The sequence below is a fragment of the Solanum verrucosum genome, unplaced genomic scaffold (assembly GCF_900185275.1).
Source record: "Solanum verrucosum unplaced genomic scaffold, falcon-dt-bn FXZP01000007.1, whole genome shotgun sequence".
Classification (NCBI taxonomy): domain Eukaryota; kingdom Viridiplantae; phylum Streptophyta; class Magnoliopsida; order Solanales; family Solanaceae; genus Solanum; species Solanum verrucosum.
In genome coordinates this window covers 235780-307868 of record NW_026020177.1, presented here as the reverse complement: position 1 = coordinate 307868, position 72089 = coordinate 235780, and positions in this window count along the sequence as shown.

Genomic DNA, 72089 nt, shown 5'->3' with positions numbered 1-72089 from the left:
AAAAAGGGGAAGGGGGTGGTTATAGTTGTATGTTTGGAGTAAACATCTAGTTTGTAGCATATTGACTTGTTTTTTCTGCATGTATGACATTCTCCTCAAAGCCTCTACAAATCAACTATGTCCCATTACATAATCCATTTGAGGGGTCCAGTTTTTTCAGCAACATGATGGGCACATTTTCTTTCAAAACTAACCTAATGTGTACAATTAAAAGAATCATAAAATCTTATGTATATGTAATCGTGTAATTCTTTTCTTCTCTTTTGTGCTATGAAGTATCACAATAAGATAACTGTAAAATTTAGGACGGATTAGACAACATACCTATGCGGCGGAGTCCATTGGGCGTTAAGGTGTTGAGGTATAAATACAGGTCATATCTTTATTGAGGTTGATTCTATGTAGTGTTGCACGCTGGAGCCTAGTAAATATTTAGCCGCTTCAAATAGTATAAATCTGGCACATTGTTCTCCACCACACACTTGAAGTCGAAAGGAGCATCTGTTTAAAAGGGGAGTCATTTAAAAGTTAAATCTAATTTGTTTCTAGTTAGTACATGTAGAATTGAGTTTTTACGGAGTCTAACCTCAATTCATATTCTACATTCTCATTGTTGCAATTGTTACAAGATACAATATGTTCTATAACTTTCACTTTTTTGCTGTAGTTTTTGCAAGACAAATACCATGGCTCATCTTTATTCAGTATGTCTACAATTGTTTCTTTGAACTTGTACAAAAAATCCCTGCACATAGCCAATATACCATATTTGTAATTATATTTTGGATATTAAAATGGTTATTATTTTTAGAGAGTACAAGTATAGGATAGTATATACTTGTGAATCAACAAGCAATCCATCCATAATATATACTAACAGAACTTCTATGGTTTTTCTCATTTCCTTACTTGGTGTTACCATAAAATCTTTATTTTCGGCCTTTACCATTTCACGCCTATATTTTTTATGAGATTAGTTAACTGTATCACCCATTGTGAGTGAGATGTGCTCGGTGCAAAGGTTTTGGGAACTTCCATGTTTCAATATGTTCATTAAATAGTGTTGCTTGAATTTTTGTACATAGTATTGTGCAAAGGGGTAGGGGTATAAGTACAATGAACATGAACGATAAAATAATAAAGTACCTAAAAGTGTCAATGTTATTACCTGTTTGTTAAGTAATATTGTTGTTCTGAAAGTCCATTCATGCCTTTAACTCTTGTAAGGTATTATTGAATCTCTTCAAATCACTAAGACTCTCATCACTAAATTAACAGACTATTTTTGTATCTTGGTTATCAGTACATTCTATTTTCCTAGTTCAATTTCAGTCGACATGTGGGCTAGAGCTTTATGACTACCATTGGGAGATGAGAGCGATATTGTTAATTCTAGGCATACTTGTGAATTAGTACCATTGATGAGGGCGGTAAATGGTCGAAATCTGCATGATTAGGCAGGGATTTGATGCATAAAAGATGGTATCATTAAGATGTAAAGTGTGGCTAAAATAAGGTTACAAGTAACATACATATGTAAAGTATGTGTTTAAAATTGCCACGGGACTGTATGTGAGCAGGTGAACCAATAATAGGTAGTATAAGTAATGCTTCATGGGAAAAAAACAAAGTTTATTAGAGGTGTAAACTATGTGTTTACCATTGTGTATGAAAGCAGGTGAAGTAATAAATATATATTTCAATTAATGAACATATTTATCTCATAAAATTACCTATTACATAAATAATAAAAATGAAACTAATACAAACTTCAACTAGCGTTATTACAAGTCATATGAACTTTTCTTCGTCAAAAATAATGAAATATTAAGAATTATTAGTAAGTAAAACAAAAGGGCAATGTTTATAAGCAAACTTCTTGAGAGTCTAAATCACATAAGTAACATTGATAATTAAAGTCATTCTTTTGTTTTGGGCATTAAAAACAAATCCTCACATTTCTCTAAATTTTGGGAAAACATAATCAGACGCATATATCTACATCACAAGAGAAATTGTTAACAAAATCAAATGAATTTACACTACATCATGTTAACTTCATATATGGAACATTACATACTAATGTATATATTAAGAAGACAAACAATTATTATATCGTAAAAAATTATATTATTTTACTCAAGTACTCGAGGTTACGAAATAAACTCTTTAGGATAGAACGACTTACTTCATCAGAATAGTGGTACGTCATATTTTGCTAAACTTTGAAATTACTCAACGACAATAAATCACACAAAAAAATTTAAAACGCAACAAGAAGAAGAAGAAGAGTAGAAGATTAGAAAAATATGTGGCTGAAAAATGAGAGGACGACCCTTTATTTATAGTCAATAAAGGGTAGTATGAACAAATGTTTTTTTGTGTCTAATTTAAAAAATCATGACCTTTCCTAGAAGTCACAACACTCTCGAAAAGTGACAACTTTTGAGAAAGTCACAACTTATTGAAAAAGTCACAATTCTTTGGAAAAGTTACAACTCATGAAAAAAATCAGAACCCTTTAAAAAAAGTCAGAACTTATCGGAAAAGTCACAAGTTATCGAAAAAGTCACATCCTAAGTTAGGGATATTATAGTAATTTAACATTCAAGTTAGTTAAGGTAATATATATATATATATATATATATATATATATATGCAAATGCATATCACACCCAACCAAGTGCTAGCAATGGTGGCGTCTTCCGGTAGCGAACCGACATCATATTCACAAAGTTGTGGCAATCTGTGTCTCATACGTATAAATATAGGTAATATGCCACGTACCTTCAAATTATAGCTCGGAAGTTGAATGCATAGCATGTAATGTCATGGATTTATAATGCATTTGTGTTTCCTGAACAACCATGGCAGATAGAATATTAACATGTCAGGGTCAAAGTAGCAATTTAGAGATTAATAGCAGAGTGATTAGCTCGTCGGATCCTTTTAAATGTATGCTTCACTACATTTTCTTTTCCAAATTACGACTCAAAATTAATGATATAACATACATTTTTGCAGCAATTATTAACAAGTGGAGGCCTAGGCAATAGTAAACAACAACCAAATAGAGTATGCTTGTACAACAATAATATCTCGGAGTATCGCCACACCCCTCTTTTCAAACCTCAAAATAACCTCAACAAAATCTCAACCAAGAGTCTTCAAACCATTAAAGCTATAAAAATGTATGTAATAATGCCCTATAATTGTTCAATATAACCATAATGACTCGAAGTCACCGCTTTCGATTACCATCCTTTGACTACGTCCAATAGTTACATTTTCAATCATGTCTTTCTCTTCATAAGCAATAAGAGGTTAAACGGTCTGAAACTTAACTTAAACTTGATGGGTCTTATAGTATTTTAGCATGTCTTGTCAATAACAAACAGTCTCCTTAAAAATAAGATGTTGAACCAAGAAGAAACAATTTGAAAATTCCAATGTAATAATAAAACCAACGTTACACTAATGTATCTTACAATTAAATACCCATGTATACTTTTTCTTCTCTTCCAGACTCATATAAACAAGAATCACACACATACAAAGCATTTCCGAAAATTCGAGCAACAACAAGATAAAAAAATACTTCAAAACAACCCAACATCATGTAACTATCCAAATACTATTTTTTAGCCGTTTATTCGTATTCTTGCTTATATAGTGTAGCTATAACTTTGACTCACTCAATAAAATGAAGGGTGCGAATTATTACCTCCAAATACAACCTAAAAATGAGACTCCTTCACCAAGAAAAATCTTTCAAATTACAACCAACGAGGAGGAAAAAAGTAAAATAATCTCTATGAACGTTCCTAGGGTGAAAGCACATTGAAATCTTGTAGATCTTTACTTGGATGATAGGGTAACCTTCAGAGAAGATTTAGGACATTTTATTTCTTATTTTGGTTAACAACTATGAGATAAAAAGAATGAGAAATCAGATCTTATAAAGCTAAATCGACACAGGAGATAGGGGCCCACTTTCACGTGCCTGCTTGTGCAGTCTCACTAAAATTTGAATATCTCTCAATTCTGAAGTGGTATGGACAAATGGTTTAGTTCAATGTAAAGTAGAATCATAGGCCTTCGATTTAGTATATTGGATTTATTGTAAATCTTTATATATTGAGACAAAAGCTCCGAGACATTAAACCCAAACTTCAAAAAATTTATCAGAGAAACTTACTCTAACTTTTGCCGACTTTTTATTTCCCAACCTGTTTGACTTCAAAACTTAACTTACGATTATCAGGAAACTATATCACCTTATAAACATCCTTCTTAGCATATAAGACACTCTTTTCCTTAGCCAAAAGGTACTGGATAACTTGAACTTTCCGAACGGGCGGGGTCTTAAAAGAGACATTCTTTAACTCGAACTTGTTTAAGGGCATCCGATGTGTCCACAAATTGGACTCATTTAGGGATATATTTTAATAGGAATTGTGTCCTCAAATGCTTATGTTATCTCAATATATGATGAAAACCCTTAAGTTTCAGGTATGTGATGTTTTTAGGAAAGCATGGACACTACATCGCAAAAAGGAACGAGAAAGCTGAAAAGAACGAAGAAATGAAGGCTTGAGGATCGCTGGGTCCACTTGATGAGTCGCCGAAGGGTCTCACTTCGCCTTTTGTTCCAGTGTGCTGAGTCTTGAAGTAAAGGATCAATTGGGCCAAAAAAAGGAGAATTGGCGCATCGCTGAGAAGTTCTGCGAAGCCGTACTATGTCGCCTAATGACCCAGAGCACGATGATGCCGAAGGATGGTGCAAAATGGCGATGAACTACACCAAAGGGCGAATCGCCGTGTTGATTGGCGATTCTGACTAATGTCGCTGAATGGGCTGCTGCAACACAGATTTCTGAAAATTATAAATACTCGTTGAGAGTTATAGCTTAGTATCAAATTTTTAGTGTGAAAAAAATTATTCTAATTTTCATATAGAATAGTACTTTTTATTTTGCTTTGAGTTTGAGAGGCTTTTGGAAACTTGAAGAAGAAGAGGGTTTCATCTCCAAGGATTTGGACTTGGGTCTCTTGATATCTTCATTCTTCGCCTGTAACAAAACTTAAATCTTCATACCCATTTGAATGCAAGATCATTTAGGTCTAAATTTGTCTCCCTTGATGTGTGGCTAAAAACCCTCATTCTTGGGGTGTGATTTAGTGAATATGGGATAATATTGTTGTTGGGTCTTGCTTGTTGATAGATTAAATGTAGTTTAATGGTGATTTCACCTAGTAGTTGTGGTCGAATTTAATGGGTTTGTAGTTGCAAATACAAGTCCACCCATGTGTTTTCAGCTTGTTCGAGAGAGAGGTTAGAAACCAAGACTGTTAGACTAATGTCCTAATGAGAGGGTCGACATGAGGTTCAGCCCGAGAGGGTGATCCCTAGTCCCATATCCTAACACTCAGCTCGAGAAAGTGAGTGGGGTAAGGCGTAGGCTGGTCTTCATGTGGCAAATGGGTGTCCGAGAGGAACTTATTTGAAACGGGGTACATTGCTCGAGAGAGAATTTATTCCCACGTATAGCTTAGCTTAGTCACTATTACTCAATAAATTCTCTATCAAAAACATGTACCCAATAATTTAGATTAACCCGTATTCCGGAAACATCCCAAGTATCCCCCTTTCATTGTTAGATTTTCTTGTTGATTTCGCTAATTTTAGCTTACTTGTGACAAAACCCCCAAATCGATATTTGACACTTTTGTGTCCCCCTTTAATATACAATGTTTTTAATCGTTAATATCTTTAGCTACAACTTGAACTAAATTTTATTTTTCTATAAATTCTCAAAACCCAATCCCTTGGGATGATCCCAACCCTCGGTTGGGTTACTATATTGTCGACGATCGTAGACACTTGAAACGGAAGTAGTGTCGTTGGTCACTATAAGCATCAAAATGGCGCCGCTGCCGGGGAGTGGTGTTATCTGAATTTTTTTGGATTAGTAAAATTTTTGTTCTTCTTAGTTGTAGTCTACTTACCCAATTTTTAGTTTTGTTATGTTTGTTGTGTGAATATTTCAAAAAGCATGAGTGTTAATGGTAGCAACGGTAGCCAGGTAGGCCACCAAGATGACATCGGAAATCTCAACGATGTCCAAGAGCCTAACATCAATGGCCCCCATCTCATGGGAGGTGTTGGATCCATCCGTTTACCCCAGCCAAGGGAAATGTAGTGTTCCACATAACAAGCACCATGTTGCAACTGTTGCAACTAAAGGGACTTTTCAGTGGACTAGCTCACGAGGACCCTCACGAGCATTTTTAAGTCTTTGTAGATATGTGCGGACCATTCTTGTTCAAAAACATCTCTCAAAAGTCGGTCAGGTTGAGGCTATTCCCTTTCTCGTTGATGGGAGAGGCATGCAAGTGGCTAGCCGAGCTACCACGTGAATCCATTACTTTTTGGGAGGAATGGTAACCGTATTTCAAGTACGATTTTTCCCACCGTTGAAGAAGATGTCACTAAGAGATAGCATCCAGTGCTTTAAACGCCTAGAAGGAGAACCTGTACACGAAATTTTGCTGCGATTTAAAAAAATTGTGCTGAAATGCCCAACTCATGGTCTACCTGATAATGTCTTGCTACAGTACTTCTACCGAAGCCAGGATTCGGTGAATAAAGGTGTCGCTGATCTACTTTCACCTAGAGGCCTAATGCAGCAAGCGTATGCAGTAGCAACCAAACTTTTAGATGGCACGACAACCATCAATAGGGCATGGTACATCCGTGAAGACCAAGTCTCCCCTCTCACATTCAAACTATCCAAGGAACAGATGGATAAAGATAATGAGAGGGACCAAAACAAGGCCAAGATCATGACACAACTTGATAGTTTCACCAAAAATGTCATCGGGGCTAGTTGATGCTTATTGTGACCAACGACACTAACCTACGGTATGAGTGTTTACCATCGTCGATAGTATAGTAACCCCACTAAAGGTTGGGGTCGTGTCCCAAGGGAGTGGTTTTGAGAATTGATTAAAAATTAAAATTAAGCTCTAACTAGTCGTAGCTAAAGATATTAACGAGTAAAAACACAGTAAATTAAAGGGGGTGACACGAAAATGCCAAATATTGATTGGGGGTTTTGTCACAGGTAGTAAAAATAGAAAAAATTAACAAAAAAATCAAGTATGGGGAAAGGGTTATGTGGTGTGACCGCAATACAAGTTGAGATAAGTAGTTGGGTACATGTTTTTTAAAGGAAATTTGTAAGATAATAGTGACTAGGATAAGCTTTAAATGGAAATAAGTTCCCTCTCGGGTAACTTACCCCATTTCAAATGTGTTACTCTCAGACACCCATTTGCTGCATGAAGAACAACCTACGCCTTACCCCACTCACTCTCTCGAGCTGAGTGTTAGGATATGGGACTAGGGCTCACCCTCTCGGGCTGAACCTAATGTCAACCCACTTCTTAGGCCATTAGTCTAGTGGTCTTGGTTTCGCGACCTCCTTCTCAAGCAAGCCAAAAACACATGGGTGGCTTTGTATTTGCAACTACAAACCCTTTAGATTAAACCACAACCACTAGGTTAAATTGCCATTAAACTACATCTAACCTATCAACAAGAAAGACCCAACAACAATATCAACACATATTTGCTAAATCACACCCTAATAATGGGGGGTTTTTAGCCACACATCAAGAAATAACAAAATACACCTAAAATGATACTAAAATCAAATGGGTATAAGAAATTAAACCTTGATGTAAGCAAAGGAAGAAGAATCGAGAAGACCCACTTCCAACTTGGGGAAGATGAAATCCTTCTCTCTTCAAGTCTCCCACAAAACCCTCTCCAAACTTGAGAGAAAAAAATATCTAAAAAGTAATATTGTATTGTGAAAATAATAATAATTGTTCCGGACAGTTTTTAAAATTAATAATAATTGCAATATTTATAGACTTCAGAAAATAGCGCTGGCGGATCTTTCGGCGAAGTTAGTCGATATCGCTGAATGACTTAGGCGATTAGCCCTTCGTCTGTCTAATCCTCGTTTTGTGCTTGCCTTCCGCATCTTCACGTTCTGGACCATTGGGCGGTATAGTACTGCCTCGCGGAAGTATTCGGCTAAGCGTCGACTGCTCCTTTCATCTCCTTTTTGATCCTCTTCCTTCAGGGCTTCGCATACTGGAACAAAGGGCGGAGTCTGTCCTTTCGGTGAATCACCAAAGGTTCTTGGCGATGCTCATGCTTCAGCTTCTTCGTTATTTTCAGCCTTTTTGTTCCTTTTTGCGCCTCAGTGTCCATGCTTTCACTAAAATTGCAAATACCTGAAACTTAAGAGTTTTCATCAAATATTGAGAAAAAAAAGCATTTGAGGACATTATTCCTATCAAAATAAAGCCCTAAATGAGTCCAATTCGTGGACTCATCAACACCCCCAACTTACACTTTTGCTTGTCCTCAAGCAGACTTGAGTTCAGCCATTCAAAAAGGGTGTCTCAAACAGTTCTACACAAGATTCAATCATGAGTGCACACAACAAGACTCAATTTACTTATGCTAGGATCAATTGTGTACTCAAAGATTCAAGTTATGACACACCATTACCAAATATACTCATGCTCGCAATACTTGCTACTTGTGCTAGTTCAAGATCAACAAAAAGTATCTAAATTCTCTCACATGAAGAATAATTCCATATTCACACACAGAGGTTAATCAATTCAAGATCAGGAATCAGATGCAATGCTCACACTCAAAAAGAGAACATAATGCATGTTTTCACCCATAGGTTTGCCCTTATTTTCCAATCGACTTTCGATTCGGCTTAATCAAGATCAAAAAGGTCTTTCTAAGGCTTGTAATGGGGCTGAGTGCAAAGGTATGGTAATTTAGGCTCATTGACTTTTTCCTCGTGAGTTGTGTATTCTCAAGGCATTACCTTCTTTTCCTTTATCAATTCTTTTTCTAGTGCTTCTAAGTCACCTTTTTATTCACCTTCATGGGTTGCTTGGAAACCCGATTTCCTTTGTAATTTATTCCTTTTTTTCTAATCGAAGGGGTTCCATTTTCATGCAATACCATGGGTTAAGGGGGGCTTTTCTGCACTTTTTGACTTCTCCTTTTCCTTTTCACCACACCCCCAACTTAGGCTTTTGGCCTAAGTTGGATATTCGCTAAACCATAAATCAAGAGGATTATAGGTAGTGGGTCATGTAAGGTCTAGGGTTCATCAAGGTTCTTCCAAAGAAAGGTAAGGCTGAAAAGGTGTTCGAAAGAGTTTCACACGCTCATGGGTAGGCCACAAAAGAGGTATATGTCAAATTTATACATGCATGGATCAAAGCAAGCTAATTACACAATGCATTGAAACTTAAGTCAAACAAGACTACACACTTTCGCTAGTGTGCAACGGTCATTACAAGAGAATAAATTCTATAAATGGCTAATCACAAAGACATGCATAGAGTTCACATATTGTTTATGCTACTTCATTTGGCCTCGTTGTAGTCGTGCATTCATGTTCATTCAATTGAGAGCACTATTCAACTCATCGGTATTGATCGAAATCGAAACTCAATTTTTTGCAAAAGAACAACCACATTCAACTTACAAGGGGTGGCAAAAATGTGTGAAAAATTTTAAAAATTTCGAATGGGTCAAAATCATTTTGCAATTAAAAGTAAACGGAGCCACGATCTCAAACATCCACATAAAAGCAGTTAGTAACACAATTATAAACAGACAACCCAAATTTATTCAAAACACGAATCATAAACAACACACAAAAGTGTGAACCTCACCCCACCATAAATAAAAAACAATTTGTCCTCAAATGCAGGTAATACAAAATCCAAAATATTTGAAAGAATACTAAGAATAGAGAGGGAGGTAAAGAGGTTATCCTGGCTAATAGGTTGCTTCATCTGTCTAGGCATCAATACTCACAGTATTGTTTGCCTCTGCCTTGGCCTCTGCAGCAATATTAGCTGTAATAATCTCATCTATCTCCTGAGCTGCTCCGATGGCCCATATTGCATTAACAAAACTTCTAGCCCATGTAGGCACATTGGGGTCGATGGGTATTTGTCTCTTTGCTCTGGCTTCATTGGTATATTTTCTTTGTCTGGCTAGCTTCACTTTCTTTCCATCACTTTTAAACTCTCGTGCTTTTATGTACCTGGGTGGATCATTTCTCCCTACGACTTTTGGTCAAGCCATTTCTGCAAAGGATTCGAAGATAAGTTAGATAATAATTCAAACAGAGGTAAACGTGTGTTTCTAAAGGTGGAATCACTTAGCCAAGCTAGTTGGCGAAATGCTTATCCTGTCAGGCTAGTCGTTGAAAATGATGTACAATTTATACAATGGCGCAGACAAAGGGCGAACAAAGAATCTTTCGGCGAGTCGCTGAGTGCATTTTGTGAATTAAACTACTCGCTGAAAGTCATGGATCAATGAATACATAAAGTAGTTAGTTAAAGGAGAAATAGGGGAGTTAGGCGAACCACCGAGTTGTTCGGTGAAATTTGTCACCTCGCCGCTCAGCTCAACGTGTCTATTTTCGACCCATCCTTTCAAATTTCACCCCGCAACCCCAGTTAAGACGATGCAAGATTGTACACAACCAATTTAACGAATACCCAACACAATTCTAGCAATCCCATAGCAAAATGATTTAAATCCAAAGTACAGCCTAGTAGAATCTCACTGATTTCTTAAATATCACCAGTAAAAAATGTATAATGCAATGCAACTTTATCGACTCAGAGACTCAGCAGAGACTTTACTCTATCAATCATTATGCAGATGAGTATAAGTTTTGATAAAACAACTGAAGAGTTCGATTACTAACCTTTGGTGCATAATTAGATTGCACTGACGTGCTAGACATCAATGTGATCCAAATCCGCGCACATTTTGATACTAAAAATACTCTAAAAAGTGCAAGAGATATAACTACTAAAGTGCAAGTATGATTTTGTGAAAAGGGACCAAGTAAAAGAAAGTGAATGAAATGGAGCTTTTAAACCTGCAGCTTGTGACCGTTCAGTTTCTGCTCATTCGGCGAGGTTAGTTGCTCTCACTCCATCACTCAGCAAAACGCTGAATGTCTAATTCCTCGCCATATATATTAGAGTTTTCAGTTCATGTAAGCATTGCATCAGCGGTCATTATTGCTATTGCCAATTGGATTGGCGATACACCGACAAAGTTAATACTCCGTCGAGTTGTATAGACTCAACCTTTAAGTTGTATTGCGTCAAATAGTGGGAATGCTTGGGTACGCCGAACATGTCGGTGATTTGCCAAACTGAACTATTGCTCACCTCCATACATGTTTTCAAGCACTTTTATTACTTAATTTGTAGAAACAACACACTATTATTTTATCAAATTAACAAAAGGCGAGTAAATGGTTTTGGGTTACCTCCCAAGGAGCGCCTTAGTTAACGTCGCGACACAACACAAGTTAACCTTCAGACTTCAGTCTTAGGGTTAGCCATTATATCACTAAGCAAACCCCCTTGTTGTCTCGAATATAGATGAAATTAGATATGACTCATTTTGGTCTTTAACTATTTGATTTAAACTGAATTAGAGGTGACAGTCTGTATGAGGGTAGACATGTCTTCTTTCATACATTTTAGCATTTTGTCTGACCCTTCAACTTTGTTTAGAATACGCGAGAGCATATCCTCAAACCTACCACTTTCTGAATTCTTGGGCTTTTGACGCTCGTGGGTAGAAGCGTACCTATCCTTCTCCCTATCCTTCCAATTTGGATAACGGTCCCTCCATTCACGATCTCGATCCTTCCAGCCTTCATCTCTAACCCATCCTTGATTGCCTTGGGAAGTTTGAGCGGTAGCCTCCGCCGTGGTTAGCTAGAAAATAAACTTCCTCATCATACATGGTTTCAAACTTCATCTCCTCAAGATTTGCACCCCCAATTCCCACAGCATTGACACTACGGGCTCCAGCCCCCATGACATTCTTGGATAAAATGTCAAGCTGCATCATGATCTTGACCATGTTTTGGTCTCTCTCATTATCTTTATCAACCTGTTCCTTGGATATTTGAAAGGTGATAGGTGAGACCTGGTTTTCGCGGGTCTACCACGCCCTGTTGATGGTTGTCATGCTATCGAGAAGTTGAGCTGCTATTGCATATGGTTACTTCATCAATGCTCTATGCGAGAGTTGGTCAGCTACACCTTTGTTTATCGAGTCGAGACTCCGATAAAAGTATTGTAGAAACCATGGGTTGAGAATAGTAGCACCAATTTTTAAAACTGGAGCCACGTCTCATGAAGAGGCTCTCCATTCAAACGCTTGAAGCTTTGGATGCTATCTAGGATAGTCATCATCTTCGAGGAAGGGAAAAATCACACATTGAATGCAATGACCAACTCGTCCCACGAACTGATCAAGTTATTTGGTGACTTAGCTAGCCACCTGCACACCTCCCCCATCAATGAGAAAGGGAATAGCCTTAATCGAACCAACTCCTGCGAGATAATTTTTAGTGAGAATGGTCCACACACATCTACGATGTTTTGAAAATGCTCATGTGGGTTTTCATGTGCTAATCCACTGAAATGTCCCTTCAGTTGTAAGAGTTGTAACATGGTGCTCGTTATGTGGCACACCGTGTTTCCTTCTGCTGGAGGTAGATGGATGGCCCCAGCATTTCCCATGAGATGTGGATTATTGATGTTGGGTTCTTTAAGATCGTTCAGGTTGCCGATGTCATCATGATGGCCCACCGGGCTCCTGTTACTATCGTTAACACTCATACTTTATGAAATGTTCACAAAATCAATCAAAACAAAACTAAAAATTAAGTTAGTAAATTACACCTAAGAAGAGCCCAACAACGGTGCCATTTTAATTCTTATCTTGACCAACGACACTAACCTACGGTATGAGTGTCTATGATCGTCGATAGTATAGTAACCCAACTAAAAGTTTGAGTCGTGTCCCAAGGGAGTGGTTTTGAGAATTGATAGAACAATAAAATTAAGATCTAACTAGTCATAGCTAAAAATATTAACGAGTAAAAACATATAAAATTAAAGAGGGTGACACGAAAGTGTCAAATATCGATTGGGGGTTTTGTCACAAGTAGTCAAAATAACAAAAGTTAACAAGAAAATCAAATATGGGGAAATGTTCTTTGGGTGTGACCGCAATACATCTTAATATAAGTAGTTGGTACATGCTTTTGAAAGAAAATTTGTAAGATAATAGTTACTAGTCTAAGCTTTAAATGGATATAAGTTCCCTCTCGGGCAACTAACCCCGTTTCAAATGTGTTCCTCTCGGACACCCAGTTGCCGCATGAAGACCAGCCTACGCCTTACCCCACTTACTCTCTTGAGTTGAGTGTTAGGATATGGGAGTAGGGCTCACCCTCTCGGGCTGAACGTCACGTTGACTCACTCCTTAGTCCATCAGTCTAATGGTCTTGGTTTCGCGACGTCCCTCTCGGACAAGCCGAAAACAAATGGGTGGCTTTGTAATTGCAACTACAAACCCTTTAGATTAAACCACAACCACTAGGTGATATCACCGTTAAACTACATCTAGCCTACGAGCAAGCAATACCCAACAACAATATCAACACATATTTGCTAAATCACACCCCAAGAATGGGGGTTTTTAGCCACGCATCAAGAAATAACAAAATACACCTAAAATGATACTAAAATCAAATGGGTATAAGAAATTAAACCTTGATTTAAGCAAAGGAAGAATAATGGAGAACTCCCACTTCCCACATGGGGAAGATGAAATCCTTCCCTCTTCAAGTCTCCCACAAAACCCTCTCCAAACTTGAGAGAAAAAAATATCTAAAAAGCAATATTCTATTGTGAAAATAATAATAATGGTTCTAAATTTTTTTAAAAATTAATAATAAGTGCAATGTTTATAGACTTAAAAAAATAGCACTGACGGATCTTTCGGTGAAGTTAGTTGATATTGCCGAATGTCTTCGGGCGATTCTCCCTTCGTCTGTCTCATCGCCGTTTCATTTTTGCCTTCCGCATCTTCATGTTCCGGACTATTAGGCGGTATAGTACTACTTCGCCGAACTATTTGGCGAAGTGCCGACTACTCCTTTTATCACCTTTTTGATCCTCTTCGTTTAGGGCTTCGCATACTGGAACAAAGGGCGGAGTCTGTCCTTTCAGTGAATCGCTAACGGTTCTTGGCGATGCTCATGCTTCAACTTCTTCGTTCTTTTCAGCCTTTTTGTTCCTTTTGGTGCCTAAGTGTTCATGCTTCCACTAAAACTTCAAATACCTGAAACTTATCAGTTTTCATGAGATATTGAGACAAAATAAGCATTCAAGGACACTATTTCTGTAAAATAAAGCCCTAAATGAGTCCAATTCGTCGACTCATCACTAATTCCCGTGGTGTCAATGATGTGGGCGTCAGGAGTACAAATCCTGAGGTGGCAAATTTTGAAGCATTGTGTAATGAGGAGGTGAAATTTCTAGCCAACCAAGGTGGTGGTTATCGTTCAAACTACCCAAGGAACGGTGGTAACCAAGGCTGGGCTAGAGATGAAGGACGGAAGGATCGAGAATGGAAAGACCAAAAGCCTAATTGGAAAGACAGGGAGAAAAATAAATATGTGCCTCCCCACGAGTGCCAAAAGCCAAAGTACTTGGAGGGTGGTAGGTTTGAGGATATGCTCTCACCTATCCACAACAAAGTTGAAGGGTCTGACAAAATGCATAAAGGCATGAAAGAAGATGTTTCTACCCTTAGCCAGACCGTCACCTCCCTTTCTGTTTCAATCAAGCTGTTAGAGACCCAAATGGGTCATATCTCGTCTCACCCTAATCCGAGACAGCAAGGGATTTTTCCTAGTGATACTATGGCTAACCGCAATAGTGAGAGTTCAAGGAGGACTAGTGTCTTGCCACGATGATAACTAAGGTGTTGTTTGGGAGGCAACCCAAAACCCCTTTAATTGCTTTATTTTTATTATTATCAGTGCTTATTTCTTGGTAAAATAATGGTGTGTTGTTTGTACAGGTTAAAGTATAAGAAGTGTTTGAAAAGGTGAAAAATGGCAAGTAATAGATCCAGTCGGTAAGTCGCCAAGTGGTCGGCGAATTCGGCCTTGTCCGTCGTTTGACTCAAGACATCGTCGACATTAGAGTCTGTAAAACTAGGTGAGATTTCGAGACTATTGGCGAATCGCCGACCATGTCGACGGTCACGATGGAAACCACCGTTGGACCTTCACTATGATTGAACATCCTGTAAAACTCGGCGAGTCGAGTGCTCACTCAGCCAATCGCAAAGAGATTCGGTGATTGGAACTAATATCACCGAGTGGGCGAGAACTGGACAGTTTTTACAAGCCAAAGGTTTAAAAGTTTCAACTTCATTCACTTTCCCTCACTTTTAATATGCCCATACTCACACCTGCACTCTATTTTCAATATCCCTACACTTTTTAGAGTATTTTAGTTATTGATTTGTGTTCAAAAGTTGGATAAAATTGCTGCCTAGCGACTCAACTACATTTTAGTCAGCACGAAAGATTGGTTCCCAAACTTTGTGTTCTTTCTATTAATTTTGGACTTAATGCAATGATATTAACCTGTTGATTTGTGATGGGTTTCTCTGGTAAGATTAGAATATTTGTCTGCCTATTAGATCTGGAAGTTTTGCCGGTACTGAGTTAAGTGGTTAATTCCTGAAGGATGCATTTTTAAACTGACTTAAAATTTGTGGGTTGAGCATGATTGTCACTGGGTCTAAGCCTAATATGAGTTGTGCGCCTAAATTGTGTTTTCGGTGGCCGCATTGTTGAATTCGGTAAAGTGGGTCACAAGTAGGAACGTTGGGTCATTTGGTGAGTTGTGACGAGCTCGTCGAACGACTCAATGGTTCACCAAAGGGTCCTATCTCACCCTTATTATCATGATTTATTTGTTGTGGCTTCTGTAACTTTTGGTGAGAAGCATGAGGTTGCCAAAAGCACTCGGTGACTCACCGAAAGTCTTATTTTTTTCCCTTTGTGCAGACCCTTATATATTCTGTGCATTGTACTCGGCGAATCGCAGAATGGTTGTGCACTTCGCCGATTGGTTCAGCGAAGTAACTCTGCAACCAAACTACCATGCTTTTGTATGAATTTCTCAAAGCTTTGCAGAAGTAACTAGATCAAAAGTTACTGGAAGAACTGTGCCACCACGACATATAAGGGCACAAAACTCCAGAAGAGATGCTGGGACGACACATCGCCCTAAAGAAAGAAGCGAAAATATAAAGGCCAGTTCTAGTAGGAGGATTCCCACTAACCCTAATGTCCCTTTGTGGGTTCAAGGACTCATTAACGCGATACATGCCTTTGGAGCAGCTCATGATTTGGACAATATGGCCAAAGCTAATATCGATGCAGTAACTGAGGCAAACACAAAAAATGAAAACCATAGTCAGAATGACAACAGCCCGGGCACTGATGCCCATATACAGGCTAGTACACTAGCTACTGAGACCCCGATAGAGAGAGAGACTGCATAGACAGGACCTTTCTTTTCACACATTTTTGCCACCCGTTATATGCTCTTAAATGTGGATGTTCTTTTACAAAAAATTGAGTCTCAGTTCCTATCAATACCGATAACTTGAATAATGCTTACAATCGAACGAACATGAATGCGCGGCTAAGATGAGGACAGATGAAGTTACATAGACTATATGTGAACTCTTTGCATCTCGTTATGACTAGCCTTGTATCAAATTGATTCTCTTCTGATGAACATTGCAAACTACAGAAAGTGTGGAGTCTTGTTTAACTTATAGTGTCAATGCCTAGTGTTATGAGCTTACTTGTGAACTATGCATGATAGATCCTAGAATTTGCCCCGTTGGTCCGGTCAACTAGGTGATGCTATCTCTTGATATGATCTTAGGCAACTTTTACGAGTGTGAGCCAATTTGACATATATATCTTTTGTGACCTACCTTGTGAGTGTGTGATTCTCTCTTGAACACCCCTTGAGCCTTACCTTTCTTTGGAAGAAACTTGATGAAAACTAGAACTTTCTTAATCCACCACCCATAATCCTCATGAAGTTGTGGTTAGTTTGAATAACCAACACAGGCCAATAGCCTAAGTTGGGGATGTGGTGAAAAGAAAAGGGAAAAGCAAGAAGTGCAAGAAAGTCCCTCCTACCCATGGTTTTGAGGAAAATGGAACCCCTCCAAATAAAAAAAAAGAAGGAAAAAAAGCGAAAAAGAAAAGTTTTGGAATAAAGTTGAAAAATGAAAGGGGGTTTCCAAACAATCCATGGGGAGTGAATAATAGGATAACATATGAGCACTAATGAAAATGATGAAGGAAAAGGAAAGGAAGTGTTATGACCGCCACATGTCATGAGGATGAAAGTAAGTGAGCCTAAATGACCATACCTTCGCACTCAGCCCCATTACAAGCCTTTAAAAGACCTTTCTGATCTTTAGGGAGCTGAAACAAATGTTGATTGGAAAATACAGGTAAACCTATGGGTGAAAGGAAGCATTGTGTTCTTCCTTGTAAGAGTGAGCGTTGTATCTGATTCCAAAGCTTTAAAATGTGAAACCATTGTGTGAATATGGAATCATTCTTTGTGTGAGGGCACTTGAACACTATAATTGAGCTTGAACTTGCATTTGATGAATGTATTGTAAGTATGAGAATCTTTAATAATGGTGTGTCACAACTTGAATATTTGAGTACACAATTAATCCTTGCATAAGTAAATTGAGTCTTGCTGTGTGCATTCATGATTGAATCTTGTATACCACTGTTTGAGACACCCTTTTTGAACTGTTGAACTTGAGTTTTCTTGAGGACAAGCAAAAGTTTAACTTGGGGGTGTTGATGAGTCCACAAATTAGACTCATTTAGGGCTACATTTCCATAGGAATAGTGTGCTCAAATGCTTATTTTATCTCAATATCTGTTGAAAACCCTTAAGTTTCTGGTATGTGAATTTTTTAGGAAAGCATGGACACTACATCGCAAAAGGGAACGAAAAGGCTAAAAAGAACGAAGAAATGAAGGCCTAAGGATTGCCGACCCCACTTGGCGAGTCGCCGAAGGGTCTCACTTCGCCTTTTGTTCTAGTGTGCTGAGCCTTGAAAGAAAGGATCATGTCGGCGAAAAAAAGGGGCAGTCGGCGCATTGACGAGATTTTCTACGAAGCAGTACTATGTCACCCAATGACACAAAGCACGACGATGCTAAAGGATGGTGCAAAACGGCGATGAACTATACCAAAGGGTAAATAGCCGAGTTGATCGGTGATTCCGACTAATGTCGTCGAATGGTCCGCTGTAGCACAAATATTTAAAAACTATAATTACTCGTAGAGAGTTATAGCTTAGTATCAAATTTTTTGTGTGAAAAATAATTATTATAATTTTCATATAGAATAGTACTTTTTATTTTGCTTTGAGTTTGATAGGGTTTTGGAAACTTGAAGAAGAAGAGGATTTCATCTCTAAGGATTTGGACTTAGGTGTCTTGAGTTCTTCATTCTTGGCCTGTAACAAGACTTAAATCTTCATACCAATTTGAATGCAAGCTCATGTAGGTATAAATTTCTATCTCTTGATGTGTGGCTAAAAACAACAATTGTTGGGGTGTGATTTAGTGAATATGGGTTAATATTGTTGTTGGGTCTTGCTTGTGATAGATTAAATGTAGTTCAATGGTGATTTCACCTAGTAGTTGTGGTCGAATTTAATGGTTTTGTAGTTGCAAATACAAGTCCACCCATGTGTTTTCGGCTTGCGAGAGAGAGAGGTCGTGAAACCGAGACTGCTAGACTGATGGTCTAAGGAGTAGATCGACATGAGGTTCAGCCCGAGAGGGTAAGGCGTAGGCGGGACCTCATGCGGCAAGTGGCTGTCCGAGAGGAATCCATTTGAAACGGGGTAAGTTGCTTGAGAGAGAATTTATTCCCACGTATAACTTAGCCTAGTCACTATTACTCTTTAAATTCTCTATTGAAAGCATGTACCCAATAATTTAGATTAACCCATATTCCGGTCACATCCAAGAATCCCCCTCTCATTGTTAGATTTTCTTGTTGATTTCGCTAATTTAGGCTTACTTGTGACAAACCCCAAATCGATATTTGTCACTTTTGTGTCCCCATTTAATTTACAATGTTTTTAATCGTTAGTATCTTTAGCTACGACTAGTAAGAACTAAATTTTATTTTTCTATAAATTCTCAAAACCACTCCCTTGGGACGATCCCAACCCTCGGTTGGGTTACTATATTATCAATGATCGTAAATAGTTGAATCGAAAGTAGTATCGTTGGTCACGATAAGCATTAGCATCCTTGACCCATAACGTTAGTCTAATTTTTTTATTTTTTTCCTTCCCTTTGCAACCTTATTCTTCGGAAATGATACACCAAATCATATAAGCCTTATACAATCATGCAATGATACGCATATTATGCGAACGAAACACAGGGTCTCACACCTTGGTTCGTCCTTCGGAAAATGTACCTTGACGTTCTAACCCGAAATCTTTCATTCTAAGTACGGGAAGCCATATCTACGACTCTAACCCTCATTCCAAGCTCTCGTTTAGCCTACTAGTTTTCGAGGTGTTACAATATCCCCCCTTGGGAACATCCGTCTTTAAATGACGATTCTAAACATCTCTTAAAGGAAATGACTCTAGACTAGCATCCCATCATGCATGCAACAGATCTAAATACACACAAACAACGAGGAAAACTTCAACACAAGGAAATATGAAATACATCTAACAACACAAAATGCCTGAAATATTACATCTACACATATTCGAGGAGGAACTACCATCTCCAGGCTAAATCTTGCTCAACACATTCTCATGGAGCTCATATGCAATTTACTCTTAAAAAGCATTTACTCAAGGAAGAATCTCTCAACTCCAAACTAAGGCATGCTCATTTATTCATCTCATTAAGTTCTATAGAAAATTCTAATGACTACACTACTACATGAGTAAATCTATCATGGAAACTCATTTTCTTTCAAAACACAAGTTTTCATGAACATGCACCATATGAAGGTATCATGCAAACATCTAAAACACACATGACTCCAAAACATATTACAACTAAGAGGAACTTATCATTATAATGCTAAAGGAAGAATACTAGGAAAAGGATGAGGATATCGGGACTTCTCATTGGTCCCTGGCCTCCCAAGTAGAACCCTCACCTAAGACCCTTAGTAAAAGATCGCTCCTTAACACTTTCATGGAAGCAACTTCCTTGTTCATTTATTTCTTAACTTGTCGGCCTAAGATCCCAGCTGGTATTTCTAAATTAGAGAGATTTACATTAAATCCCAACTGTTCTTACGGAATTTATGAATGTCAGATCTCCAACACCCTTCCATATCCCAGAAACATGGAAACCCGATACCACTCATTAAGCAACTCTAGTTCACAAGCATCCTTACCAACTCTACTCAAGATCTCATATGATCCTACAAAACAGGGACTAAACTTCAAAAACTCACTACACCTCTCAAGGTGAGAATTTCAAGTCAACCTAAATCATGAACACTCAACGACCTTACTATCTAAGCACATCATCTCCCCCATTGGGAGTAAGCCGATACAGACTCTTCTATGCATCATTTCTTTCAACTCTAAGGCCGGGGTAAGTCAACACTAAGCTTTCACATCCATCACACAAGATGATTCTAAACAATGTTTGATAACACTTCTACCTTATTTTTTTAGAGGAGTCTATTCACTCAACACATCTAGGCATTACTCAAATACCCTATTCGTCAATTCTATTAACATACCCAAAAACTCATCATGAATATGTCAGGTTCTACCACCAAATACCATAATCCTAATGCAACTCATTCAAATCAAAGACAACATTAAAATCTATCATACCAAGTCTATCAAGTTAGAAAAGACAAGCAAACCAGAATCTAAATAAGCATAAAACACATACCAGGAGCAACATTCGGAGGACACTCTTGTCCACCTCTAGTTTTGAGAGCATAGTACCTATTCTTCTTTGGACCACTCCCATCTAAACTAATACGACCGTATGATAGGTAGGGTTGAGACCTATGATGACTATCCCCTTCATTCCTAACAACTTTAGGGGAATGCTTTATCTTATTGCCTTACTTACCACAACTGGAAAAAAAACATTGGAACCCGCTAGACATTTACCCATATGTCTCCTATCACACGTAGCACAAGCAGGCTATAATGACTCACTACTTATTTCTTGAGGTCTAGAGTTAGGCACCCTCTCTTGGTTGAATTTAGGAGTATTTGAGGAACCTTGCCCGGAGAACTCTTCAAGAGGAGAATTGTCATCATCAATCATAAACAACTTTTTCTCTCTCAATCTTTCTTCAAGTTACTCTCCCTCAATTTGTTGAGTATAAACCATAAGACGAGAAATATTCATATCAATATTAAACATGGCTGCATGACATTCTTTTATTAGTAAATTGGACACTCCCGACACAAACTTACTCATCCTCGACCTAGGATCGGACACTAGAATTGGAGCATATTCAGACAATTGGGTGAACCTCAATGCATATTACTTAACACTAATACTACCTCACCCAAGGTTAATGAACTCAAGCACTAAAGATTCTCTCACCTCTAAAGCGAAGAACCTATCTAGAAAAGTACTCTTCAACTTCTCCCACTCTATGGGACCCACTCCTAATGACCTAGACTTTTTCCATTGATCATACCATATTGTGTAACATCCATCAATCGGTAAGCGACTAATTCCGCCTTCTCTACAACAGTCACTCCCACAAAGTCCAACACCCTAGATACCTCTTCTATAAACTCTTGAGGATCTTCCTCCTCTTTGACCCATAAAATTCCGGAGTTTCTATCACGACCTGAGTCAATATTTGAAAACCAAACCTAAACTTCTAATTTATTACTTTCTCTTCCAAAAGGTCAATTGGAGCATGAGGAGGAACTTCTTGATCCACTATGTCTTCCTCATTTCTTATAATGTTAGCTCTTGAAGTAGTCATATCCTAAAACCATTCGGGCATTGATTTAATCTTTCAAACACACCTCATCAAATTCTAGATGTTAAATGATTGTAAATCCATATAAAACCCAACTAAATAAGTTGGGGTCGAATCCCACGGGGAGCGGTACGTGTTTTAAATTGAATTAGAGAGTATGAATGAGGTCTAATCACCCATAGAAATATAAATTATCGATTTAAAACTCAGTCAAGTTAAGGGGTGACATGGATGTCAAATGTGGGGTTTTAGTTTACGTTATCAACTACAAGCAGTCACAAACTATAAGAATTAACAATAGTGAGACCGATTCTTGGGATGTGATCGATTATAGGAAAATATAGGCATATGGGTAATTGCAAATATTAGTAAATATCTAGATATTAGTGAGTAGGCTGGACTATAAGGGAGATAATTTTCTCTCGAACAATTACCCCGAATCACGTGATTTCTCTCAAAAATCAACAAGCATGCAATTAAGAGCAGCCCACACCTTAATCCATTCACTCTTTCTAGCTAAATGTGTGAGATTGGGTTTAGGATTTACTCTCTCGAGCTAAACCTAGATCAATCTAATACCCACAAACCATCAATGAAAAACCTTAGTTCTAAATCCTCTCTCTCAAGCAAGCCAAGAACACAAACATAAAACTGCATTTGCAACTACAATTCTTAATTTAAACAACAATTAATGATTAAACTCACTTTTCAATAGCATTTAAACTATCAATTAGCAATACCCATAAGCTAAATCAGCTCATAATCACATGATCACACCCTAAGAATTGCGGTTTTAGCTAGACATTATAAAAAGGTAAATCCAGTTACCAAATTGATTATCCATCAACATGGTAAGGGTGACTTTTTCCTTACATTGCTCCAATTTGATGAATCTCAAAGTCCCACTTCCAATTTATCAGAAGCGAATTTCTTCAATCCTTCAAAGATAAAGAATACTCTAGAGAAAATAAAACTTTATAAAAATTATTTGTAATGTCAAAAAGATACTAAACTAAATGTTCAAAAACATGTTTATAGTCACCGAAAATAAGCTACGAAAGACCTTTTGCCGAAGTAAGTCGGGATCTCCGATTAACTCGGTGAGCCGCCCTTTAGTCTCTTCCATCGCCTTTTTGCCTTGACATTCAACATCCTCCAGGTCTGTAACTTTGGGCGATCTATCGTGGCTTCGCGTAACCACTCGTCGATTCACCGACTAGTTCTTTTCATCGCCGACTTAGTTCTTTACCTCAGGGATTGGCACACAGGAACTTTAGGCGGTCAGATGAGCCACTTTGGAACATGCCAAGTGGTCTTGGCGATCCTCAAGCTCGCCCATCTTCATTGCTTCACTCTGTTTTGTTCCTTTTTGCCTGTTAGTGTCCTTGCTTTGTTCCACAATCCATATTCCTGAAAATCAAGGATTTAACATCAATTATTAGCACAAAATAAGCATTTGAGGACACTAAATCTATATAAATAAAGCCCTATATGAGGCCAAATCTCTGACTCATCAACACCCCCAACATAAACTTTTGCTTTTCCTGAAGTAAAACTCAAGTTGAGTTGTTCAAAAAGGATGTCTCAAACAGTGCTACATAAGACTCAATCATGAATGCACTCAAAGATTCAAATTGTGACTCATTATTATGAAAGATGCTCAAGTTCACAATACTTGTTTCAAATGCAAGTTTAAGCTCAACAAAGGTACTCAAATGCCCTCACAATCAAGATGATTCCATATTAACACATAATTATTTGACAATTTATAGTTCCGGAATCACATATGACTCTCACACTCTCAAAGATGAACACATGCATGACTTCACCAATAGGTTTTCCTTTATTTTCCAATCAACATTCATTTCAGCTCACTCAAGATCACGATGGTCTTTCAAGGGTTATAACGGGGCTGAGTGTAAAGAGGTGGTCATTTAGGCTCAGTGGCTTCTACCCTCATGAAATGTTGTTTGAACATCATTTTATTCCCTTTCTTCAAAATTTTGTTCATGTTCACAATTCACCCCACTATTCACTTTCACATGGGCTACTGTATACCCACATTTCTTTTTGCAATTTTCATCACTTATTTCACAACTTTTTCATTCACTTTTTTTTCCATTCTTTTCTTCTCTCTTGTTTTGATATGGAGGGGTTCCATCTTTCTCAAAACCATTGCTCAAAGGGAGAATTTTTCACATTCTTGATTTACCTTCTTTTTTCACCACACCCCAACTTAGGCTTTTGGCTTAAGTTGACTATTCAATTAAACCACACTTCATGAGGATTATGAGTGAATGGATGAATAGGGATCACAATTGCTCAAGTTTCTTCCAAGAAAAGGATATGGTTCAAAGGGGGTTCAAGCAAGGTTCACACATCTCACAAGGTTGGCTACAAAAAGAGGTATATTGTCAAATTGTTTCACTCCTCAAAATCGTTGCCTAAGATCATTTCATGAGCTTGCATTACTTAGTCAATCAGACCAACGGGGCAAATTCTAGGTTTCATCACACAAGGTTCAAAGTAAGCTCATCACACAAGGCATTGGTACGAATATCAAACAAGACTGAATCGAGCTAGTGTGCATTGTTTATCACAAGAGACTCCAATCGATAATCGGCTATTGTTTATGCAACTTTAGGGGTGTCAAATGGGCGGGTTGGGCTGAAATTGAAGTGGTTAATATGGGCTGCATTAAAAAGCGGGTTGGGTTATAACCTGCCCAAATTTACTTTGGGCTCAAACGGGGCTAAAACCCGGGTTGGGTCATGACCCGCCCTATTTGACCCGCTTAATCTAAGCAAAATCTTAGAGTAATACAACACAATATTAAGTAGCAAGTAGAAATACAATGAGATATTAAAAAATAATACAACCCGACATTAAAAAGCAATACAAAACGATATTAAGTAGTAATAATAACACGATATAAGTAGCAATACAATAGAATATAAAGTAGAAACAATAACAAGATATTAAATAGAAAATGACATTTATTTGTATATGTGAGAGTAACAAAACTTCCAAATAAAATGTATCAAAATCTGCAATTGGATGATTAGTAGCTGTTCGCCATGGCAAGATTGCACACAGTGGTCTTAGAGCTCAAAACTTTAGTTTAGTGCCAATAGGAATATCCCAGTTCTACTTATTTAGAAAACAAAACGAAACATATTCTTTTCACCATGGCAAGTCTGGACACATTGAAGAACACAACTGAACAAACTAAATGGTATAACAAGAACAATCCTTTGATCCATCACGCTCTTTTTCAATGTATCAATATGTGCAATTCTTGGAAATATATCAACATGCTCCTTTTCAGCTGAACTAGTGATAGCAGAACAAATAACAACCAAAAATAGCTCATGAAAATACATACACTGAGAAAACTAAAACACATCCATACACCTTGACGTCAACTATATTAAATATGTCTAAGCATTGGTAAGTAAAGTTTTACAATCTTTTATACATTCTCATATGCCTAAGTTTAATTAAGTGACGTTTTACAATCTTGTATACATTCTCATATGTCTAAGCCTTGGTAAGTAAAATTTTATAATTCATTGGCACCAATATAATCATAAGTCAAAAGCAAGTGCCTAAAGTTGAGTCCAAATCATCTCCATTGCCTATTTATATAAACTACTCATACATTGTAGTTGGGCTACATTTTAGTCCAGGATTTGAATAAACAGGCTAAAAATTTACAAGTTAATCACCAGGAATATTTAACAGTTAGCTTAGCCATGTCCAGTGCAAACAAAATTTTCCCAACACACACACAAAATAAACCTTAAGATGGATCAAATTCCTCACCATCACTGCCAACTAATTGTAGCCCTTAATATACAACAAAAGAAATATTATGCTACATATAGAAAGTACTATGATCAGCAGTCCGCACCTCTGCTCTTAGTAAACGAAACCCAAGTTAATATCAAGAACACTACATAAAGTAAACTTGACGATTCTTGCAAACAATAGTGCCGTTATATAGCTATATAGGAAAGGCTCGTGACCACCTCCCTTCGGTTCAGAGTGTTAGTCTCTGACATAGTTGCTCTTTAATGCATTCCCTAGAAAATAAAGTAACTTTGTTGCAGGAGAATGATAAACGCAAATACTCATCTCTTTATGGTGGGTACAACAACAATAACGACAATGGCGACAATAATAATAATGATGGTAAAAACACCAACATTTAAGAGAACTGGTAGATGTGCACTTATTCAAAACTCAATTATTTATCTGGTTCTCAATTTGCAGCAATCAAAGAAAGACTATTACCAAATCAGGAGCGTCTGAATACTTTTAGAAGACTATTACGAAATCAGGGGTATCTGAATACGTTTGGTGGCCTAAAGCAACATACACAGGATATATACACAAAATAGCCACTTGTATACACTACATACATACACAAGCAGCCAGCCATGCAACACAAAAATGATAAATTTCTCATAGACATAGCTAGAGAAACAGTCACAAGAATGAATCAGTTAAGCATACCTGTAGGATGCACATATCACCAAACTAATTAAATATTTTAGTCGCAATTTTTTCCACGTTTATTGCAATGCCATATTCCTTTTCAAATTCAATAGAAGATACAAACATATATGTTAGAGAAATATTACGAAGATACAGAAAGTGTTTCATTAAACAATTGACAAGAATTTACCATGATGACCATAAATGCAATCTCGCGAGCACAACTTTGCTTCTCCATTCTCGGGTAATCACTACAACAAATTTGATTCTCAAGGACAAATAATTTCGTCAATGATAAATCATATTTCGTCACTAAAAATCTTGTGAGACGAAAAATAATTCGTCAATCAGTCGTCACTAAATGTTTGTCGCTAAAAGTATACAAATATGATTTAGTGCTTCATCGTTAAAAGTATTATTTAACTACAAAAAGGAAAAAACTTCCCCAAATGCTTAAACATTTGTGAAAAAATTATTTTTCGTAAAAAGTTTTTTTTTTGTACTTAATAGTATGCTTTGTGACTAAAGAGATTATTACTACCCACAAAATTATATCGTCCCTAATTATTTTACTTCAATCAGTGACGACATCAATTGTCTCTAAAGTTCTATGTATTTCGTAGTTCAACAAAATCTAATTTCGTCACTAATGACTATATTTTATATAAAAAAAATTTGTTCTTAAATGTATTAATTAGGGATAAATTTATTATTATACAAAAGGTTCTATTATCTCCCCATCTCAATTTGTTTAACCCCTCCCTAAGAGCAGCTCCCACATTATGCTTTCTTGGGGACTCGAACTCACAACCTTAAGGTTGAAAGCGAGGAGTGCTTACCATCCGATCAACTCTATCTTGTCTCTCATTTTTATTTTATTTTTAACTTCATTCAGTTCTTTCAAATTTAACTTCTGTAGAAATACTATATTATATGATTATTTGTATACATACATAAATGCATGAAATTTACCACCCACCATTCATTTCCTTATTGTATAACATTTCAAATTTGGTCTCTTCAGGGTTTACACCACCAACACTGACAACATTAACACTCCTAATACGAGCACCCATGATGTTTTTGGCCAAGATGTCCAGCTGGATCATTATCTTTGCCATGTTTTGGTCTATCTCTGGATCTTTTTTAATTTGTTCCTTCGTCAATTTGTAAGTAAGAGTAGAGACTTGATCTTCACGATTGTACCATTCCCAGTTAATCATGGTCATGCCATCAACGAGTTGGAATGCTATCACACAAGGCTGTTACATTAAACCTCCCGAAGAAAGTTGATCAGCTACTCCCGTGTTTACCGAATTGAGGATTCTGTAGAAGTATTGCAGCAGTACCTTATCGGGAAATCCATGAGTAGGGTATTGCATCACCATCTTCTTAAGTCTTAGCAAAGTCTTACAGATAGCCCCACCCTCCGAACGTTTGAAGCTTTGAATACTGTCCCTAAGTGTCATCATCTTTGAAAGAGGGATAAATCGCACTTGGAATGTCGTAAGAAGCTCATCCCATGAAGTGATAGAATCTCTTGGCAACTCAGCCAACCACTTACATGCTTCTCCCATTAAATAAATTGAGAACAACGTCACCCGGACCGATTCTTTAGATATTTTCTTAAAGGAGAATGGTCCACAAACATCAACAAAATTACTAATATGCTCATGGGGATCCTCATGAGCCAACCCACAAAACAACCCCTTTAGGTGTAGGAGCTGCAGTATAGTGCTTGTATTGTGGAACACTGTGTTCCCTTCCGCTGGAGGCAAACGAATGGCACCAACATCACCCATTTTGTTAGGGTCATTGACATTCGGGTTGTTGACATCATTGAGATTCCCATGTCATCTTGGTGGGACACTTGGCTACCATTGCTATCGGTTACGCTCATTTCCTCTGTTAAATAAGTAAGACAAAAAACAAAACTAAAAATAAGTAGATTCAACTATAACAAACAAGAACACAATTCAACTTCACTAAAAGAAATTCAAACAACACCACTCCCTGGCAGTGGCGCCATTTTGATTTAACATTTCAAGCATACTTCATCAAATTCTACGTGTTCAACGATCATAAATTAGTATAAAATCCAACTAAATGAGTTGGGGGTCGAATCCAACAGGGAGCGGTACATGTTTTAAATTCGGTTAGGAAGTATGAATGCGGTCTAATCAGTCATAAGAATATAAATTATCGATTAAAAACATAATCAAGTAACGGGGTGACACGAATGTTAAATGAGGGGTTTTGGATTTAGTTATCAACTACAAACTATCACAAACAATAAGAATTAACATTAATGAGACGGATTCTTGGTATGTGATTGATTATAGGAAGATATAGGCATATGGGTAATTGAGACTATTATTAAATAACTAGATATTAGTGAGTAGGCTGGACTATGAGGGAGGTTATTTTCTCTCGAACAATTACCCTAACTCAGGTGATTTCTCTCGAACATCAACTACCATGCAAATTAAAAGAGGCCCACACCTTAATCCATTCACTCTTTCTAGTTAAATGTCTCAGATTGGGTTTAGGATTTACTCTCTCGAGCTAAACCTAGATCAATCCAATACCTACAATCCATCAATCAAAAACCATAGTTCTAAAACTTTTCTCTCGAGCAAGAGAAGAACACAACATAAAACTGCATTTGCAACTACAATTCTTAATTTAAACCACAATTAACTATTAAACTCACTTTTAAATAGCATTTAAACTAACAATCAGCAATACCCACTAGCTAAATCAGGCCATAATCACATGATCACACCCTAAGAATTGGGGTTTTAGCTAGACATTATAAAAAGTTAAAAACAGTTGCCAAATTGATTATCCATCAACTGGGTAAGAGTGATTTCGTCCTTACAATGCTCTAATTTACTGATTCTCAAAGACCCACTTCCATTTCTTCAAAAACAAATTTCTTCATTCCTCAAGGCTAAAGAAAACTCCAGAGAAATTGTCTCCAGATGATAGAACTTTCTAAAAATTATCTTGAATGTCAATAAGATACTTAACTAAATGTTCAAAAACGTATTTATAGTCGCAAAAAATAAGCTACGAAAGCCCTTTTGTTAAATTAAGTCAGGCTCGGTGAGCCGCACTTTTGTCTCTTCCATCGCATTTTTGCCTTGGCATTCAACATCCTCATGTTTTGTAACTTTGGATGATCTATCTTTGATTCCTGGAACAACTCGGCGATTCACCGACTACTCCTTTTTGTCGCCGGTGACATGCCACACCTGGAACTTTAGGGGTCAGATGAGCCACTCGGCGACATGTCGAGTGCTCTTGGAGATTTTTTGGCTCGCCCATTTTAATTTCTTCAGCATGTTTTGTTCCGTTTTGCCTGCTAGTGTCCTTTCTTTGTTCCTTTATCCATGTTTCTTAAAATCAGGGGTTTAACATTAGTTATTGGCACAAAATAAGTATTTGAGGACACTAAATCTATATAAACAAAGCCCTAAATTAGTTTAAATCTCGGACTCATCAGGAACAGATAAGAGAAAGACCTAATAGAGTGAAACTCTACGGCACGAAATAACGAATGAAGAAGTGGAGTTTCCTAAACATCTAATAGCCTCCTATTAACTAATGTGGAACGATTCACATTTATGAACAAAACTCTACTAGACGTGGTTTGAGACATCCTACAACCATTCTAAACCTTGTGGTCTAATTACCAAGTTTGTAACGACCCAGGGGTACCCCTAGATGTCACAAGGCATATAGAAACCGAAATTCACATGTAAGACATTTAACATATAACAACATAAGATAATAGAAAAGTGAGGTAATTTTAAATCATTTTCCATACAATCGAAGTCTTTTATAAAAGAAAAGCGGAAGTGTATCACATTGTCTCATACCATCTAATACATCAAAGTCTTAGGGACACAACCCATAGAAAAGTCTAAACATAGAAGAAATACATAATAATTAAAGGGTGATCAAGTCCTTGATGCTCTGAGGACTCACCAAAACTTCTTCTTCTTGATCTACTATGAACCTAGCCACGAGGATGGAAGTCAATATCGCCGATCTGTACATTTGATAAAAATGTAGGAAAAGCATGTGTTAGTACAATAATGTACTAAATATGATGGCTAGCATAAATTATCAACATGAGCATATAAGAGGCATTAGTCAACATAAGACATATATCATAATCATAAGAGACAATAACATAAGTCATGACCATAAGATAAATCATTTTAAGACATAAGCTATAGCATAATAGACAATAATCATAACTTGTGAGCATAATAGATAACATCATTTTCATAGGCATAATTAATGCATTTAGAACAACATAATGTAAAAGGAACACTTCATAAGTCACCTCAAGGAAAGCTTGTGCAATACATGAATAAGACCCCATAACCCCACCCATGTTAAGTGAGTCACTTTAGGTCCTCATTCACCTTTATCATCTTTTGATGTCTTCCTTAGCTTACTTATGATAGACAATGGGACACCCACCCTTAGTCACACATGCATTGGAAAGATCTTTCAAGCTACAATCTAAACTAAGCATACATCGTAAGTATAAGTCATAAGCATATTAATTACATAGATCATCATAACATAAGAGGAATATACCATAGATACCCTCAAAGCATACTTGTGCAATGTATGAATAAGAGCCCATAATCATACCCATGCTAAGTAAAGCTTCTTAATTAACCATAGTTCATAATTCATATTCTTGTTGTGGGAATTAGCCTTAACCGACATAGACCATGTGAGCTTAACATGGAATTCGGTGTCTACCCCACATCGAAAAAGGGTTGTTATACATGCCTAAGGTAGAACCATACTCTTAGCTTAGGTGGATACAATAGCTAAGTAACCTACGGGGGCACGCAGTTTATGGGATAAAGATATTTCTACTAGAAACCCAGACTCAATTAAGGTAAAAGCTTATTTGGAAGTCAGACTCAACAAGCGTAAAATCTTCCATCTCATATTCAATATCTACTCGGTGTTAGGAATAATTTCCATTGAGTTCATATAAAGTCTTGACTTAAGTTCATATTTATCGAATAATGTCTTGACACTCAATCCAACATAACTAATACAATTGCTCATTAGATCATGCGTAAGAATAACCTTTGACCATCCATGTCTTCATATAGATTCAATAGTTGAGACTAGTCTTCAAACCTTAGAATCATTATATTGTTAGAAACCCTTTCACAACATATCGTATTCATGCATAAGTGTATATGTGAGAATAACCTTTCAACAACACATCAACGAGATCATGAGCATATTCACTTTATTCTCAAAGTGTTATTAAATCATGTACTAAATTTCATAAAATATGCATAATATCAGATCTTTCCCTTTCAAGGGTCAAATCTCATATCAAATCAACACATCTAGAATGACAACATTAGACATGGATATAATCATAATTCAAGTAGTTCAAACTACAAGCATAATCTCATACTTCACCTCCTTGAGGTTGAAAACTTACTTTCAATGATCACACTTAGGGTTCAAGCACTAGACATGGATATCATCCTAACTCATATGATTTCATCACTTTATGCATTCAAACATTCATGAGCTAGATTAGGTGGGTAAAGTCCTTCCACAACAATTCTATCTAATAATCTACCATCATCATATAAGCTTCATTATCAAAGCCTTAAGATTAATAATTATACATATTAGCTATTACCCTTAAGGCCCTAGAATTCATCATTTATACTAAAAGATTAAATCTTCAGCAATACTTCACATGGTCATAATATGTCAAATTCTGAAGACAATCTAGCCACATGCGTCATTGATAAGCAATTCTAATCATATCTTTTCATATAGGTTTCATCTCAACACTACTAATCATGATTCATCTCATAAGCCCTAATCTAATCCATCCATGTCCACAAGCTTTACATTTTAGGTAATTTATATCTAGGTGTTCTAATCTCAAGCAATTCATAATGTAATTCATCAATTTTAGAAGATCACTTCTAAGCCCTCAATTTGCCTTTCATGGCATAAAGCCAAACTATATAAATTTCACCCTAGAATCTTAGGTTAATCAAGAATACATGCATAATTATATTAAAACCATGTAATTACATCATAAAAAATCATAAATAACCATTATCCACTCAAATGGATCAACATACAACAATACTCACAATATATGAAGGAACGCTAACTAGAAAATTGGGAATTCATCTTCACAATTGGGGGAATCATGGGAGCTTCATGGATGGAAGAAATGCATGAATGAATAACACATCATACCTTGATTACAAATCCTATCAATCTTGAAACAATGGTTTCTTGACCTAGCTTTACGCTCTTCCTCTTCTTGTTCTTCTTCTACTTCTTCTTTCTAGAGAGAGGATTTTTGAGAGGGAATTGGATTTTCTTTTGGGGGTTTTGAAATAATGATTTAGGATGACTTAATTAAGGGTTTAAATTCTTTATATAGGTGGCCTAAACACTACTTCATAACTAATTAATTCCAGAATGTTCCTTCCAGCCAATACTTAACTGCCTAATTCAACATTCTGCCTCACCCACGAGACCGCGCCCATAGGCTATGGGTGGACCCATAGGGCATGATGGTCAATCTTGGGTGGTGTTCTGAGGCAGTGCCTTTAGGTCCCTAACCGACGAACCCATCCATGTGGCATGGAACCCTCCGAGGTGCGGGCCCCTTCGTGTGTGCACTAGCTTGGGTAGTTTGCTAGGGTCCTCCTCAAGGACCCTTGGTTGGTCCTTGGGGATTTGTACCTTGATGTTCTAACCCAAAACCCTTTATTCTAAGTACAAGAAGCCATATATATGACTCTAACCCTCACGTCAAATTCTAGTTCAGACTACTACATTTTGGGGTGTTACAGGTGTTTACATTACCTAAAGGAACTGATGGATTTGTTTATTATGGTGATGCCTGAAGAGTTGGGTTAGGATGTGTTCTTATGCAATTGTCTGTTCTTCAATGCAACTTCATATTCATCAGAAGAATCACCCTACCCATGACCTTGAACTAGCAGCGATTGTTTTTTCCTTAAAGAAGTGGCGGCGTAACATATATGGTGTTCATGTAGATTTTTTGACCAACGACAAGAGTTTGCAATATGTGTTCAATCAGAATGATTAGAATCTTCTCTAAAGGATGTGGCTTGAGTTAATGAAAGATTATGTTATGAGTGTTCTCTAGAACCCAATAAGGCTAATGTGGTGGCGGATGCTATTAGTCGGTTATCGATAGATAGTGTTGCTCATGTAGAGGATTATAAGAAGTACTTAGTTAGAGATGTCCACTTATTGACCCGATTGGGTGTGTGACTAGTTGAATATACCAAGGGTGGTGTTATGGTTAACAATGGTTCAGAATCGTCCTTTGTAGATTATGTGTAATCCAAGCAACATCTTGATCCGATTTTGATTAAATTGAAGGAAGAGGTGCTTAAAAATTCTGTTGAGGCTTTCTCCCTAGGGGGAGATGGTGTGCTTCTATATCAAGGTCCTTTGTGTGTTCCTATTTTTGAAATCTTGAGAGAGAAGGTCTTATCAGAAGCCCATAGTTCTCGAAATGTCATTCACCTGGGAACCACTAAGATGTATCGTGTCTTGCGGGAGATCTATTGGTGGAATGGGATGAAGAAGGATATTGCAGAATTTGTGGCTAAGTGTCGTAATTGTCAATAAGTGAGAATCGAGTATCAAAATATGAGAGGTTTATCCCTAGATATTAGCATCCCTACTTGGAAGTGGGAAGATTTGAATATGGACTTCATTTTTAGTTTTCCTCGCACTTGGCGACAATATGATTATATTTGGGTTATAGTAGATCTAATGAAGAAATCGACTCATTTCACTCCGTTCAAAGTTTTTGATTCTATAGAGGACTATGCTAAGTTGTATGTGATGGAGATGGTAAGGTTGCATAGAGTACCCTTATAATTTATCTCCTATCGTGGTACCCAATTCACTTCTCAGTTTTGAAATCCTTCAAAAAGGGACTTGGCACTCGTGTTAAGCTTAGTACGGCTTTTCATCCACAAACAGATAGGAAAGCGGAATGTACAATTCATACTTTTGGAGATATGTTGAGAGCGTGTGTAATTGAATTCAATGATAATTGGGGTGATCATTTTCCTTTGATTGAGTTTGTGTACAATAATAGCTATCACTCAAGTATTTGTATGGCTCCATTTGAATCCATATATGGTAGGAGGTGTAGATCTTCTTTAGGTTGGTTTGAGGCTGGTGAAGTTGACATTATTGGACCTGAGATGGTACATGAAGCTATGAAAAAATGTTTGACTAATTAGAGATATGTTGAAAATGGCCCAAAGTCAACAAAAGTCTGATGCCGATGTGGGGAGAATAGATCTTGAGTTTGAGTTAAAAAATTGGGTCTAGCTAAAAATTTCACCAATGAAGGGTGTAATGAGGTTTGGTAATAAAGGGAAGCTTATTCCTAATGTAGCGCTCCTTTCAAAAGGATACTACCACTTAAACAAGAAATCTAATTAAATACTTGCGACATTTAAAAGAGAGTAACGATGGCCATATTGATTATAATCTAGTAGAGGGATTAGGTTCATACCAAATAATTTAGTTAAGGATATACATTTTTCTCATTTAAACATTTATTTGATGTTAAAATTGATATGGCGTGGAATTTAACTTATGACGGAAAAACCCTACCAGAATTATTTAAGCAAATAACTGACGACCTTTTCAAGCATATATTATCCTCACACTCAAGGATGAGATAACAAGAATATTACCAACATCCGAGTACCGAAATCAGCCGGTTCATGCTTCACACAAACATTCAAAACTAATAGTAAATTTCGTATATTACAAGATTTGGGCCTACACACCCGAAAAGAACAAAATATATAGCCATACTTATATTACAACCCATGGTGACATGATTGAATTAGCCCTAAAAATATCATGTAAATATACAACACATAGATCATGTACAAGTCCCAAGGTTTATACAAAATATAGATGCATATATGCAAATGTGATCTTCCTTAAGGCTCTCAAAATCTCCATCTCCAATGGCCAGCTTCATACATCCTCTCGAACATTCCCTACGATAGAAACAAGTATCACTAAGCATATAGCTTAGTGGTGCAAAAACTATAGGTTCGGAGCCGTCAGATTCACCAAGTTACCTTTCTCAAGTCATGGGCAACATAGTTGAACAAAATAAATAATTCAAGTAAACAATATATAAGGGAGTTTCAAGTTTGATATTTAAAGATCCAAATGTCAAGAACGCTCATTGCATAGTTTTCGAAGAGATTCAACAACAAGGCTCACCCAATATATTCATTATGTCGTCACACCAAGCACAATCAGGTATCAAGAAGGGCCGACGCCCTGTATCAAGAAGGGTAAAAACCCAATAATCAAGAGAACCAAGAACCATATTAAAAATGGCCTTCTAGTTCATACTTAAAATGAAAAACTTCCATTCTTAAGATGGACTAAAAATGCATAGCCAATAGTGACAAAGTCACAGCCACAAGAAGGACAAGGTCCCAATAAGAGTGCCAAGTGATCAAACAATCCGTACAAGTGGGCGAGTTACACAAGAAGGACAAGGTCCTAAAACAGTAATTTTGGCCAGCGTAGTACCTCATGTTGCAATTTAGATTTGAAGAACAAAACGGCAAAACTGGACTGTATATCCTTCATGAAAGATGTAGGTACATCTCTTAAGGTTGTAAATAAACAAGAATCACTGAAAAATATATTTTGTACAAAAAAGATATATTTAAAACACTAATAGTTGATCATACAGGATTTCAAATTCCGAAATCTGGATAGAACTTTCCCTATGTTGAGTCCCATATTTTGAATCCATAACAGGTAAATTAGAGTTTTAGATAAACATAAGAGTTGTAGGTATACAAATTATCTTTCTAAATAATTTTTATTCACTATAAATGAAGTTCTATAGATCGAGATATGCATAAAATACCGAACACTACCCAGCTCAGAAACATATTTTTATCACTTACCAAAGAGAAGGGTGTGTCTCGAATTCTAGCAAAATGGACCAAGTTTTTCTCTTGTGAATTTGAAGAACAAATGATTAGATAATGTTCTAAGGTTCTTAGACTTCAGAGCAAACGAATATACCAAGGAGGTGTCAAAATAATAGTCTCAAGAGTGATGTTATCACATGCACAACTGTCTCCAAAAGGTGGCTGCCCAAAAAAAGGTTGGCTGCCCAAAATGCATACATATATACCTATATGTATAACCTTCACCTCCCTTTCAAGTTATACATAATTCTAATTAGAATATTACGTAAATACCCCAATACAATCCCTTAAATTATGATCATAATTATGTTAAGCAATATTGCAAATATTACAAAATTTAAAGTTCCCAAAACGAGAATGATACATACAATAGTGATTAAGAAATGGTGTATCGACAAGCGATTCTTGGTTAGCATTTCGGGGTGTTACACCCGATATGTACGACCATATCAGATTTTGAGGTTAATTGGTAAGGTTTCTGGTGAACTAGATTTGCCTAATTATTTTACATCGATGAATCTAATTTTCCATGTCTCCTTGTTGAAGAAATGTTTTGGAGATTCGATAACTATAGTTCCTTTAGAAGGTTTTGGAGGTAAGGAAAATCTCTCTTCTTAGGAGGTTCCTGTCGAGATTTTAGACTAGCAAGTTAAGAGGTTGAGAACCGAAGAAGTTGCTTTCGTAAAAGCTCTTTGGAGAAATTATTTAATTGAGGGTGCTAGTTAGGGGGTCAATGCCAATATGATGTCACGTTATCATCATCTCTTTCCTTCTAAAAAAGCTTAACTTTTGAGAAAATGAGTTCACTTGATTGAAATCTACATGTTTACGTGCATTTGGGTATGAGTTGCATATAGACTTAATGATATTTCCTCCTCGGATAGGTGCATTAATGTAAGTGGATGCATGTTGGGCTGTTATATTAGGTTTCTACTTTCCTTACGACGTCTTAAATCTTATTCGAGGACTAATGTTCCCAAGGGGGAGATAATGAAACACCTCCGAGTCAAGAAGCTTAGGAAAGGGGCCAAGAAAGAATTTACCATTCAAAAACTAGGCCATTGGACCATCTACAGAGCTCTTAATGGGCTGTAAAGGGGTCTACGACTCGTTGTGGTGCTCCAGAAGAGCTTTCAGAACATGACAAAGATGAGTTCCCCTCCCACGAACCCTTAGACAGCCGGTGGTGAGCATCACGAACCGGTATGGTGGTCGTGAGCGAGTATCAGGGCCATAGGGGTTTTACCCAACCCACTGGTCAAGGACCAGGATTGCCATGATGGCTCGTGGGGTCCTTGACGGGCCATGAAGGCCACGGTGGCAGTGGTGGCATAAGTTTTAAGTATGGGTCTTTTGTATCTTTTCATAATTATTCTATCCTAATACTAGGTCGTTTTACCCTTTCCTAGAAGTCATGTTTAAGTATTTTAACCCCAAATTTCCCCAATTGAAATCATTCTCTCAAATTCTTAAAAGAAGAATAAGTCTTCATCCCCAAAGTATTTCTCTCCCTAGAAAGCTTAAAGAAGCAGTCAACCTACGGTTTCAAGTCAAGTCTCCATTTCCTCAGTTGAAAGCAAGGGTTTGGCATTGAGGTCTCATAGTTTTCATCCATGTATCCCTTCCCTCCACGGAGTTTCTAAATTCTCTAATTTACAAATTTAGAAATCCCCAATTGAGTTAGGGTTTTCTTCCAAATCATGTGTTCTTTTAAATCTTCATATATGTAACACCTCAGATTCAAAAATGGTAGAATTTGCAGCTTTTCAATGAATTTGGTGCCACTCCAATGGGGTCAACCACAGACTGTAGGTCTTGTTCGTGGATGGACAGCCAATGATTTATAAAATGGTCTAAAGTTCCACTTCATAGTGACGGTTCATGATGTTTGCATAAGAAAGATACAACTTCCAATGCAAGTGTCTACGATCGTACAATAGTAAAGTAACCAAACCAAGGGTTGGGGTCGAGTCCCAAGGGAGCGGTTCCTGAAAATTAGTGGTTAAGCGCAAAAATGCTAAAGATAACCATAGCTAAGAACTTTATCGAATGAGGACATGAAAAATTAAAGGGTTTGACATTAGTGTCAATTATCAATGTGGGGTTTGTAAACAAGTAAAGAGCAAATCAAAAAATAAAGAGAGATACGATTATGGAGACGGGATTCATGGGATGTGATAGGAATACGGGATAAACTAGACTATTGGATACATGATTTTGATAGTAAATTCGTTGAATATTTGTGACTAGGCTAGACTATAGTGGGGTAAATTTTCTCTCGAACAACTTACCCCAAATCAATCCAGTTTCTCTCGAACACTGGGTTGCAACTTTAAGCACATCCTCCGCCTTAGCCAACTCACTCTCTCGAGCTGAGTGTGTGGGAGAAGGATAGGGTTCACTCTCTCGAGCTGAACCTCATGTCGACTCAATCCCAACGACAATCAATTTAGTAGTCTTAGTTTTACGACCTCTCTTTTGGGCAAGGCAAAAACACAAGGGTGAAATTGTATTTGCAACTACAATTTCATTAAGTTCTACCACAACTAGTAAATGAAATCACATCTAAACAACAAATAAATCATCAACAAGCAAGTCCCAACATATAATCTAACCCATATTCACAAAATAACACCCCAACAATTGGGGTTTTAGCTAGACATGTAAAACAGATAAAAAGTTATACCAATCTCAATTTCTATCAATGGGTATGCAAGATTAAGTCATAAAACAAGTCAAGAGTGAATAATCCACAAGACCCAAGTCAAAAATCTTGGAGTTGAAACCCTTTGAATCTTCAAGTACTTCAAAAACCCTCTCCAAACTTAGTGAGAGAATATTGTCTCTCAAAATTGTATTCTAAACTTAATATAACTAAAACTGACTGGTAAGAATAAAAACTGAATTAGTATTTACAGTTTTCAGAAAATGTGCTATGAAGGAGCCATTTGGCACAGTTAGTCAGGATCACCGATACACTCGGTGATCCGTCCTTTGGTTTACTTCATCGCCTTTCAGTTCTTGCCTTCAACATCTTCGCATCCTGGATCATTGGGAGATATAGTACTGCTTAGTGAAACTGCTTGGCGACACATCGACTACTCCTTTTCACTGGTGATTTGATCCTTTCTTTCAGGGCTCAACACACTAGAACAAAAGGCGAGGATAAGACCTTTTGGCCACACGCCGAATGGGTTCGGTGATTCTCAGATCTTCATTTATTCATTCTTTCAGCTACCTTTGTTTCTTTTTGCTAAGTAGTGTGCATGTTTTCCCTCAAACTCCAAATACCTGAAACTTAAGGGTTTTCATCAGATATTTAGACAAAATATGCATTTGAGGACACTAATTCTAACAAAATATAGCCCTAAATGAGTCCAATTTGTGGACTCATCAATTCATTGCGACGGTCCGCCATTCATTCCATGTGTCATGGATAGGGTTCTTAGAAGAGTCCCAAACATAGAACTATTGCAGAGCTAGTAGTAGAGAACGATGACCACGACCTACGGTCTATCGTCTAAACCACGGGTCATAGGAAGGGGTCCTTCGTTTGTGGTCCAGTAATCGAGTTTCTGAAGTAAAAGATGGCCAAACAGGATGGTCCATAGGTGAAACCACACACTGTGGTTCCCCACCGTCATTGACGATGACAGTTATTCTTAGAGGCTTCTTAGTCATTTCCCCAAAACTTTTTAATTCAATACTATGTCGGTTTTCCTTCTACCCAAATCCCTATTTAATGATTTTCAACCCCTTACTAACCCAAACTAAATTCATAATCTTAAATTCTCCAAAAGAAGATCAAGCTCTTCCTCTCAAATATTTCTCTCTCTAAAAGTTTAAGAAGAAAGCTAGGGTTGAAAAATCAGGCCTCCTAATCCTCTATTTCTTCTAAGGTTTTGGCTTAAGGATATTTTTCATCCATAGAGCCCTTTCGTCCACATAGGTCCTAAATCTCCAATTTACATAGGTAGAATCCCCAATTGAGTTAGGGTTTTTCTTCCATGTAATGAATTCCTTTCTGTGTTGATTTATTTTTTTGTTTTATGAACTTTTATGCATGAGTTAAAGTAATTGCATGTTTTAAGTTTATTTCTCATGAACCCATGCATAACCCAGTTTTTCAAATCTCTATTGATAAAATGTGGGTTTTGACCTATAAAAGATGAATTTATGAAAATAGCAATGTCGTCGTTTAATAAAATTGATGTAAATTAATTTGAAGATGCTTTGACTCTGAAGACATGGTGAAGCTTATGAATCATTGAAAAGAAAGCATGTTGATGAAGTATCTTTATGAATCAAGAAAGCTTATAGATGAAATTGTCTATATGTTCTGTGAAGCTTGGCCACATGAAATTAATGACATCTGGGTTTTCCCTCTATGTTTTTCTGGCTATCTTTCCTAAATTAGGTCTTGATTAGTATGGTATTCGGATATTCAATCAATAATTAGAGACCACGATTTCAAAACTATTTTCATTAGTATTAGGGGTATCTCTAGCATGAAGTGAATGATTACGGATATTAAAAGCTATTATTAAAGATCATGGACTGTGAAAGGTTTTCTAACTCATGGTCTAAAGAGCTATCCTATGATAATACAAGTGTCGAATAACCATGTTTTTTAAGGATATGGGAAGTTAAGATTAATAACTACTATGTGGTGTTTATGCTTAACATCAACAGAATATTGAGATTGAGGCTCTTCCATGTTGAGGTCGAGTTCTAGAAGAAATCTCCTTATCTCTTACCTATATTCCCCCATAGGATGATTGTCTAGATAGACATTAGCTAGTGGATCAACTTTCGTTCAGATTCATGGTTGTACCTTGGCATGTGCAACAACACTTTTTGGTGTGGGAGACATGGGGAAACATGTTATAGCTCACATGGTCTTTATGTCGGTTAAGGCTAATTCCCAAGATAAAAAACTAAGGTTACTTCAAGAAGTATTTACGATGTGTTCAAAGACGGTTTGACTTGCATTTATCATGATTTCACTTTACCTTTTCTAACCCTCTTATCTTATGTTTTTACTTGGTTATTTCATATCACGAAGATGTCGTTATTAGCATGATTTCATACTTTTATGCATGGCCATCACAATTGGTGTATTTTGGTACTAACACATTCTATTTCCTACAATTCCTAACATATAGGTATCGAACTTACAGATTCACATTTTCATTGCTAGGTATCTCAAATCAAAGATTTATTAATGGTGAGTCCTCACATTCAGAGGACCGAGCTTTGATTTTCATTTCTCCTTATTTTCATTTTTTGAACTTTATGCATAGGCTGCATCTTGGATCATTGGGGGACATAGTACTTCTTTGGGGAACTGCTCCTCAACACACCGACTGGTCGATTTCACCGCTGATTTGATCCTTTCTTTCAGGGCTCAACACACTGGAACAAAAGGCGAGGATAAGAACTTTTGGTGATTCGCTGAATGGGTTTCGCGATTCTGAGATCTTCATTTCTTCGTTCTTTCAGCTGCCTTTGTTCCTTTTTTCTATGTAGTGTCCATGCTTTCCCTTAAACTCCAGATACCTGAAACTTAAGGGTTTCCATCAGATATGAAGAAAAAACATTCATTTGAGGAAACTAATTTCATCAAAACATAGCCCTAAATGAGTCCAATTTGTGGACTCATCAGCACCCCAACTTAAACTCTTGTTTGTCCTCAAGCAAACTCAAGTTCAGCCGTTCAAAACGAGTGTCTCGAACAGTGCTACACAAGACTCAATCGTGAATGCACACAATAAGACTTAATTTACTTATGCAAAGATCAAATGTTCACTCAAAGATTCAAGTTGTGACTCACCAATATCAAAGAATCTCATGCTCACAATACTTGCTTCAAATGCAAGTTCAAGCTCAACTATAGTGTTCAAATGCCCTCACACAAGGAATGATTCAATATTAACACACATTGGTTTGCAATTTAAAGCTTTGGAATCAAATACAACGCTCACTCTTACAAGGAAGAACACGATGCATGCTTTCACCCATAGGTTTGCCCGTATTCTCCTATCAGCATTTGTTGCAGCTTACTCAAGATCAAAAAGGTCCTTTCAAGGCTTGTAATGAGGCTCAGTGCAAAGGTATGGTCATTTAGGCTCAATGACTTTCATCCTCACGAAATGTGGTACTCACAATACTTCCTTTCCTATTCCTTCATCATTCTCTTTATTGCTCAATAGTCATCCTATTATTCACTTTCCATGGATTGTTTGGAAACCCCATTTCTTTTGTACTTTATTCCACAACTTTCTTTTTCATTCTTTTTCTTTTTCTTTTTCTTTTTCTTTTCTCTCTGTTTTTATTTTTATTTTTATTTATATATGGAGGGATTCCATTTTTCTCAAAACCATGGGTAAGAGAGACTTTCTTGCACTTCTTGATTTGCCTTCTCTTTTCACCACGCCCCCAACTTATGCTTTTGGCCTAAGTTGGATATTCAACTAACCACAACTTCGTGAGGATTATGGGTAATGGATAAAGAAAGGTCTAGTATTCATCAAATTTCTTCCAAAGGAAGGTAAGGCTCAAGGGGTAATCAAAAGAGGTTCAAACATGCTTGCAAGGTAGGCCACAAAGAGGTATATGTCAAATTGGCTCACACTGTTTATAGTTGTCTACTATCATATCAAGAAATAGACTTACTTAGTCGACCAGACCAACGGGGCAAATTATAGGTGTTGTTATGCAAGGTTCACTGTAAGCTCATCACACAAGGCATCGACACTAAAATCAAACAAGACTCCACACTTTCGCTAGTGTATAATGATCATCACAAGAGACTTAATTCTATACTAGGCTAGTGATAACGAGATGCAAAAAGTTCACATATTGTCTATGCAACTTCATTAGGCCTCATCGTAGTCGTGCATTCATTTTCTTTCGATTAAGAGCACTATTCAAGTAATCGGTATTGATCGGAATTGAGACTCAAATTTTATAACAGAACAACCACATTCAATCACAGAAGGGATGGAATTTTTTTTTTGCAAGGGTCAAAATCATTTGCAATTTAAAATAAGGAGCCACAAGCTCAAACATCCACAAAAAAAGAGCAGTGTAATATCGCAGTAATAACTCACAACCCAAAATATATAATCAAAATAAATATGCCCAAAGGTGGGCCCACCCACCACAAACAAAAATCATTTGTCCTTAAATGCGATTGAAAGTATCCAAAAGTAAAAGTAAGTAAGATAGAGAGGGAGCTAAAGAAAGATCCTATCTACACAGTCACTCCATCTGTCGGGGTCTTAGTGTCTGGTGTAGTGCTCTGAATATGGGAATCAGTGCCCGGAGTAACCTCAGAAGGAATGGCAGTGCCAGATCCACTAGAAGCTACTGTGGACATCTTAGTTGGCGATGTCTGTGTCGCAAATTGCACAACCGTCTCTACAAAATCTGACAACTATCTGAATATGCTCTAGTCTCGGTTATCTCTTATCTCCTCATCGTGAGCTGCTCTCAGCTCATTGTCGGTCTCTACATTTGATTCAGCATATGTTGTGCCATCCTTCTACACTTCTTCGGTGGTAGGTGGAGGAATCCCCGAGATTTCAGGAGCATCCTTGTCATCTGTACCCTGAATCCATGAAGTGAAGTCGGTAGACTTCAAATAGTCTACTCCTTCCCAAATATGCTACTAAAGCTTTCAAAGCTGAAACCTCGGATGTCTCCCCCTGTCTGCTCTCACAAGCAGTGACTCTAGTATCCAGATTATCAATAGAGGCCCTAAAGGGGGTCAGTGCAGCCAAGATAGCACTGTTAATCATCCCTTAAATAGATATTTCCAATCGAGTCACCCTCACTTCAGCTGAATAGGCCAGATTCCTCATATTCAGGATCATCGCCTGAGTAATCTTGGTGGGCTGGGAGGATGATGAAAACCATGGGGCCAGTAAAGAAGAAGAAGGGGCAGGTGTACCTGAAGGCTCAGAGGCTGGAGTCAGTGAAGATGCCTCTGCTTGTAACGTGTCAACATCGACCTTTTGGAAAGTATCTGCAGAAGCTGGTCTCCTCATGTTAACCTCCTCTCGTGTATACTCGGCCTTAATATACCGGATGTCAGTCGAGGAAGACGGGGTGATCTCAATATCCCTCATAGTGTCCCGAGGTACTCCAGCACGCTGGCACAACTCGGTGATCAAGACTGGAAAAGGCAGAGAAGTCAACTTCTATTTGGCTCTCATGGACATCTCCTTTGAAGTCAACAGTCCCAGGTCAATGCGTCTCCTAGACATGATAGAACCAAGGCAAGCTGCCTTTCGATGGCGCAAAATGTACTCGTTCTGGGATGGCATTATAGTGTTGCTGAAGAAGCCAAACTTTCAGATAGCAACAATGTTCAAGTCCTTCTTATCAATAGGGGCTCCTACCCCGATCCACCTCGAAGAGATGTTAGAAATCAAAGGAGCCAACCAACCCTTTAAATCATCTAGGGGCTGAACAATAGGCAACCCTTCGTAAGGAAGTACAACGTGCAACGGTCTACCCAGTACAGTGTTAATATACTCGATGTGGCACTCAACTTCCTTGCCTCTAACCATAACCAACTTTACCAATGTAAACTCGCTTGCCTTCTTCTTTTTCTTGGGACAAAATTCTCCATAAGTTGTGTAAAATTCCCTAGCACGAGAAGGAATGTAATGCCCTCGGGGTCTTGTGAACTGCTCAAACTCATGGTATCGGAGGGTGTCAATTACATCAGTATGTATAGGGTATACTTTGGGTTCTGACAAACTTGGTAATTAGAGCACAAGGTTTAGAAAGGTCTGAGGAAGTCTCATAAGTCAAGTCAAGTAGAGTCTTGTTCATGAGTATGAAGCGTGCCACATTTTTGAATGAGAGGATATATGATTTTTAGGAAACTCCAGTTCTTTCATTACTCTAAATTCGTGTGATAGAGTGTAACTCTAGGTGTGTTTCTCACCTAACCCCTATTTATGCTTTTCTGAATATGCCTCTACGAAGGAATCCCATGAGAAGGAATAGGAATATTTGAGAAAATGTGAGACAATAGGTTCCCCAAGTGTCGGTCAAGCCCTTGGCTGAGATAGTGACTAATGATGAGTTTGGAGCCGCATTTCATGCATTGTCCCAAACTATTATTGCTCAAGCAAATAGAGATGTTGTGGTTCCCCTGAACCCAAGGGTGGGTAATGTGGCAACAAGAGTGAGGGACTTTATTAGAGTGAATTTTCTGGAATTTCATGGGTCTAACATTGAGGAAGATCCTAAAATATCATTTATGAGGTGTATAAGGTTTTTATAATCATGGGAGTGAAGCCGGTGGAAAAAAGTGGAATTGGCTGCTTGAAAACGTGAGATTGCTACTCAAATTTGGAACAACCAATGGAAAAATAGAGGACGGTAGAGTATGGTCCTCCTAATTGAGAGAAATTTAATGTTGTTTTTCTTGAGAGATACCTTCTCCTAGTGATGAGGGAGGCAAAGGTACTTGATTTCATTAACTTTCGTCAAGGAGATATGAGTGTGAAGGAGGATGCTTTGAAATTTACACAATTGTCTATATATGTTCAAACTATGGTTTCCAATCCAAGGGCAAGAATTTGTAAGTTTGTGTCGGGTACTTCCAACTTAGTGGTAAAAGTATGTCTACCCGCCATGTTTGTTAAAGAGTTGGATGTCTCCAGTTTGATGCCTCATGAACCATAAATAGAAGATGAAATTCTTAAAGGGAAAACTAGGGATTCAAATAGGGCAATAAGGGATGATGGTGAGTGATTTTTGCATAATGAAGACACAACTTCCGATGTAAGTGTCTACGATCGTTCAATAGTTTAGTAACCCAACCAAGGATTGGGATCGTCCCAAGAGAGTGTTTTTGAGGATTTATAGAAAAATAAAATTTAGTTGTAACTAGTCGTAGCTAAAGATATTAACGAGTAAAAACATTGTAAATTAAAAAAGGGGACAAAAGAGTGTCAATTAACAATGGCGGTTTTTGTCACAAATAAGGTAAAAACAACAAAATAAACAAGGGTTTCTAAGAAATTCGAGGGGACCCTTGGGATGTGATGGGAATACGGGTTAAGCTAAATTATTAGATACATGCTTGCGATAGCAAATTTATAGAGTAATAGTGACTAGGCTAATGTTTATGTTTGAATAAGTTCTCTCTGGAGCAACTTACCCCATTTCAAATGGGTTCCACTCGGACACCCACTTGTCTCATGAAGACCACCCTATGTGTTACCCTAATAACTCTCTCGAGCTGAGTGCTAGGATATGGGACTAGGGTTCACTCTCTCGAGCTGAACCTCATGTCGACCCACTCCTTAGGCCATCAATCTCGTAGTCTTGGTTTTACGATTTCTCTCTCGAGCAAGCTAAAAATACATAAATAAACTCTTATTTGCAACTATAAATTTGTTAAATTAATCTACAACTACTAGCCGAAATCACCATTAAACTACATCTAATCTATCAGCAAACAAGACCCAACATCAATCTTAACTCATATTCGCTAAATCACAGCCCAAGAATGGGGGTTTTTAGCCACACCACAAGAGATAGAAATTTATACCTAAATGATCTTGCATTCAAATGGGTTTGTAGATTTAAGTCTTGTTACCGGCCAAGAATGAAGAATCCAAGAGACCCAAGTCCAAATCCTTGGAGATGAAACCCTGTTTTTCTTCAAGTCTTCAAAACACTCTCAAACTCAGAGAAAAAAATACTAAAAAGTACTATTCTATATGAAAATTATTATAATTGTTCGACTCCTAAAACTACTACTCTAACAAGTATTTATAGTTTTTAAAGATTTGTGCTGCAGCAGATCGTTCGGCGTCGTTGGTCAGAATCGCCGATCAACTCGATAATTCACCCTTTGGTGTAGTTCATCGCCGTCTTGCACCAGTCCTCAACATCGTTGTGCTCTGGGACATTGGGCGACATGGTACTGCTTTGCGGACATTCTCGGCGATGCGCTGACTGCTTCTTTTTCTCCGTCGACTTGATCCTTTCCCTCAGGGCTCACCACACTGGAACAAAAAGGGAATATGTTATCTATTGGTGATTCGCCGAATGGGTTCGGCGATTCGCACATCTTCTTTTCTTCATTCTTTTAGCTTCTTTTTCTCCTTTTTGCTCAATCGTGTCCATGCTTTCCCTCAAACTTCAAATACTTGAAACTTCAAGGTTTTCATTATGAATGCACACAACAAGACTCAATTTACTTATGCAAAGATCAAATGTGCACTCAAAGATTTAAGTTGTGACTCACCAATATCAATGAATCTCATGCTCATAATACTTGATTCCAAGGCAAGTTCAAGCTCAACTATAGTGTTCAAATGCCCTCACACAAAGAATCATTCCATATTCACACAGTGGTTTCACAGTTTGATGCTTCAGAATCAGATGCAACGCTCATACTCACAAATAAGAACATAATGTATGCTTTCACGCATAGGTTTTCCCGTATTTTCCAATCAACATTTGTTTTAGCTCACTCAAGATCAAAACGTTCTTTTCAAGTCTTGTAATTGGGTTGAGTGCAAAGGTATGGTCATTTAGGCTCAGTGACTTTCATCCTCATGAAATGTGGTTCACACAACACTTCATTTCCTTTTCTTTCATCATTTTCATTATTGCTCGTAAGACATCCTATTATTCACTTTCCATGGATTGTTTGGATACGCCATCTCTTTTGTACTTTATTCCACAACTTTCTTTTTCATTCTTTTTCTTTTTCTTTTCGTACTCTCTTTCCTTTTTTTTATATGGAGAGGTTCCATTTTCCTTTAAACCATGGGTAGGAGAGACTTTCTTGCACTTCTTGACTTTCCCTTTTCTTTTCACAACACCCCCAACTTAGGCTTTTAGCCTAAGTTGGCTATTCAAACTAACAACAACTTCATGAGGATTATGGGTGATGGATTAAGAAAGGTCTAGTTTTCAACAAGTTTCTCCCAAGGAAAGGTAAGGCTCAAGGGGTGTTCGAGAGAGAATCACCTACTCACAAGGTAGGTCACAAAAGAGGTATATGTCAAATTGGTTCACACTCTTTGAACTTGCCTAAGATTATATCAAGAGATAACATCACTTAGTTGATTGGACCAACGAGGCAACTTCTAGGATCTATCATGCATAGTTCACAGGTAAGCTCACCATACTTGGCATTGACACTACAAGCTAAACAAGACTCCACACTTTCGCTAGTGTGCAATGATCAGCACAAGAAAATCAATTTGATATGGGGCTAGTCATAACGAGATGCAAAGAGTTAACGTATTGTCTATGAAACCTCATTTGGCCTCATCGTAGCCACACATTGCTTTTCGTTCGATTGAGAACACTATTCAAGTCATCGGTATTGATTGGAATCGAGATTCCATTTTTTGCAAAAGAAGAGCCACATTCACGAGCATATAAAGGGTGGCAAAAATGTGCGAAAAAATTCAAAAATTTTCAAAAAGGTCAAAATCATTTTACAATTTAAAACCCAAAAAGGGAGCCATAAGCTCAAACATCCACAATAAGTAGATAAAACAATTTAACCGGAATAACCCAAAAATATACACAAAAACATAGATAATAATAGTCGCACAGAAGGTAGGCTTCACCCTACCATAATACAAAAACTATTTGTCCTCCAATGCATATAACAATAATTCAAGGCTCAAATTAGAGAAAGACAGAGAAAGGGGTAGAGAATAATCCTGGTGATGCATTTGCTCCTTCTGTCGGGGCGGCATGTTCCTTGTTCCAACTTTATGTCTGGCTATATCTACTACTTCGAGTCATAGTTCCTTCATCAAATTTTGCATTACATGGAAGGCGAGGTGGGGACGTTAATAGGTCTTCTGAGTGGTTCAACTAGCCATACATAACTTTACTAGCCAACCCAATGCGCTTATTTTTCAACCCACGTTCTCGAATGCGTCAGAACTACCCTTTTGCTCTGACCAATATAGAGTGCGATACATGTGCCGAGCACAAATTGATAACTAAAACACTTAGGCAATGCATAAATATATGGAAATTAGTGTGCAATGATGCAGTTGGAGGAATGGAAGCGTGTAAAACTGAGCGAGTTCAAGAACTTAAACCTTTTTCTCGCAAACACTCCAGTCCTTTCCCATCAGGAGACAACAGTCGTGATCGCTAAGTCATTCGGCATTTCGCCGAGTAATCACTCACTTCGCCAAGTTTTACAGATCATTCCAGTAATCTTGGAAGTTCAAACGGCAGATAAAGGTGGGTCGCCGACCTCATCGCCGACTCACCAACTGGACCTATTGCTTGCAACCCCGCACTTTTCAAGCACCTCCCATACTTTACCCTATATGAATAACACACTATTACTTTACTAATAGGCAAATATAAGATATTAAGGGGTTTTGCGTTGCCTCTCATACATCGCCTTAGTTAACATCACGGCACGACGTAAGTCAGTAACTATTCTAGATCCTCGGAGTCGCCTATGTTGTAATTAGGCGAGTCCTCGGCAAATGGTGGGTAGTGTCCTGATATCAAATGGCCGATTTGAGCATCATGTAGTTGAATAGTCATGGAGTGAGAGGTTGATGCTTCATTCAACATTTTGATGTTTTCCATTATCTCATTCAACATCTTCTCATGTGCCTAATTTTTTGCTGAATGAGTGAAAGAGCTTCGTCATCTTGCACACCTCCCTATTTCTTCCGATGGCTACACTCTTGGAGGGAGAAGTGCTTTTCTTTTCCCATGACTCGGTTGGATAGAGCATCAAACTGGGTGACTAGTGCATCTCATTCCTGCTTCTTTTTGGCTTCTTTGCTGTCTTGTACAATTCCATCAACGAGTTTTGCTACGATTTCATAGGGCTGGCATAACATTCCTCCCTCGCAAAGTTGATCGACTACACTTCTATTCTCGGGTCTAAGACCCCTATAGAAGCACTCAAGTAGCACGTTGTCCGTCATCCCATGAGATGCGCATTGTTGCAGCACCATTTGAAACATCAACCACATGTCTTGAATTGTCTCATCACCTACCTTTTTAAATGTCAGGAGGTTGTCCCTAAGGTTCAAGAGTTTTAGGAGGGGATGGTCGATGTGGTACCCATAATGATCATCCATTCTTATTTCCTTGCTTTGATATTCAAACAAGTGAAATAAAACTACAATTTAGATTGGTACAGCTAAAACTAAGAAGGATCAGAAATTCTATTTAACAAAGAATTACCAAATAACACCACTCCCCGGTAGTGGCACCATTCTGATGTTTGCGTAATCAAGACACAACTTCTGATGCAAGTGTCTCCGATCATATAATAGTTTAGTAACCCAACCAAGGGCTGGGATCGTCCCACAAGAGTGGTTTTGATAATATATATAAAAATGAATTTATTTCTGACTAGTCATAGCTAAAGACATTAATGAGTAAAAATATTGTAAATTATAAAGGGGGACACAAGAGTGTCAATTAACAATGGGGGGTTTTGTCACAAATAAGGTAAAAATAGCAAAATAAACAAGGGTTTCTAAGTAATAGGAGGGGATCCTTGGGATGTGACGGGAATACGGGTTAAGCTAAATTATTGGGTACATGCTTGCAATAGCAAATTTATAGAGTAATAGTGACTAGGCTAAGCTTTATGTGGTAATAAGTTCTCCCTCGAGCAACTTACCCCATTTCAAATGGGTTACTCTCGGACACCCACTTGCCGCATGAAGAATAGCCTATGCCTTACCCCACTAACTCTCTTGAGCTGAGTGTTAGGATATGGGACTAGGGTTCACTCTCTCAAGGTGAACCTCATGTCGACTCACTCCTTAGGCCATTAATGTAGTAGTCTTGGTTTCGCGACTTCTCTCTCGAGCAAGCTGGAAAAACATAAATAAACTTGTATTTGCAACTATAAATTTGTAAAATTCATCCACAACTACTAGACGAAATCACCATTAAACTACATCTAATCTATCAGCAAACCAGACCCAACATCATTCTTAACCCATATTCGCTAAATCACACCCCATGAATGGGGCTTTTTAGCCACACAAAAAAGAGATAGAAATTTATACCTAAATGAGCTTGCATTCAAATGGGTATGAAGATTTAAGTCTTGTTGCCGGGCAAGAATGAAAAATCCAAGAGACCCAAGTCCAAATCCTTGGAGATGAAACCCTCTTTTTCTTTTAGTCTTCAAGTCTCTCTCAAACTCAAAGAAAAAAAATACTAAAACGTACTATTCTATTTGAAAATTGTAATAATTGTTTGACTCCTAAAACAACAACTCTAACTAGTATTTATAGTTTTCACAGATTTGTGTTGCAGGGGATCGTTCATCGTCGTTAGTCGGAATCGTCAATTAACTAGGTCATTCACCCTTTGGTGTAGTTCATCACCGTCTTGCACCATTTCTCAACATCGTCGTGCTCTGGGTCATTGGGTGACATGGTACTGCTTCACGGAACTTCTCGATAATGTGTCGACTGCTTCCTTTTTCCGCCGACTTGATCCTTCCCTTTAGGGCTCAGCATGTGATCTGTTGGTAATTCACTGAATGGGTTCGACAATTCGTAGATTTTCATTTCTTCATTCTTTTAGCTTTTTTTGCTCCTTTTTGATCGATTGTGTCCATGATTTCCCTCAAACATCAAATACTTGAAACTTCAAGGTTTACATCAGATATCGAGGAAACATGCATTTGAGGACATAATTTCTATTAAAATATAGCCCTAAGTGAGTCCAATTTGTGGACTCATCAGTGAGTCGTCACATTAAAGGGTTGATTACGTGATCATTCTTAAGGTAATGGTGGTAGGTAGCAAGTTTGGCTAGAGTGTCAGGAGTGTGGGATATAACATGATGGTGAATGTCTAGCATGTTCAAGTGCATGTTTTCGTTGTGGAAAGTCAAATCATAAGATAAGGATTTATCCTACTAAAGCTAGGAACGAGGGAGATACTCTTTGACGGGCTTAACCCTACCCTTCCTCTGGTCCTATATAGGTTCTATGCTCTCTTCATACTCAAGAAGATCATGAGGGTTCCCTGGATGCGCGCTATTTGGTTCTATGCTCTCTTCATACTCAAGAAGATCATGAGGGTTCCCTGGATGCGCTATTTTGAAGTTAAGGTCTTATAGCTTGTGGTTATGTATTGGTTGATGTTGAGTGTTTTGTTGGATATGGTAAGACTCCATGTATGGACATTGTTTTTGGGGTAGTCTTTGAAAATCCTTGTGGAAACTTCATAATATATTACTTGTATCAATGGTTTAGTGGTTGTTAAGACTTTGGTGTTATGTTTCTTATTGAGGGAGATGGATTTGAAAAGATTGGTGGGATTTGCTCTCAAGGGGGAGATAGTGTGCTTCATGCTTCGTACATTAGTTGAATTATAGTGATTTTGGAAGAGTTCCTTGTTATGGTTTGGTGTTTGATAGTTTGAAGGAGACGTGAAGCTATAGTATCCATACCTCTTTCTATTATCTTTGAGTCTAGCTTGAGGTCTTTGCCCCTCATGGTTCACTCTTTAGGATTCTTATGTCTTCGTCAACCTCATGTTTCCTCATGCATGCATGCTCATGAAAAAAAATTAATTTCAAATACATGATTTGGTTTAATTAATGATTTCGTCATGCCTATGTGTATTGAGTATGAGTTGAATATAGACCTTATGAAAATATGTTTTTATTATGCTTTAGCTTGGATTTGAAATTTCCTCCTTTGATATGTGCATTTAAGTAATTGCATTCATGTTGGGATGCTAGGTCTATTTTTGTGTTCCTTATGATGTATTAAATACCATTCGAGGACGAATGTTCTCAAGGGGTAGATATTGTAACTCCTTGGATTCAGAAAGGGTAGAATTTAAAGCTTTTGAAAGAATCGGGTGCCAGTCTGATGTAGTCAACCATTGACAATGGTCTTTCACACTAACCGTAGGTCTGATCCGTGGATGGCCAACAGTAGTTTTAAAAAAATGTGTCAAGTTCTAGTATTTACTAACGATTCACTAGGACAATCCATCATTCATTCCATGTGTCGTGGATAGGTATCATAGGAAAGTCCTAGACTTAGAAATATTTCAAGTGTCAGAAGTCGAAAATGATGACCACGACCTATGGTTAGCCGTTTGAACAACGGGCCGTAGGAAGGGTTCTTTCGTTAGTGGTCCAGTAATTGAGTTTCTAAAGTCAACGATGGCAGAAAAAGACGGTGCATAGGTTGAACCACAAATGTGGTTTGCCACCGTCGTTGACGACGACAATTATTTTTAGGGGCTACTTTGTCTCTTCCAGAAACCATTTTAATTCAGTACTATGTCGATTTTACTTGTGACCAAAGACCTATATAATGATTTTATACCCCCAAATCACCCAAACTTAATTCATTCTCTTAATTTCTCTAGTGTAGATCAAGCTCCCCCTCGAAAATATTTCTCTCTTTAGAAGTTGAAGAAGAAAGCTAGGGTTTTAAAATCAAGTCTCCTAATCCCCCATTTCTTCCAAGCTTTTAGAATCAAGGTATGCTAGTTTTTATCCATGGAGCCCTTTCCTTTGTGGAGTTCCCAAATTCTCCAATTTACAAAGTTTGAAATCCCCAATTGAGTTAGGGTTTTTATTCCATGTCATGGGTTCCTTTCAATGTTGATTTTTTTTATTGATGTATGAACTTTTATGCATGAATTGAAGTAATTGCATGTTTTTAAGTTGATTTCCATGAACCCATTAATAACCCATGTTTTCTAAGCTATGTTGATATAATGTGGGTCTTGAACTATCAAAGATTAATTTATGAAAATATGCATGTCTTCTCTTTATGAAATTGATGTAAATGAATTTGAAGATGGTTTCATTTTAAAGATACGATGAAGCTTTTGAATTATTGAAAAGAAAGCATGTTCATGAAAGTATGCTTATGTCACGACCTAGGGTACTCCCTAGACGTAACATGGCGTAGTTGACCCCGACGGGATCGCATACAAGCCCTTAGCACATTTTAAACATAAGATAATAGAAAACACGGGAAAATTTAAAACGTGTACAATTGAAGTAATTTCTCATAAAAGCAAATGGAAGACTTTCTAGACTTTGTCTCAAACCATCTAATACAACTTTTTATAATAAACACTAGGGACACAGCCCATACAATAGTCTTACAATGAAAATAAAAGACATAAAGGTAAAGTAGGTTTCGTCCTCAAAGCTATGAGGACTCAACTAAATCTTCAACTCTTCTTGAACCTTAGAAACCTAGCCTCCCAAAAGCAACTCAATCTCCTGAACCCTACATTTGATTAAAATGTAGGCAATATGCGTTAGTACAAAATGTACCAAGTATGGAAGCTAGAACAACATCATAAGAGCATCTCAAAATGGTTAGTCAACATAAGACATAAGCATAAGATATTATAACATAGTTAATGAGCAAATGAGTTAATACATAATCATATAAGCACATCAAAAATACCATAATAGAACCATTCTCAAGTAACCTCAAAAGCATACAACAAAGCATGAATAGCATCCCATAGTACCACCCAAGGCAAGTATCCCTTTTTTAGTAATCCTAATCATGGTCTATAGGCATAGTTACGTCTTCAACCTTTGTACCATAAGGGTACCATACTCATAAGTAACCTCAAGGAACACTTGTGCAATGCATAAAAGGCATCCCATAATATCGTTCACACTAAGCATAACCTTGAAGTCATCCTAGTCAAATTCACCCTCATTTGGTATCACTATAAGCTTAATTTATGTAGACAAAGGAATTATCACTTCTAGTCAATTCTATACTGGAAGGCATCTATAGAAACAATCCATCAAGCATCATTTATGTAAGATAACAGTCAAAAGGTAACCTTTACTCATACTTGTGCAAGGCATGAGTAGCATCCCATACTACTACTCATACTAAGTACTTCTTTAGGTCATCATACTCATGTTCCTTAACTTAGAGACTAGCCCTCTTTTCAAAGCATTGGAACTATAGGAGACACATTACTAAATCTATCTTAGTTTCTTCTTGTTTTGAACCCTAAGAGATACTATACAAGGTACATCTTAGTTCATCATATTTGAACTCTAGGAAATGCTACTTAAAGCATAATCATAGTTCATTATAAAGTTGGAGCCTATGAGGTACTTCTTTTAGCATGTCTAGGTTGATTATTCATGTTCATCATCTCTTAACATCATAAAGACAAGGTAATCACCTCTTAGTCATGAATGAAATGGAGAGGTATCTAGACCTACTATCCCAAACTAGTCATGCTCATGTTCATAAATGCAAGGGCAAAGTCTCCTCAAGGCATAAATGTTTAGTTCATCATGAAGGACAAGGGAAGTCGCCTCGAGCCACACATATCATGGAATCATAAAAATTAAGGGTATTCACCTCTAGGCTTACATATCAATGAATCATAGGTATTTGCCTCCATGTTCATTATTAGAAGAATATAGGTATTTGCATCCATATTCATTTTAAGGTGATATAGGTATTCACCTCTATATCTATTTTAATGTGTGATGTAGGTATTCACCGCCATATCACCACATAAGGATCATAAGTAATCGCCTCCATGATCAATCATAAAGGCTAATCGGTTATCACCTCTTGACTTTTGAGTCACACATATATGAAAGGTAATCACATCACACTCACCCATACTTAGTTCATTTCGAGTAAATGAACTCACCACACATTTCTATCATGTAAAGGTCATTTAGGGGAGTCACCACATCCCTCATCACATTTTAATAGTCATAAGACTTAGATTCATTTTATGTGAGCAAACCTTTCAACCTAGAATCATTCTATGTGAGTAGTCTTCATGTTGTGTTCATATTCATGTTTAGCATCATGTCTAGGATTCTTCATTAGACAAGGACATCGTCATTACCTAAGTGATTCTATAACTTCCTACCATCTATGATTCATAAGGTGATCTTAGATAGGTAAAGGTCTCACAACACAATCATATTAATTAGCCTTGGACTCATATGTAGGTTTTACTCTCAAAGCCTTAGGATCTAAAGTTAATCATATTACTTTCTTTCTTAAGTCCTAAAGATCATTATTCAGTACTATGAATTCTCATTATAAATGACTCTACATCATGAAATCATATTATGAACCTAGATTACAAGACATTCAATCACATTCTTTGATACTACGTGATCTTAGTCATAAATTTGCCTTAAAGGTTCAATTCCATCTTTACAAGTCAAGATTAATCATGTAGTATAGAGTCTAGTAAAATTAATGTCTAGGTATTCCTAATCTTGATCAATTACTACACACAACATTGATTTAGGAAGATCACTCATGGACCTTCAATTTTCACCTCTAATGTCATCAACCCACAAAGATCACATTCATCAATTCAGATTAGGTTTCATCATAGAAATCACAATAAATCAACATGATATCACTAAATAAAGTTAAATTAATCATAATTGGGTGATATCCACTAGATTGGAATCACAGCCAAGCCCTATCCACAATGCAATCACAACCCTAGCTAGACTTGGGTTTTTGAGTTCACAATTAGGGGGAGGGGGTACTATGGGGGCTCCATTGGTGGAAGAACCCATGGATGATTAAGCTTCACATACATTCAATAAAAGCTCTAAACAAAGCTTGAATCAATGGGGAAAATCGCCCTAAGTTGTTGCCCTCTTCTCCTCTCTTCTTCTTCTTCTTCTTCTTCTTTTTCTTCTATTCTAGAGAGATGATTTTTGGAGAGAGTTTTGGGATCTTTAGATGAATGAGTTAAAGTGATTATTTTAGGGTAGATTAAATATTTATAGGAGGTTAACTAAATAACTAATCGTCCCTCCTAACTCCTCAACTAATTACTAAACTAACCTCTAAACACTAACTTAAAAGCTAAAAGTTGAAAAACTGCCCTAACTCAAGCCCTGCCATCCATGGACTGTGGATAGGACTACTGTCCATTGTCTTGGTCCATGGTTTGTACCCGAGGTTCTTTTTTTGCTGCACAACTAAGGCCTGACCTACACCCATGACCTACAGGGCGTTGTCCAGTCCACTTGCCGTGAATGCCCATCGGTAGGTCACACAAAAACTATTTTTGGGGACTATTTTGGGGTCCTCATCAAGGAACCCTTGGGTGGTGATTGGGGGGTTGTACCCGGACATTTAACCCCTAAACATTTCATTCTAAGTACGGTAGTCATTGATTCAAGTTTTAACCCTCATACGACACTCCAAAACGTCACTACAAAACTCTAGAACACACTAGTTCAATTACTAGATTCTGGGATGTTACAACTTATGACTAAAAAAAGCTTATACATGAGATTGTATATATGTTATATCAAGCTTGGCAACATGACATGAATGACATATAGATTTGCTCTCAATTCTTTTCGTGATATTTTACCTAAATTATGTCTTGATTAGTATGATATCAAAATATGCCATCGATGATTAGAGACCACGATTTCAAATCAATTTCCATTAATAGTAGGGGCATCTCTAGCATTAAGTGAATGACTATGGGGCCTTAAAATCTATTATGAAAGATCATGGATGGTGAAAGGTTTTCTCACGCATGGTGTATGGAACTATCCTATGATAAGACAAGGGGAGAATACCCATATCTTTTAAGGATAAGACTTGTCAAACCATGAGCTACCTCCGATACGCGGACACGGGACCTAGGATAATAAGTGATCCCAAGCTAACCCTGCTGGCATGATAGGAGCATACTAAGAATAATAATAACTTATGCGGAAACATAAATATCATGAAAATGAAATAGATAGGGAATTCCCATTCTAGAACTAAATATATCAAATTTGAGAATCTAATACAAGAGAAACATCAAAATCAAATACTAAGCTGAATCTAACTATGTGAGATAATGGCCTTTAAAAGCGATAAAGATAGTTATGTTACTAGCCCTCGAAGAATGAGGACTCACCACTGATGCTGCTGAATTAAAGATCAGGAGCCGATCTATGCGTCATCTAACTGCTGATGACCTAAACCTATATCACGAGAAAATGTAGCACAGAGTATGCTTCAGTACGTGAAAGGTACTGAGCATGAGGGATAGAATAAAGCTAAAATAACATATGACGGAACTAATCAATAAAGCAATGATAAAATCTGAACATGATATGTATGCTGAATCGTGAACTGACTGAATGCAATGACCAGTTTATAACATGCTAAGACTGAATATTGAAGGTAATGAATGCAGAGTCTGACTGAACTGTGGGAGCTACTAATAACCTACATAAAACCACATGAGCTAAATGTGGTGTCCGATGTATACGCCCCTTCGAGGGGACCCAATACACGTGGCCAAAGTAGAAAAGGCATGCTGGCGTGATCACTAAAATGATGCCCACAGAGGGGACTTACAACCTACGTGACTCGTATTTCTGGGACTATATGGGTGACTGAAACTAGTCAAACTCGGATTATGCTACTCCCAATAGATTAAATGATTAACACGTTTAAACTGGATTTCTGTATTATACTAGATAGCTCAAAAATGACATGCAAACTGAGAGTGCAACAATTATGACTCATAAAATAACATTCGTAAACTGGAGTATGTATATATCTGTAATAACTTAATAATCTGACCTAGCATGCATAATTCATGAACTAACGAATATATACAACTGGGGTTCTGAATGTCATATGAGAAACTGAGTAATAACATGATAATTTGATTTCGAACATTAAATTAACTAGTTCATGATAATCTAGTAAAGTTCTAGAAGCCCTTGGTCTAGCTCATAATAAGGAATTAAGATTCTAAGTGAATTCAAGGGACCTAATGGGCGAAGGAACCCACTAGTGAAATTCCACATACCTGGTGACGAATTCCATAGAGAAATATTTTGATTTCGAGGCTGGAACTGATGCAACCTTGTTGTGTTCCTAAACTAGGCTTCTTGACCACCTGTCTCCTCTTACGCTCTAATTGTTTTATGGTTTGATTAATGATTTGACTTAGGTAAGTTCTAGTTATGTTTCTAGGCTTAAACTGACTAAAACCTCATAGTTTAGGGTCTAAATATCATAGTTTAGGGGTCCAACACATAAGGAAAAGACCAAACGACCCTGATTTAAAAGTTGTCAGGGTCACCGACGGACGGGACCGATGGACCGTCAAAGGACTAACGGTTCGTACTGGTCAATCGTCAGTCCTGACTAGAGGCTAGTTTCTGGGGGCCTGATCCACCGACGCGGACCACGATTAGTGGGTCGGGCTGTGGGTCGACCCTTAAACAAATTTTGGGGCTGAGTTCTGGGAGGTTGCTAATGCAGAACACAGACCACCACCATGAGCAGTGGGTCACCCTACGGTCCTTCGGTGGCAATCGTGAGTCGCACCTGTAACTTCTACAAATCCATTTTAAAGTCTATTTTTGGATACAAGGTGTTATATTTATACCCCCCTTGGAAACATTCGTCATCGAATGAAGGCTAACTAGCTGAAAGTGGAGGGAGAGGGATGCAATCCCAACCACTAAAAAAATACTGAAACTTATTTCTGATTGAACTAAGTTCCAACAACATGCAAATTCGCTGAAAATGCAGTTACAAACTGAAGGAACATGATACTAAAACTGAATTTACGCATGAATGACTGAATAACTAAAGAGGAACTATTACCTCAAACTGGAATGGAATTGGAAGTAAAGTGGTGAGGATACTTGGCCTTCATGGCTGCTTCTGCTTCTCAATAAGCTCCCTCTACGGACTGACCCCTCCACAAAACCTTGACTAAAGCGACTTCCTTGTTCCTTAACCCCCGAACCTGACGATCAAGAATTCAAATGGTACCTCTTGATAAGTGAGACTATTCTTCACAGCCACACTTTCTAAAGGTACAGTAGATGCTGGATCACCCACACACTTCTTCAACAACAAAATGTGAAAGACTCAATGTACTGCTGCTAATTCTACTTGCAACTCTAACTCATAGGCAACTTTACCCACAATTTTCAAGATCTTTTAAGAGCCTACATATCTAGGACTGAGTTTGCCTTTCTTGCCAAACCTCATCACCCATTTCATAGGAGACACTTTCATGAAAACCCAATCATAAACTTGGAACTCTAGTTCCCCTGTCCTTACATCTACATAAGATCTCTGGCGACTCTGGGTTGTTGATGAGTCCACAAATTGGACTCATTTCGGGTTTTATTTTAATAGAAGTAGTGTACTTGAATGCTTATTTTGTCTTAATATCTGATGAAAACACTTAATTTCAGGTAATTGAAGTTTTGGTGGAGGCATGGACACTTAGGCACAAAAAGGAAAAAAAAGGCTGAAAAGAACAAAGAAGGTGAAGCATGAGCATCGCCAAGAACCTTTGGCGATTCGCCGAAAGGACAGACTCTGCCCTTTGTTCCAATATGCGAAGCCCTAAAGGAAGAGGATCAAAAAAGTGATGAAAGGAGTAGTCTATGCTTCGATGAATAGTTCTGTGAAGTAGTACTATACTGCTTAATGGTCCAGAAAGTGAAAATGCTATAGGCAAGCACTCAACGATGATGAGACAGAAGAAGGGTGAGCCGCCGAGTCATTCGGCGGACTCGACTAACTTCAGTGAACTATCCGCTTGAACTAATTTTTGATGGTTATAAATACTAAACACTTTATTAATTTTAGAAGTCCCGAACCATAATTATTATTTTCAGAAAAGAATTGTACTTTGTTAGATATTTTCTCTCATGTTTGGAGAGGGTTTTGTGGGAGACTTGAAGAGAGAAGGATTTCTTCTTTTCCAAGTTGGAAGTGGGTCTTCTCAATTATTTTTCCTTTTCTTAAATCAAGGTTTAATTTCTTATACCCATTTTATTTTAGTATCATTTTAGGTGTATTGTGTTTATTTCTTGATGTGTGGCTAAAAAACGCTATTCTTGGGGTGTGTTTTAGCAAATATGTGTTGATATTGTTGTTGGGTTTTGCTTACTGATAGGGTAGATGTATTTTAATGGTGATTTCACCTAGAGATTGTGGTTTAATTTAATGGGTTTGTAATGTCAAATACAAAACAACCCATATGATTTCGGCTTGCCCGAGAGGGAGGTCGCGAAACCAAGACCACAAGACTGATGGCCTAAGAGTGGGTCGACATGCGGTTCAGCCCGAGAGGGTGAGCCTTAGTCCCAAATCCTAACGCTCAGCTCGAGAGATGAGTGGGGTAAGACGTAGGTTGTTCTTTATGCGTCAAATGGGTGTCCGAGAGAAACCCAATCAAAACGGGGTAAGTTGCCCGAGAGGGAACTTATTTCCATCTAAAGCTTAGCCTAGTCACTATTATCTTGCAAATTTCCTATTGAAACTATGTACCCAATGATTTATCTCAACTTGTATTGTAGTCACACCCTAAGGACATTTCCCCATACTTGGTTTTCTTGTTAATTTTTGTTGTTTTTACTACTTGTGACAAAACCCCAATCGATATTGACACTTTTGTGTTGCCCCCTTTAATTTACAATGTTTTTGTTTGTTCATGTCTTAAGCTATGACTAGTTAGAGCTTAATTTTATTTTTCTATCAATTCTCAAAATCACTCTGTTGGGACATGACCCCAACCTTTAGTTCGGTTACTATACTATCGACGAACGTAGACACTATAACCGTAGGTTAGTGTCGTTGGTCACGATAAGCATTAAAATGGTGTCGCTGCTGGGTAATGGTGTTATGTGGAAATTCGTAGTTAAAATATTTTTATGATTCTCTCTATTTTTAGTGTTACTAATCTAAATTGTACTTTTGTTTTGCTAGATTGAATATCAAAGCAGGAAACTAAGGATGGAAAACCATTATGCATACCACACGGATCATTCCCTTCTTAAACTATTGAACCTCGGGGACAGCCGCCTGACATTCAAACAGGAAGGGGATGAGACAATTCAGAAAATGTGGCTCAATTTTCAAGCGGTGCTGCACCCATGCCCATCTCACTGGATGACAGATAAGGGGCTACTGGAGTGCTTCTACAAGGGTCTAAGACCCGAGAATAGAGATATAAATGATCATATCTGCGAGGGCGGCATGCTACACCAACCCTATAAAGTTGTAGCAAAATCCTTGATGGCATGGTAAAAGCCAACAAAGAAGCTAAAAAGAAGTAGGAGTGGGACGCACTAGCTACCCAGTTGAATGCTCTATCTACCAGAGTCACAGAATTGGAGGTACAAGCCATGGGGAAAGAAAAGCACCCCTCCCTTTGAGAATGTAGACATGGGAAGAAACAGAGAGGTACACGGGATGATGAAGCCCTGTCACTCATTCAAAAAAAAATTGAGGCACATGAGAAGATATTGAATGAAATGAAGGAAAACGTTGAAATGTTGAATGAATCGTCAGCCTCTCACACTATGACAATTCAAATGCAGGATGCTTAAATCACCCATTTAATGATGGGTCACTATCCTCCGTTTACCAAAGATTCACCTAATTACACCATGGGTGATACGGAGAACTAAGAGTAGTCTTTGAATTGCGTCGTGCCGCGACGTTAACTCAGGCGCTGTTTGGGAGGCAACCCAAAACCCCATATTATGTTATATTGGTGTACTAGTAACATAATAGTTCCATAGTTTTATAGACGGAAGTGTAACAGGTGCCAAAGTGGTGCATAATGGCGAGCAGCAGACCCAGTTGGCGAGTCGCCGAAGAAGCGGGCGATAAAATCTATCCTGCCGTTTGACTCAACATATCTTCAAAACTTGGAGTCTGTAATACTCGACGAGCTCAGGATAGTTTTGGCGAATCGCCCACTTGATCGGCGACCTAGATAGTCACCGCTATTTGAACATCCACAATTGCTCAGAAGTTCTATAAAAACTCGGCAAAGTAAAAATATGTTTGGCAAAGCGCCAAATCACTCAGAAACCAAAATGCGACCACCAAATGGGAACGAACTGGATAAGCCGTAGGCCAACGCATAAAAAGGCAAGTGATTAATCACTCGATAACGTGGGTAAAGATAGGCACATTGGAATGCTAAGAAAAGCTATACAGAGCTTGATGAATAACTCGGCAGTGCACTAGATGTCCCCAGCATACCTTTTGTTTTACGCGACATCTGTTGAAGGACTCCAACTCGAAACAACTGCCTAACGAGGATTATTCTCTAGCCCTATCTCTGTCTTTATTTAATTTGACCTCTGGATTATTATTATATATTTGAGTTTAAATATATTTTGATTGTGGTAGGGTGAGGCTCACATTTATTTGCTTGCTATAGATGTCTGTGTTTTTGTATAGATTTGGGTTTGTCTGTTTTCATTGTAATTTTAAAACTGCTGTGTGAATGTTTGAGCTCATGGTTCTCTTTTGTTTTAAATTGCAAATGATTTTGACCCTTCCGAATTTTTATTTTTTTTTCGCACATGTTTGCCACCCTTTGTGAGTTGATTGTGGTTGTTCTTTCGCAAAACAATTAGTCTCGATTTCAATCAATACCGATGACTTGAATAGTGCTCTCAATTGAATGAACATGATTGTGTGGCTACGATGAGGCCAAATGAAGTTGCATAGACAATATGTGAACTCGTTGCATCTAGTTGTGATTAGCCATTTATCGAATTGATTCTCTTGTACTGACTGTTGCACAATAGCGAAAGTGTGTAGTCTTGTTTGACTTAAGTGTCGATTCCTTGTGTGATTAGCTTGCTTTGAAACTTGCATGAATAAACCTATAATTTGCCTTGTAAGTCTTATTCATTCAGAAAGGTGTCCTCTTGATATGATCTTAGGCAATTTTAAAGAGTGTGAGCCAAATTTGACATATACCTCTTATATGGCCTACCCGTGAGCGTGTGAAACTCTTTTGAACACCCTTTGAGCCTTACATTTCTTTGGAAGAACCTTGATGAACCCTAGACCTTACTTGAACCACTACTTAAGATCCTGTTGAGTTGTGGATTAGCGAATAGCCAACTTAGGCCAATAGCCTAAGTTGGGGGTGTGGTAAAAAGGAAAAGGAGAAGTCAAGAATTGCAAGAAAAAGTCCCCCCTAACCCATGGTATTACATAAGTGGAAACACCTTCAATTCAATTTAAAAAAATGTACGAAAGAAATCGGGTTTCCAAGCAATCAATGAGGGTGAATAAGAAGGTTACTTACAAGCACTAGCAAAATAATCGATAAAGGAAAAGAAGGGAATGCTTTGAGAATACCACATCCCACAAAGAAGGAGCCACTAAGCCTAAATTACCATACCTTTGCACTCATCCCTATTACAAGCCATAGAATGATCTTTTTGATCTTGAGTAAACCAAATCAAAAGTCGATTGGACAATAAGGGCAAAACTATGGGTGAAAACATGCACTGTGTTCCTCTTTTTGAGTGTGAGCATTGCATCGGATTCCTGATCTTGAATTGATTAATCTCTGTGTGTGAATATGGAATCATTCTTCATGTGAGGGTATTTAGATACTTTTTGTTGAGCTTGAACTTGCACATGTAGCAAGTATTGTGAGCATGAAAATCTTTGTGTACACAATTGATCCTTGCATAAGTAAATTGAGTCTTGCTTTGTGCACTCATGATAGAGTCTTGTGTAGCACTGTTTGAGACACCCTTTTTGAATGTCTGAAATCAAGTTTGCTTGAGGACAAGCAAAATTTTAAGTTGGGGGTGTTGATGAGTCCACAAATTGGACTCATTTAGGGCTTTATTTTGATAGAAAGTGTCCTTGAATGCTTATTTTGTCTCAATATCTAATGAAAACCCTTAAGTTTAAAGTATTTTAAGTTTTAGTGGAAGCATGGACACTTAGGTGCAAAAAGCAACAAAAAGGCTAAAAAGAACGAAAAAGTTGAAGCATGAGTATCAACGAGAACCTTTGGCGATTCGCCGAAAGAACAGACTCCACACTTTGTTCCAGTATGCAAAGCCCAGAAGGAATGGGATCAAAAAGGCGATGAAAGAAGCAGTCGACGCTTCGCCGAATAGTTCCGCAAAATAGTACTATACCGCGCAATGGTCCAAAACGTGAAGATGTTGTAGGCAAGCACTCAACAACGATGAGACAGAAGAAAGGCGAGTCCCCGAGTCATTCGGCGGACTCGACAAACTTCGCCGAACTATCCATCTACAGTAATTTTTTATGGCTATAAATAATAAAATCATTATTAATTTTGTAGTCCCAAACCATTATTATTATTTTCCAAATAGAATAGTACTTTCTTAGATATTTTCTCTTAAGTTTGGAGAGGGTTTTGTGGGAGACTTGAAGAGAGAATGATTTCATGTTACCCAAGTTGGAAGTTGGTCTTCTCCATTTTTCTTCCTTTGCTTAAATCAATGTTTAATTTCTTATACCCATTATATTTTATTATCATTTTAGATGTATTTTGTTATTTCTTCATGTGTGTCTAAAACCCCATGCTTGGGGTGTGATTTAGCAAATACGTGTTGATATTGTGGTTGGGTTTTTCTTGCTGATAGGGTAGATGTATTTTAATGGTGATTTCACCTAGTGGTTGTGGTTTAATTTAATGGTTTTGTAGTTCCAAATACAAAACCACCCATGTGTTTTCGGCTTGCTCGAGATGGAGGTCACGAAACCAAGACCACTAAACTGATGGCCTAAGGACTGGGTTGAGATGAGGTTCAGCCCGAGAGGGTGAGCCCTAGTTCCATATCCTAACACTAAGCTCGAGAGAGTGAGTGGGGTAAGGCGTAGGCTGGTCTTCATGCGGTAAATGGGTGTCCGAGAGGAACACATTTGAAATGGGGTAATTTTCCCGAGAGGGAACTTATTCCCATTTAAAGCTTAGACTAGTCACTATTATCTTGCAAATTTCCTATTGAAAGGATGTACCTAACGATTTATCTAAACCTGTATTGCCGTCACACCCCAAGAAAATTTCCCCAAACTTGATTTTCTTGTTAATTTTTGTTGTTTTTACTACTTGTGACAAAACCTCAATCGATATTTTACACTTTTGTCCTGCCCCCTATAATTTACAATGTTTTTGTTTGTTAATTTCTTTAGCTACGACTAGTTAGAGTTTAATATTATTTTTCTATCAATTCTCAAAACCACTCCCTTGGGACACGACCCCAACATTTAGTTGGGTTACTATACTATCAACGATCGTAGACACTCGAACCGTAGGTTAGTGTCGTTGGTCACGATAAGCATCATGTGTCTTTACTCTATTTCTAATGTGTTGTAGATTCTCCATAGCATCATGAATTGAATCTGGCCCTCTCAAGACTGCTTCACATACTTCAAACCAACAAACTGGAGATCTAAATATACGCCCATACAATGCCTCATAAAGGGCATTCTAAATGCTGGAATGGTAACTATTGTTGTAGCCGAACTCAATAAGAGGAAGGTTATAATCCCAACTACCATTGAAGTTGATCACACAAGCTCTCAACATGTCCTCTAAGGTCTAAATGGTACGCTCTGCCTGATCATCCGTCTATGGATGAAATGTTGTGCTAAGATTAACCTGAGTACCAAGACTTTTCTGAAGTGACTTCTAGAAATGAGAGGTAAACTACGGACCTCTATCTAATATGATAGATAAAGGAACCTCATGCATCCTCACAATCTCATTAATGTAAAGCCTGGCGTAGTCCTCCACTGAATTTGTAGTTTTAACCACCAAAAAGGGTGAAGACTTAGTAACTCTATCAACTATCACCCAAATCGAGTCATGTTTTCTGCGAGTACGAGGTAAACCTGTGATGAAGTCCATGTTGATCACATCCCACTTCCAAGTAGGAATGTTGATCTCTTGTGCATACCGCCGAATCACGGTACATCTTAGTAACGCGTGGATGAATATAGTAAATGGAGTTATGGTCTTTTGCAAGGATCTGCTGTTTCTACTCGCCCACCTTAGGAATACATAATAGACCCTGTTAACGAATTACACCATCTCTCAATTGGGAGAAAACCTCAACTCTCTGCTGATGGAATGCACCTTTAAGTTGCAGCAATATCGGATCACTGTCTTGCTTTACCTTAACTTCCACTACCAAAGAAGATTCTGACCCATTCTGAATTGTTACACCACCCTTTGATATGCTCATAAGACGAACCCCCAAGCGAGTAAGCCAGTGAACATCCTTTGTTAGTTCCTTTCTTTCTTCCTCAACATGTGCTACAATACCCATAGACAGTCTTCTAAGAGCATCTGCTACTACATTAACCGTACCAAGATGGTAATGCACACTCATATCGTAGTCCTTGAGGAATTCAAGACACCTCCTCTGGTAAAGATTCAACTCTTTCAGGGTGAACATATAATAAAGGCTCTTATGGTCTGTGAACACATCTATGTGAACACCATACAAGTAATGTCTCCAAATCTTAAGTGCACGCACCACTGCCGCTAGCTCGAGGTCTTGAGTTGGATATTTCTTCTCATGCACTTTAAGTTGTCTAGAAGCATAAGCTATAACCTTATCTCACTGCATCAACACACAACCTATGCCGACTCTTGATGCATAACAATAGATCACATAACCATTTGAACCATCTGGTAGAGTCAAAACAGGAGTTGTAGTCAACCTAGTCTTCAATTCTGGAAAGCTTTTGTCACAATCATATGACCATTGAAACTTGACTTTCTTCTGAGTCAACTTAGTCAATGGAGAGGCAATGGATGAAAATCCTTCCACGAACCTTCTGTATTAACCTGCTAGACCCAAGAAACTTCTGATATCTATAGGAGAGGTAGATCTAGGCCATTGTTTCATTGTTTCAAAAATCTGGGAATCCACTTGAATCCTTTTGCTGGATACTATATGCCCAAGGAAAGCAACATATTGCAACAAAAACTCACATCTGCTAAACTTAGCGAATAACTGGCGATCTTTGAGAGTTTACAGAACAACTCTTAAATGATTCGTATGTTCATCCTCATTCCTAGATTAAATAAAGATATCATCAATAAAGATGATAACAGACAAGTCCAAATACTCCTTGAACACTCTATTCATCTAATCCATGAAAGTTGTAGGAGCATTAGTTAGTCCAAATGACATTACTTCAAATTCATAATGACCACACCGAGTTATGAAGGCTATTTTTAGGATGTCACTATCTCTGACTCTGGGTTGATGATAACCTAATTTGAGGTCTATCTATGAGAAGTGGCTTGCACCATTAACTTGGTCAAACAAGTCATCAATCCTGTGGAAGGGATGCTTATTCTTGATTGTGACCTTGTTCAACTTTCTATAGTCCGTGCACATTATGAGAGAACCATCTTTATTCTTTACAAACAATACTGGTGCACCCCACGAAGAAATAATAGGTCTGATGAAGCCCTATCTAGAAGGTCTTTCAACTGCTCTTTCAATTCCTTCAACTCTGTTGGAGCCATTTTGTAAGAAGGAATAGAAATAGGATGGGTATCTTGAAGGAGATCAATTCTGAAGTTGATTTCCCTTTAGGGAGGAACTCCGAGATGATCTTCTGGAAACACTTTTGGGAACTCATTGATTACAGGAACTGACTCAAGAGTTGGGGTTTCGGAGCTTGAATCCTTAACCCGAACTAGATGATAGAGATAACTCTTAGAGATCGTCTTTCTGGTCTTAAGATAAGAAATTAATCGACCTATAGGCACTAAGCTACTACCCTTCCATTCCAAGATTGCTTCGTCTGGAAACTGCAAATGAACAATCCTTCTTCTACAACCGATTGAGGCATAACAAGAGTGTAACCAATCCATGACTAGAATGATATCGAAATCTACCATTTCTAACTCTACAAGATTCTCTGAGGAGACTTTCTAGGACACTGTGACAGGGTATTTTCTGTATACCCATCAAGCTATAACTCGGTAACCGACTAGAGTAGAGATTGAGAAGTGTTCTGAAATATTTTCTGGACTAACATCGAATTTGACTGCTTGTAAAAACCCGAAAAACTAGTAAGTGAAACTAGAGCCTAACGATTTTGTGTATGAGTTTGTTATAGGGTTTCAAGTAGTAGAATATTGTCCCGAGCTTAGGTTGAGGGGTTTAGGGGTTAAACGTCAAGGTACACTCCCCAAGGACCACCCAAGTGGTCCTTGAGGAGGACCCTAAATCCTAACCCCCAAGAAGCCAAAAAGTTATCAAATTGAGGAGGACTCACAGATAGGACCTACACCCCGTAGGTCCATCCACACTCGTTGGATGTCCTCAGTGGGTCAAGGTCCCAATTTCCATGTTGTTGAACCATTCCACTAATAGCCAGTACGATCCGTGGGTGGGGGTTCGTGGATTGCAACTCTTTTTTGTCCAATTCGGCCTAAGTGAGGGGTGGTTTGGTAAATTGCTAATTAGTTAGTTAGGGGTTGGGGATGGTTATTAAAGTATTTTAAGGCTTTTAAAGTTATTAAAATCCTTTTTAGACTTATTATTCCCGAACATTCAAAACATAAACCTCCTCTCCTAAATATTCTCTCTGTAAAATTCACCACTGGAGGTGAAGGATTCAAGCTTTCAAGCTCAAGGTGTCACCATTAACACTCAAGTTTTGTGGAGTTTCTTTCCTAAAGGTATGGTATTCTTCATCCTTGTCTAAGTTTCATTCAAGGACCTGTGTCAAAAGGTGATTTCAAGTCTCCAAAATCCCTCAAAAACCTAAGGTTTTTAATCTATGCATGGGTTCAATTCCAAACGTTTTCTAATAATAGGGAATCAAGAATCTGACTGAATTCTAGGGATCTAATGGGCGAAAGGAACCCACTAGTGAAATACCACATACCTGGTGACGAACTTCGCAGAAAAATCTTTCAATTTTAGGGTTGGAATTGATGGAACCTTGCTGCATTCTTGAACTGGGGTTCTTCACCTCTTGTGTCCTCTTAAACTCTAATTTTTCTATGTTTTGATTAATGTTTTGACTTAGGAAAGTTCTAGTTATGTGTCTCGGCTTAAATTGACTAAAACATCATAGTTTAGGGTCTAAACAACGTAGTTTAGTGGTCCAATGCATAAGGAAAAGACCAAAAGACCCCTGACTTAAAAGTTGTTGAGGTCACCGATGGACTGGACCGATGGACCGTCGATTGACTGACGGTCCGTATTGGTCAACTGTCACTCATGACTGGAGGCTGGTTTCTGGGGGTCTGATTCACGGATGCGGAACACGGTCTGTGGTCTGACCTACGGTCCATGGGTCCGGCCGTGGGTGCACCCATAGACGAATTTTAGGGATGAGTTTTGGGGGTATTGCTGATGCAGACCACAGACCACCAGCAAGGATCGGGGGTCACCCTACAGTCCTTGGGTAAGGTCTATTTTTGTATACAGGGTGTTACAAGACTAGTTACGATTAATAACTACTTTGTGGGATTTAATCTTTACAACAAGAGGATATTGAGATGGCAGCTCTTCTAGTGTTGAGGTCAGGTTTCTAGAAGCAATCTCCTTATTCCTTACCTATGTGTCAGAATGATTGTCTTGATTGACATGAGCTAGTGGATCCTCTTTAGCTCATATTGATGGTTATACGTTGGTTAGTAGGACAACCCTTTTGGGTCGGGAGACACTGTGGATCATGTTATAACTCACATGGTTTTTATGTTGGTTAAGAATTATTCCACAATATGAACTAAGGTTACTTTAAGAAGTATCTCACATGTGTTCAAAGACGGTTTTACTTGCATTGATCGTGATTTCTTTTTATGTTTTCTAACCCTCATATCTTATGTTTTTACTTGGTCTTTGCATATAACAAAAATGTCCTTTTTCGCATGATTTCATACTTTTATGCATGACTATCATACTTAGTGCATTTTTACTAACAGATACTCTTACTTAAATTTCCCCAAATGTAGGGACCAACCTTACAGATTTGCATTTCCGTGGATAGGGTTCTCATATAGAAACTTGAACATTTGTGAGTCCTCATATTCCTAGGATTGAGCTTTGATTTCAATCTTTCCTTACTTTTAGTTTAGGAACTTGATGTACGGGTTGCGTCCCGATTGTCCTCTTATGTACTAGATTACTTGTTAAGACGATGTTTAGAATTCGGCTATTCTCTATAAAACTTTTATATGTTGAAACTGTATAGGGCCTCTCAGGGTCTTGTACGCCATGTCACGGCTACTGCATACTTTGGGTCGTGACAATTTATTTGATAGATTTATGAACTTTTATGCATAAATTGATATTATCTTATGATTTTAAGATGAATCCTCATGAACCTATACAACCCTTTGTGTTCTCGATATTGATCATTGAAAGTGGGGTTTGAACTATGGAAGGTAAATTATGGAACTATGCATGTTCTTATGGAATTGATGATATATGATGTAGATTGCTTTGACAGGAAAAACATATATGTTCTTGTGGTTAATTGTTGTTAAAGGATTGCTCACATAACTTCCTCATGCATGAATGTGAAAGGTTTTCTCACATAAAGGATTCTAATGTTGAAAGGTCTTCTCACCTAAAATTAAACAAAGTTAAAGATCTATTCTAATGAAACCTAGCTTGGATTGGTAG